The 71,564-nt window shown below is 43.1% G+C and overlaps 3 protein-coding genes across 5 annotated transcripts in view; 2 read left to right on the top strand and 1 right to left on the bottom strand.

Moving 5' to 3' along the window:
• The window catches only part of LOC148155344 (NLR family CARD domain-containing protein 3-like), a 7,819-nt gene extending 2,120 nt beyond the window's left edge, over window positions 1-5,699 (top strand). Inside the window, exons 4-11 of one of the 3 annotated variants that reach the window (XM_088012786.1) lie at window positions 71-149; window positions 287-515; window positions 651-2,493; window positions 3,034-3,207; window positions 3,815-3,988; window positions 4,543-4,589; window positions 4,729-4,934; window positions 5,099-5,699. In XM_088012786.1, coding sequence (XP_087868912.1) covers window positions 71-149; window positions 287-515; window positions 651-2,493; window positions 3,034-3,207; window positions 3,815-3,988; window positions 4,543-4,589; window positions 4,729-4,934; window positions 5,099-5,200 — 2,854 coding nt within the window. In that variant the 3' untranslated portion in view covers window positions 5,201-5,699. Of the gene's footprint in view, window positions 1-70; window positions 150-286; window positions 516-650; window positions 2,498-3,033; window positions 3,208-3,814; window positions 3,989-4,542; window positions 4,590-4,728 lie in introns of those variants that run through there. The other 2 variants (XM_088012785.1, XM_088012787.1) reach the window with 2 other exon arrangements.
• Window positions 5,700-15,921: 10,222 nt separating this feature from the next.
• Window positions 15,922-53,734, bottom strand: arfgef3 (ARFGEF family member 3). Its single transcript, XM_088012777.1, has 41 exons — window positions 52,351-53,734; window positions 49,011-49,062; window positions 46,476-46,557; window positions 46,253-46,393; window positions 46,082-46,150; window positions 41,243-41,359; window positions 39,959-40,004; window positions 39,147-39,231; window positions 38,967-39,071; window positions 38,695-38,819; window positions 38,372-38,619; window positions 38,187-38,299; window positions 37,953-38,085; window positions 36,968-37,542; window positions 36,063-36,415; window positions 35,202-35,362; window positions 34,961-35,126; window positions 34,467-34,574; window positions 33,436-33,651; window positions 31,846-31,956; window positions 30,569-30,719; window positions 30,191-30,496; window positions 28,310-28,443; window positions 27,612-27,757; window positions 26,921-27,100; window positions 26,695-26,836; window positions 26,479-26,601; window positions 26,160-26,263; window positions 25,622-25,766; window positions 25,420-25,548; window positions 24,826-25,002; window positions 24,561-24,675; window positions 24,103-24,205; window positions 21,342-21,473; window positions 21,047-21,177; window positions 20,023-20,241; window positions 19,771-19,942; window positions 19,003-19,104; window positions 18,409-18,797; window positions 17,597-18,077; window positions 15,922-17,158 (listed from the first exon to the last, which is right to left on the bottom strand). Exons 1-41 carry the CDS (start codon window positions 52,433-52,435, stop codon window positions 16,946-16,948), a joined length of 6,885 nt encoding a protein of 2,294 aa, XP_087868903.1. The 5' UTR covers window positions 52,436-53,734; the 3' UTR covers window positions 15,922-16,945.
• Window positions 53,735-56,404: 2,670 nt separating this feature from the next.
• LOC106904470 (5-hydroxytryptamine receptor 7-like) lies at window positions 56,405-59,253 on the top strand. Its single transcript, XM_014968815.2, has 2 exons — window positions 56,405-57,418; window positions 58,026-59,253. The coding sequence occupies exons 1-2, from the start codon at window positions 56,805-56,807 to the stop codon at window positions 58,927-58,929; spliced, it is 1,518 nt and encodes a 505-aa protein (XP_014824301.2). The 5' UTR covers window positions 56,405-56,804; the 3' UTR covers window positions 58,930-59,253.
• The last annotated feature ends 12,311 nt before the right edge of the window (window positions 59,254-71,564 follow it).

The raw sequence follows: 71,564 nt of genomic DNA, 5'->3' as shown, positions 1-71,564 counted from the left end.
TATTTGTTTATGAGTGAAATGTGTGTCTGGGTGGCTAGATATGAGCAAAATTTTCATGGCTTATCCACAGAATGAGCCAGAAGAGATCAGAGATTCCCAGTGGTCCATCTGGCCACCAGCATCAAACACAGCTGGACTCCATATTTATGGTCTGTACAACAACGTTTCCATGGGATCTTTTCACAGTCATCTCCATGCTGCAGATACTGACCAGAGGGCTGTCAGTCTGTGCAATATTTGGCTGCATGATTTTAGCCTGATATATTCATTTATTATTATGTTCCAGTTACTGAAGGACAACATTGTCACTTTTGTGACGAAAGAGCTGAAGAAGATCCAGAAGGTTTTGAGTCCAGATGAACCAGAATGCTCAGAGAGTCAGAGAGATGATGAGGAGGAGTTGGAAGGTGAGAATGAAGAGCAGAGGAGGAGCAGCAGAGAGGCAGTGATGAAGATCACACTAAACTTCCTGAGGAGGATGAAGCAGGAGGAGCTGGTTGAGCAACTCCAGAGAAGTAAGAGAATCTCTACTGAGATTTAACCTTATAATTCAATCAAATATTCAATCAAGTACTGATGTCTGTGGAATAAGATATTAAATAAACCACCAATAACTGTTTATTTGTCTGTGTAATTGTCTTTTCACTCAGAACATCTTGCTGCAGTTGGTCAACATGAACTTAAATCTGGTCTGAAGAAGAAGTTCCAGTCTGTGTTTGAGGGAATCGCTAAAGCAGGAAGTCCAACCCTTCTGAACCAGATCTACACAGAGCTCTACATCACAGAGGGAGGGACTGGAGAGGTCAATGATGAACATGAAGTCAGACAGATTGAAGCAGCTTCCAGGAAACCGCACAGACCAGAAACAGCAATCAGACAAGAAGACATCTTTAAAGTCCCACCTGGAAGAGATCAACCAATCAGAACAGTGATGACAAAGGGAGTGGCTGGCATTGGGAAAACTGTCTTAACACAGAAGTTCACTCTGGACTGGGCTGAAGACAAAGCCCACCAGAACATCCACTTCATATTTCCATTCACCTTCAGAGAGCTGAATGTGCTGAGAGAGAAAAAGCTCAGCTTGGTGGGACTGATTCATCACTTCTTTACTGAAACCAAAGAAATCTGCAGCTTTGAACACTTCCAGGTTCTGTTCATCTTTGATGGCCTGGATGAGAGTCGACTTCCGCTGGACTTCCACAACAAGGAGATCCTGACTGAGGCTACAGAGTCCAGCTCAGTGGATGTTCTGCTGACAAACCTCATCAGGGGGAAACTGCTTCCCTCTGCTCTCCTCTGGATAACCACACGACCTGCAGCAGCCAATCAGATCCCTCCTCAGTGTGTTGGCATGGTGACAGAGGTCAGAGGGTTCAATGACCCCCAGAAGGAGGAGTACTTCAGGAAGAGATTCAGAGATGAGCAGCAGGCCAGCAGGATCATCTCCCACATGAAGACGTCACGAAGCCTCCACATCATGTGCCACATCCCAGTCTTCTGCTGGATCACTGCTACAGTTCTGGAGGATGTGCTGGAGACCAGAGAGGGAGGAGAGCTGCCCAGCACCCTGACTGAGATGTACATCCACTTCCTGGTGGTTCAGACCAAACTGAAGAAGGTCAAGTATGATGGAGGAGCTGAAACAGATCCACACTGGAGTCCAGAGAGCAGGAAGATGATTGAGTCTCTGGGGAAACTGGCTTTTGATCAGCTGCAGAAAGGAAACCTGATCTTCTATGAATCAGACCTGACAGAGTGTGGCATCGATATCAGAGCAGCCTCAGTGTACTCAGGAGTGTTCACACAGATCTTTAGAGAGGAGAGAGGGCTGTACCAGGACAAGGTGTTCTGCTTCGTCCATCTGAGTGTTCAGGAGTTTCTGGCTGCTCTTCATGTTCATCTGACCTTCATCAACTCTGGAGTCAACCTGATGGAAGAAACACAATCAACTATCCCTACGTTGTTCCACAAATCCAAAATAATATCTCTACACCAGAATGCTGTTGACCGGGCCTTACAGAGTTCAAATGGACACCTGGACCTGATGCTGCGTTTTCTGCTGGGACTTTCACTGCAGACCAATCAGAGACTCCTTAAAGGTCTGCTTACACAGACAGGAAGTAGCTCACAGACCAATCAGAGACTTTTACAAGGTCTGCTGGTACAGACAGGGAGTAGCTCTCAGACCAATCAGAAAATAGTTCAATATATCAAGGAGAAGATCAGTGAGAATGAGTCTGCAGAGAAAAGCATCAATCTGTTCCACTGTCTGAATGAACTGAATGATCGTTCTCTAGTGGAGGAGATCCAACAGTCTCTGAGTTCAGGAAGTCTCTCCACAGATAAACTGTCTCCTGCTCAGTGGTCAGCTCTGGGTTTCATTTTGGTGTCGTCAGGAAAAGATCTGGATGAGTTTGATCTGAAGAAATACTCTGCTTCAGAGGAGGTTTTTCTGAGGCTGCTGCCAGTGGTTAAAGCCTCCAACAAAGCTCTGTGAGGAATCATGGGCAGTATTTTTGTTTATCTGTTGAAATATTTTTGCCTATTTGTATTAAATCAGGAGGATATTAAAACATATTTAATTAAACTTTAACATAGTCACCATTGTAAGCTTCAAAATTGACATTTTTGTCTAAAGATTCATATTGACATAAAAACCCAGCGATTCTTTACTAGCTGGGCAAAAGTTGTTCCAAAGCCACTCCTTGGTTATTTTAGCTGTGTGCTTAGGGTCATTGTGTTGTTGGATAGAGAAGCTTCAGCCCATGAAGGTTTACATGCAGGGTCACGTTAGACGGTTTTATATGGTGTGCTTTATGTGGCCTGCTTGTTTGAAAACATAATGTTGATTGGAAAATAATCTGCTTTAAACACATTATTTGACCTAACCGACCTGTGTACTTCATTCATAATTCTAAATGTGAAGCACAATGCTAACTTAATTTTATTTTTATTTCCAATCAGCTATTCTAGGCAAAAGTTAATTTATTGATTAAACATCTGTCTGATTATCTTTTTGTTGTCATTCTTCAGACTGAGTGACTGTAACCTCTCAGAGAGAAGCTGTGAAGCTCTGTCCTCAGTTCTCAGCTCCCAGTCCTCCAGCCTCAGAGAACTGGACCTGAAAAACAATAGTTTGAAGGATTCGGGAGTGAAGCTTCTATCTGATGGACTAAAGAGTCCATACTGCAAACTAGAGAAACTAACGTAAGTATCAGAAACCTGGATCTGACTTCCTAAGCTTGTTCATAAAGGCTTTCTCTATGTACAGTACATAACATTTATATATTTAAAATGGTATTTACATGCTCATTGCCCTGTTTGTTGCTTCAAAAATATTGAAACCACAGTTTTACTTAATTTTTGAATTAGAAAGTGTATAAAGTAGGTGTTTAAAGATAACCTTTAAACACCCAAGCCTCAAAATGTCTGCCTGGCATTTTCAAAAAAATGTATAAATATGCCAAAAAATTCTCATGAACAAATGCTTTGGCTCATTTCTCCAGAAGAAAACGTATAAAAATGAACTTGTGATGTCATTGTCTTACAGTATACTGTCTTCTTAAACAGTGTATGAATAGTGTGAAATGAAAAACAAAAAAACTAATAGATTTGAGTTTTAGAAAATAAAATGCTGCCGATGAACATAAAGGATAGATTTAGTCAAAAACATTAAAAAATCAACAGTGTGGAGTTTTTTAGTCTTTCTTTCTCAAAAATCATCCCAACAATGTAAACTATATAGATTATCAATACTTTTGTAAGATAGAGTACCAGAATATTAAATCATGTGTGTTGATTTCTGCTCTTGCAGTTTGTCAGGCTGCCTGATCACAGAAGTCGGCTGTGCTCCTCTGGTATCAGCACTCAAATCAAACCCCCATCACCTTCAAGAGCTGGATTTGAGCTACAATCATCCAGGTGACTCAGGAGTGAATATGCTTTTGGCTGGACTGAAAGATCCACAATGGAGACTTGAAACGCTAAGGTATGAAAAGATCTGCCGAAACCACAGAAGACGACAGGCTTGAAACTTCCTTATTCTACTTGTCAATTAAGTATTTTTTCTTGTGTGTTGGATAAGATCTTGGCAGTAATAGCTACACATGCAGTAGCTTTTTTTCTGCTGCTTCAAAAACAGGAAGGTTCACAATCTCCGGGAGTAGTGCTTCCCATTGGACAGGAAATACATTTAGACCTACACTGTGTCAAACATCTGATTTGGCTTTAAATAAAGGATTATATTTCCTTCTGAGATATTTCAAGTACATGTTTTGGCTTTACACCAAGGGCAGAAACAAGGAGAATCTAGTACATTAGTTGTTTATGTCTTCACACTCAACAGATTATCAGAAAATGTTATAACATTTTTAAGTCAATGAAAAGTGAGAACCACAGGTCTGAACTTTAGAGATCCTACATTTTAGTGAATCTGTCTAATGTAAGATGATTCCTTTACCAATGTAGAGCATGTTTTATGAGAGCCATGTAATGTTTGCATGCTGAAAGACACTTATGCTGACTCATCCTTTTCTTTTTCAGGGTGGAGCCTGCTGGTAACAGATATTTAAAACCAGGTCCATGGAGGTGTAAGTTTGCTTCTGTTGTTGATTCATGACAAAAAAGCATCTTACTCAACACATTCATTGTTTGTGATATATCAAAGTATCAATATATTGTCAAATAATAAAACAGTACCTGTACTTATATAGCTTTTCTCTCCATCAGATGCTTGCCAGCTGACATTTGACCGAGACACAATAAACCAAAACTTCCAACTGTCAAACGATGACAGGAAGGTGACAGATATGCAGGAGGCTCCCTCAGACCCTGATGATCTAGAAAGAAGAAATATTCCTCAGCTGCTGTGTAGAAATGCTATCAAAGGTCGTTGTTATTGGGAGGTTGAGTGGAGAGGAAAAATAGAGATATCAGTAACTTATCGAGGAATCCGAAGAAGAGGACTTACTAATGGCTCTGTGTGTGGAAAGAGTGACGATTCCTGGAGTTTGAGCTGCTCTGATGACGGTTACACTGTCAGTCATTATAAGAACAGAAAACTCCTCTCATCATCCTCTTTTTCCGTTGTCTCTAACAGAGTAGCAGTGTATGTGGACTGTCCTGCTGGCAGCCTGTCGTTTTACAGAGTTTCCTCCGACTCTCTGATCCACATCCACACCTTCAACACCACATTCACTGATACCTTGTATCCTGGATTTACAGTCCTACCAGGTTCCTCAGTGTTACTGAGTTGAGTATTCATTTCTTGCCTGCCATACTTGATGGTTGACATACAAATTGTTAATTTGTTTTCGAGTCAAGTTACTGCAGTTGTGACATATTTAGGTTTTGAGGTCCAAATGAGTGACACACCTTCCTCAGCCAGTTCTTTGCAAGTTAAGGCTATATGTAGACTGATAACAAATGAAGAACTCGACAACTTATGATCAGCTGAAAATGTTGTCAGGATGATTTATAAATGAAAATACTATGTGGTTATTTATTTTGTAATAGGGATCAGAATTATATATCTGTAAACTACATTTTACATAAACAACAGTCCTGTCTTGACTTCACTTGTATTGTTGAATGATCTGTTCCCACTTGTGTTTTATTGTAGGATGTTGACTTCTGATGCTCGCACTTTCTCTGTTCATCATGAATATATGTGCAGTGCTATAAAAATGAAATACAGAACAGATTGCTTCTTCTCTAGCTTTTTTGTCTAACTTAAATGTTCCAAATCATCAAACTAATTCTTTATAACAGACATTAAATAGAAAGTAAACGATACAACTGCTTTTAAAAGATGATTTCATTTATTACGGTAAGAAAAGCTTGGGAAAATGGGTGTGAATAAAACTTATTTAATCATTCTTATCCTCCTTCCTATCATTCTTAACATTATGATAATATATTAAGAATTATATCATTCTTAACATTAATCATTTTCATGATTCCTGCTTTACTTATGAAATTATACAACTCAAAAGGTCTTTAAACAAACAAAGACCTTTTGTTTGTTTACAACAACATATATATACATTATATATGTATGTTCATGTACATATATAATAAATATACACAATCACAAGAGTTTACACACACATATATCCAAACATACTGAGAATGAAATGCATAACAGAAGTTAAACATAAACTTCTCCATGCTGCAGATTAACTGAATTCATGTTTTAAGAACAAATTAAAAGAGAAAAACATTAAGCTCTTTATTCCATGTAAAACAAACTGGAACCTGTGGGTTCAGATTTTATTTTATGCATTTTTCAGTTATATCATCACATTTGGTTCATATCAGGACCTCAGAAGGGCATAAAAATCTGTTAAACATTCCAAGAGAGAAATCCTACATGTGAGTTTACAAGAACCTGGAAAGAGGTCACACTGCTGTATTATAGAAAATGGAGGATTTATTTTAAGCCTAATCCAACCAAACAGTTGAAAGTCACAATAACCCAGATTCTACCACTGAATAATCTCCTGAAAAACAGAAAGTTGCTGATGTATGTATTTTTCTCTCAGTGTGAAGAAAATTGAGGATTTTTCCCTTAATAATCTCTATGACAGACAGACTGGTGAAGAGATTTACCCAAAACCAACACAGTCGATGTTTATTCATGCATAACGTTTGAACTGGCCACGTAGCCATCCTGCAAACTGATTAATGTTGTTATTGATCCAAAGTTATGCCAATGATCACCAATTGCAGATGTATTATTTTTTTATTTATTTATCTTTTTTTTGCTTAGGGCCTCCCTTGTGTGGTCGGCCTCCTGCTGTGATTAACAAAAGACAGCTGCTCTGGTTGGTCTATTTTTCAGCAGTGAAGACATGATGAGTCTTCACTGCAAACAGTTCTGCTACCACCAAATTCATGTTTATATTTGGATATTTCAGAGGATATTTCTGTTATAAGTAAAGCTAATGGCTCTTTTTGAAACCAGAAACTCTTCATGGGTACTTTTTATTTTGAATGTGTCGAGAACCTCCTCTGCAGAATCTACTCTAACATTAATTTTCTTGGAGCTCATTATGATGCAAGAGTAACCATGAAAACAGTGAAAGTGTTTACTGCTTATTGCCAAATTAGTTCAGAAGACGGTACATTCCATGTGTACCATAAGGGGGAGGGAAACTAGAAGCTGGAGGTTTCTTGTCGTGGTTGTTGAGGTTGAAAGTCCCTCAACAGGGACGGTGGATTTCCAGAGTTCCCAAATGTCTCATTTCTAAACTCAGAAATCGAGGTTGGTACTGTTGGCACAACAGGGACGTGATAAATGGCTGGCAGGACGACGATGTCAAGTTTGATCTCTGGGTCTGAAGGGAACGGCACATCAAGGTACACCTGGGGGAATAAGAATATTGGTTTACATATTTATGGTGATTAAACTGAATGTTTTGCGATGTCATTGAGCCATGAATTTAAAACGCTCTTGTCTTTAAAAACAGGGGCCAAATTTCTAAAAGTGAAATCCCGACTGAAAGAGATAAAAGCTGCATCACATGGCAATTAGCTCTATTATTTTCCACAACAGTTTTCTATGGAATTTTTGTTGGCATCTATGTATGGATAAATCATAGAAATAACTGAAAGTAATTTCTAGATAACTGAAAATATTTAATCTCAGAACATAATAAATAGAGATTGGAATTACAGGTGCTACTGCAATCATAGTTCCTGTTTTTCTGTTCTGTTTGAATGAGTTGCTGTGGACAAACTGCGCCCTAGTTTCATATGTTCACACGTTATGTACATAAGTCCCACCTTTGGAGTAAGAACCACGAATAATAAGATGATGAGTTGTTGAAAAGCCTTGATTTACATGTGATTTACTGTTACCGCTGGCCTGCAGCCAGCGGTAACAGTAAAAAAGAAAACATGTCCACCCTACTTTTACTTTCCAAAATCATTAATTTGGCTCCCCTAAGCAAGCAATGAAGTTTGACTAGTTTGATTTGGTTAAACTTTTAAAATCATAAGTACATTCCTTCAGCTTTCCAAACATTTGTAATATTGGTATTTACCCTGAGTCTGTACCCTGTTTTGATGATGCTGGAGGAGAGGATTGAGGGCTCCAGATCCCTTTTCCAACACACCTGAATCAAATGTCTGTTCAGCAACTTTTAGTTCTTCAGAAACTTGGTAATGAGCCATTCATTTGTTTGAAGTGTGTAGAAGCAAGAATACATCATTTCAGTAACACACAAAGTTATTTTGCAGGGCACAATAACTCTGTGCAAAATAACCCAGTTTTTTAAGACCATGGGAATAATCCATTTCCATCATCACAAAGATCCATTGCTCTTCCTGAGATTTAACACCTTAGTCACTGAATAGTTTTACCTTAAAAGGCAGTGAAATATCATCTAACCAAAATATTCTGCTTTTGCAAGGAGTTTAAATGCTTAGCATATAAAATCTTACAGTTGCTCAACTACTGAATCTAAAAATGAAAAGAGCATGCAATAATCCTGACCTGCACCGAGCATGAAACACTCCTTACATATTGTGCAGTTCTAGATTTTCTAAACTGAACACATGTCCTATTAAAATGTGTTCTCTGAAATCTCGACTTTACCTCTCCCCTCAAACCTGATGTAAAAGGAATCTATCCGGCAATGTTTTTCCACTTCCACTGATACCTGACCAGAAATGGTGTCTCCGTTTGTAAAAGTGTTGTGGGGATTGATGGAGTTATAAGTATTTTTATCTTCCCTATCGTCATCTTGACTGAGGACTTAAGCAAAACTCCAGATGAGGAAACCAGACAGTAAACTACACGTCTCCCTCGGCCTTCAGCAGGACTGTGTCTGATAAACTGATTTACTGGAGAAGACGTCCCACAACATTTCTCTTATCTTCAGACAATAAAAACTTTACACATGAATTTCACATGACCTGACTCAGCGTTTGGTGTCAGTCATAATAAAAATGTTCTGAAATAACAGCATTTTTTTAAATGACCTGCGTTTCTTAGGTTATTTATGTTCCTGAAGCAAAAGCTGCATATCCTATTGAATAAATGTGTGCTCATGTTTCTGCTTGAACATCTGCTGTGAGCTTGTTTTATACTCATAACTGCTTCATGACTTGTTTATGACTTCTCTCAAAACCTGAGCATTTGAAACTAAAATACACCAGTGTGAGTTTCTCTATATGTAACTGGGAATGTTTTTGCCTCCAATTTGAGAAAATTAAAGTGGATTTAATAACTGATCATAGAGAAATATGTCATTTCAATAATGACATAAGTCATTTTATTACTATTGCTCTTCAGCTGCTCAACTAAACAATGAAGGTGTTTTTGAGTTGGTGACAAATGAATCATTCTTACATATTTAAAAAAACATCTAATTTATTTAATATTGAAACGTGTGACGTGTAAATGTTTGTTTACTCTTATAAACCAAAAATAGGTTGAAAGCTTCAGTGTTGATGGTAACATGTATTATTACTATAATACATTTAAAAATACAGAATGAAAGTAAATTCATAGGACAAAACGTGACGACAGCAAACCAAAGGCCAACAAGGCAATATCATGAAGGTAGGATTTTATTTCTAAAGTGTGTCAGAAAATAAAAAAATAGAAACACTTTGATAGTAATTAAACCACATTACCTTCATAAATTATGCGAGAGGTACGGTATGAAATGAAGGAATATGGCTGTTAAATTATGTCTTCTTTGTTTCTGAACAAGCCTGTTTGTTTTATGCATCTTAGCTGCATCTCCATCCCCTGTAGTGAATTGACACTTTGTTGTTGAAAACAAAAAAACTGAGGACATCAGTTAAAATTTTCCTGTTTCCATCAACTTTTACCTATGCAATACTCCAAAAGGTGCATAAAAATGTTGATGGAAGTAAGACTACTGACAGCAGTGCAGATTTTTAAAGCTCTGCCAGGTCAGCAATTCCCAAAGTGATGCATTTAAATCTCCTCCATGTCTTTGTCTCTTCTTGGCTGCAAAAGTGCTGCTGTAAGATGTTCTCCTTTCTGAGCCTAATGCTGTCGACCTTCTCTACATCATCATCAAAACAAGACTCAAATGTCACATTTTCTCAGTATTAAGCTTCTTGTTTTCCTTTGTTCAGTCCTGAATGTTTCTGCTCCAGGCAGATCCACTTCCTGTTCTCTTCAGTTTTACGTCCTTATTTTAATCATTAGACATCATTTTTGTTTTTCAGTAGCAGTTTTTTTTGTGTCCTTGTTTCATTTCAATTTCATGAAACTTAAGCTAAATAAAGTGAGATGCTACCTCCTGCTTTAAGCTTACTTTATTATTAGTCTTCAAAGACAGGGTACAAATAATCACCTTCATCTGTAACATTCAATCCGGCTGGTTCTGTTCAAATGCAGGAGCAGGAAAGTTTAAAGGTGAAAAACACAACCGTGCTACAGCTAATAAAACAGGTATACAAGAAACGTAAAAAATAGAATCTCTTTTGTGCAGATTTACATTTTTACAAACCTTAATGCAAAATAAGCAGGGCTTTTTCTGCTGGTGTTTTTCAAAGAGGGATGTTTCAGTGGATCAACCTGTAAATTTCTCCTCAGCTCAGGGCGGCTTCACAGGGAGGAAGTTCTAGTTCATAGTTCTGCGTTTGTGTGATTTTAAATTGTCATCTAAAGGGAAACCATGGCAGCGTCCATTCAACAGCAAATGGATCGATGGCGTGTTCTGAATCCTCTTCTTCTACCATGGGACCTTTCTGGCTCACTGACAGGCATTAGAGAGAAGAAATAATTTGGATAAAGAATTAAAGAATGTCTTTTATTGTTGAATTCTGTCATTTATTGTCCTCTTTCTTGTTTCCCATTTATTCAGTCATTTTTTCTCCCTTCAGGACTTCTTTATCATCTGTTCCCATCCCTTCTTTCTCCGTCTCTCCTGTCTCTGGTCCAGGACTGGACGGCAGCAGCTCCACGTCCTTGGAGCTGCTCGTGCTGGCCGCCCTGGCGATCCTGGTGAGGGTCTGCTCGTATGGCGAGGGCAGGTAGACCATGAGGAACACCCCATCTGACACGTCCTGTTCAGAGCTGCTGCTGGGAAACTGGCCCCTGCTGCGGCGCAGGGAGGACAGCAGCTCGCAGTTCCTCTCCGGGTCCTGCAGGTCTTCCAGGGCGATCACGTTGGCCAAATCCAGCTTCCCATCCAGATGGAAGCCCCGCCGGCGCCGACAGATCAGAAAGCCAAGGATGCTCACGAAAAGGACGAGGAAGGAAGCCGTTCCTATGGCGATGTAGGTGATGGATCTGGTGCTGATGATGGCCTCACCTGAACCTTGACCCTAAGAGGCAGACACAGTTAGGACCAGAAAATAATCACATCACACACACACCCACACAGATATATGTCCATCCATACATGCATTCATCTGTCTGATAAACAGAGACAACATCTGGCCACTAGAGGGAGCTGTAAGTCAAAGATTGACTTTGTCCTCTTTAGTTAATCTGCACATGTAAACTGTGAGGATTACAAGAGGAACAGCTGTTCTTCTTTATCATTTCCTAATTGATTTAAATGTTGATGGTTGTTCTGGTTGGGAGAAAAAGAAAAAGAAATCTTTGTCTTGATGTTGAGTAAAACTGTAAAACATGGTATGAATATTTGTCTAAATTATGCTTTAAAAATGTTTCAATTATAAAATGACTTTTACAAACTAAGATTTACCTGATTTAAGTTTGATTTAAATATATATTGTTTAGGATAAACTTTAGCCACCACAGATGTTTATATGTAAAAACAAATTTAAATGTCCTGGAGTAATGTAGTTCAATAACCAGCCTGTTAAATCTAAAATATTAGATGTTTTAAGTGTAAATGTAAATATTTGTATTTTTAAAGTAAATATGTCTGCTCATTCTGCTGCCTCAATTTTCTGAAACCAGAACCAAACAGATAAAAAAAATCATCCTTCAGATGAGCAACATCCATAACAAGTAACACAAACGGACAAACTCTACAGGAAAACTGCAGAAGTAAAAGGTTTCAGTCTTTGGATTTAAACTGGAGAATTTTCCTTTCCTAATTCAACCTGGGAAGCTCATCTGAAAATAAAAGCTTACATGCTTAGTTGTGGTTCATTAGGATTTTCCTGTGTAAAGCAGCAGAGCATCGCTCTGACCGCATGGACTCACCGCAGCCTGTCTGTCGGTGGACGGCAGCGGTGACGGGACAGTGGACCAGTCCAGAGAGTCCCGACCTGCAGGTCCAAACCTCATCCAGCTGCTCTCCAGCAGAGACCGCATGGTGGGCTGGAGGAGGATCCAAAGTCCTGCTGAAACCAGAGGCCACAGCGGCCGCAAGCAGACGGACGGTAAAGGTGGAGCAAAGAGACGCAGCGGAGAAGACGTCTGCTCACAGCTGTGAGGGATTCAGTGAGAGCAGCGGCGAAGTGATCAGGCTGAAATAAAAAGTGACGAGTGGGAGGAGAGAAATGAGGGCAGCAGACAGAGAGAGAGCATCCAGCAGAGACGTCACTGGTTCTGATGGGCAGATTATCAGAACAACACCACAGCACTGCAAACAGAAAATAAGTTTCATCCTGACTGATCAATGCAAATGATCCACTTTAAACAAAAATCTGATGTTTTGAATTGCAGAAAGTTCAGAATGAATCCAGTCCTGTAATAGAAAGACTCCAAACACAGAATGATGCAGATTTGAGTCAAAACCGTTTTAATCTGGATGTTTTAGGATCTTTGTTAAGAGCAACAGTTTGTTCAAATTTCTTGATGGTTCTGGTTCTGCTGGAGGTTTCTTCCTGTTAAAGGGGAATCTTCCCTCTCCGCTGTCGCTGCATGCATGTTTGGAATGAGGAACTGCTGCAAAGGCAAGGACACAACGCAGGTGTCTGTCTACTGTCGCTGAGTCCAGGAGTGAATGCTGCAAATCACTGACAACCAATCTGCTGGGTTTCCTTAGGTCAGGGGCAGATGTGTCCCTTGTCCTATCTAAATCACAAAACTGTCTCATTAGCATGCAGTCAGCCTGCAGAGCTCTGCTAACGAGCTAATATTGGACTCCAGTGTGATGAAGCAGAGAGACGTCTAAAGGTTTGAGACCTTAGATAGAAAACTTGTTAAGCTACTTTTAGTAATGAACTGAACTTGATGGGCTGTTTGATAACCGTTTTTCTGAAAGTGCCTTGAGATGCTGTGTGTTTATGGTGATGCAGCTTCAGCTTCCAGCTCCATCCATGTTCTCTGTCCTGATACGTCGGAGTTCCACTGATCATGAATTAGATCCTCTCAGCAGAGCTGAAACGCTGGTCGGACTGCGTTGGAGATGAGGTGAGCAACATCTGGAGACTCCTGGTCTCTTCAGATACAAAGGAAAGGAGACTCCAGAGCCGAGAAGGCCTCGGTTGAGGAGCAGAGTAATCCTTCCAGGACCAGGAACAGTTTGGAAACATCCAGGAGGAGATGGGATGTCGCTGGAGGAAGAAATGATGTGAGCTGATCCCAAAAGGAGGGACGGATGTGAGTTCCTGAAGGGTCAATCAGGGCATCATTCACATCAGACACCGAAGGGAGTTTAAAGATTCTTGTTGAAATATTGGAATAAAAAATTTGGTGTGACTCTGTAATCATTATTCCTATATTTTAACATACAGAAGACAAAAAAAATCTCTACCTTCTGCACCTCATAACTTTATTCTTTCACTTATAGATTTATAGGAATCCAGAAATAAAGTTTTTCTTTCTTTAACGGATGAGATTAAAAGATTCCAGACATGGTGTAGATTAGAAAGACTCAAAACACCAGTTTGGTTGGTTCAGATGTTTCTGACCGTCCACTTCAGAAACTGTGCCTCATGTCTGGGTCACATAAATACTTCCTCTGGTCGTGTCAAAGCTGCTCCACTCCTCCAGTACCAGACACGCAGCTTTCCTTGTGTAATCAGAACCGTCATCCATCAACCACACAGCTGGTCATGAATCAGTCTGATGCGTCTGCACAGCAACACACCAACGTCTGACCTCCACTCAGTGACAGCAGACGAGGTCAGACTTGGTTTTTACTTCTCACTCATCTGTCACTGAAGTCACCAAACTATTGATGATGTTTTATTACAGGATGAGTTAAAATGAGGGTTTCCAAGCAAAAAAGAAAAGCAAAATGCTAATAATTTAGCAAATAAAATGGACAGATGATGTTTGGACAGAAGATCTTCAATCACAAGGTCTGAAACTTCCAGCCAAAGCTTTGGGTTAAATGTGTGAAATCCAGACAGGAGGAACTAAAACTGGGGAGCACAAACAATCCTGGATGATTTAAAAAATAAAAATCAGAATGAAGCAGGAAGGAGGAAAATCAGTTTGTGATGAATGCTTGCATGACACCGACACATTAGTCAACAGCTTTTTTTTAGTCATGGACTTAACACCAACTAAATCCTTTCTGTTCACTGCTGATCACACTGATGGCTGACAACATCTGTCCACTGCTGCTGGAACTAGGACAGGTCAGGGTCACTGGGAGGGGACAGAATGAGACGGGGAGACAGAGCCACAAACATCCTCATTGTTCAGCCTGTAATCACTGCTTTACAGAGACTGGTGGCTTCTTCATCCTTACAGGTCAGTCAGATGGTTTCATAGCTTTTTGCATCACCAACTCTCCACATTTTATGCATTCAAACTCTTTGTGATCACTTTCACTCAGAGGCAGAACAAAACTTTTATAAGTCTCTAACTTAATATGAGCTAACCATTATGTTTTATATGTTCAGACACCATGTTTCCTGTGAGGTGTCTGAAATGTTCCTCATCCTCCTGATTTTAGTTGTAAAACATCAGAAGGAGTCAAAGAGTCTCGGTGTCTGTCGGACTCAACAAGGCGTCTAAATGCTAACTGGAGTTTTACCAGGTAAGATGAGAATCCTCTGGAAATGTTACTGTAAGAGAGCCACACGTTGTTTTCTACATTCAAAATCAGTTTCAGTTTTTGAAATAGAAGGAATCCAAATTAGAGACTGATTCTGAAATAAATAGTTGATGGATTGTTTGGATAAACAGTCCAGTAAAAACGGACTCGACACCAATCGGTTGGGTTTGAGTCGTTTCATCAGTCAGAGAAAACTGGAACGAATGGAGTGAATGAAGCAGTAATGAAGAAAGAGAAAGTATTTAGTAGAAATGAATGGAACAAACTGATGAAGTGGGTGAAAAGAGTAAATCTCCTTAGGAGAATCAGAACCGACTGGCCTTCCTGTCCTCAACATGATCCACGCCTCGGTCATAATCCATCCATAAGTGGACTTTGGTGTTAATGGAGGTCAGTGCAGCTCCAGCTTAGAGTGGTTTTCTCTGTAGACTCATCTTGTGAAACTATTCTGTGCAGTTTGTGGAAACACTTGGATCCAAATCAAAAAACAAGGTCAGAGCGTGTTGTGTGGAGAGCAGACGGTAAAAGGATGAGCCGACTGTCTCTGCTGAGATCAGTTCACCCTGGATCAAAACCAGCCGATGAGGGTCAGGGCAACCTTACAAAACCTAACCATTCACACACCATTTACTGGCATGTCGACTGATTCTCGTTTGTTTGAGCTCCTTTAATGGTGAGATCGTTTTGGCTGATAAAACATCAGTTGGACATAAAGAGGCCGTTGCTGTCATGGTGTGACCAGTGAGTTTACGACTTTCTAACACTTATGATCCAACATCAACGGATGTCACCATGACAACACACTAAGATCGATGATCAAAGTGAGCTAAACACTGCCCAACCTTTGCTGGGATAGAGCCGTCTTAATATCTCTGCAGATCCCACACATCCTGGACACAAACTGTTTAGACTTTTAACTTTATATTCACGCTACAGAGCATTATTCTCAGTTATCATCCATGTTTTGGCCCCATATTTTACTCCTTCATAAAGAAGACAAGAGTCAGGTGAATCTGGTTGTATTTTAAATGAAGACATTCAATCAGGAACAGAAGATGTTGAACACGTTTCAGGAGATTTTAACCTGCAGCTTTCTGTTTCAGCTCTCAGAGATTCAGCTGCAGACGGATGAGGAACAAACAGTGACAGCAGTAACACCAGAACCAGCTCCACGTTTCTCACATGTCAAATTTCAAACAAAATGATCTTCACAGTGAGAGAAGAAGCATAAAAACATCGCAGAATTAAAGAAGAGGCCATAAATCCATATTCTGCATGTTGCATTTGGTTTAAATACCTCAGTGTTAAAAGTTTAACAGGAGTGACATTCAGCGTTACAGAGACAGACACAAAGAGCTGAAGCTAGAAAAGAGACGACCAAACACAGTCGGATTAAATCCACAATAAATCGCCTGTTTGATTCTGAAATGAAATGTTTGTGGTCCGGAGACTGAAGCTGGACCATAAACGGCTTCAGTCAGGTCTGTCAGACTCACAGATCCTTCAAACCGACTAAAAACAGAAATGATGATAAGCAACAGGTTATTAAATCCTCCCCCAAAGGCACCCTGTGGATTTTTTTTAATCATTTTTGTTTTAAAGCAAATAAGCCGTTTTCTCTGCTTCAGCAGCAGCAACATGAATGCACATGCACAAGGGCAACAAAATGCACATTTCTGTTGACTGCAGGAACTTTGAGAAATCTACAAAATACGTAGTAAAAGGTGGGAAAAGTCTCAGAGGAATGCTGCGATGCACAAGGAAGCATCACAATATGACAGCAACAACAGACGGCATCAAGATGACTAGAAACATGGACCAGCAAAAACAGAAGAGCTCTGAATATTATGAAATAAATAAAAGCCATTCAGAAAATTGGACTTTAACAAGGAACCAGAGCAAAAATGGCACATTTATATTTAAATGCTTTCCATCGTACAAACAATTACAAACTTTATTCATTTAATCAGCAGTTCCTCCGTCCAGCTGACCGAGTCGTCTCTCTGTGAAAGGGTCGTTTCTTTCCCTCAGCCCGTCGACCCCTGTGATGTCACGGTGATGTCATACAGTCTGCCGACCCGGCCGAGCCACTCGCGCAGCGCCTGGCGGACCCGCGCGTCGGTGACGTGGCAGGAGAGCTGGCTGAGGCACGGGTAGAGCGCCGGCTGGAGCGCCAGGAAGCTGGAGTCCGACAGGAGGAGCACCTGGTTCAGGAGAGTCAGAACCATGTTGGTCCACGCCTGCAGAGAGAGACGGGTCAAAGGTCAGAACTGGGGCAAGCTGGAGGGGGATTCAACTTGTTATAACACATGTTGCAACATTAGTTTCATCTCCAGCAGCTGTTCTCTTTCTCTCTGCTCTGAGTCAAACCAGCCTGTTCCCCTCCTGGCCTGTGGGGGCGCTGCACCAAGAACCACTGAAGGAAACGACACGGAAACTTTTAAAAAGATGACCTGAGCATAACTTCCTTCTTCAGAAATTGTAAACAAAATTGGAGTGGCATCAGATTTTAGATGTTGGAGGATTTCACTGTTGGTAAAAACTACGAGTCGTGTGCGACACATAAACTCTGGGAGATCCGACAGGTGAAGGAAACCCTTCAGTTTCAGTTTTAAAGAAAAATAATGAGAATGAATCAGTTTGTTTCTTAGCTGTAACATTGATCCCTCCTCCCTCACCTGTATCTGGGCCTCGGAGTCCCTCAAGGAGATGCTGTGTGAGCTGATGGTGGATCCTGACCGAGGCCTGTTCTCCTGCCTCAGCACTTCGGGCCCCGCGCTGACCGAGTGCCTGAGCGGGGGCCCCTGCTGGTCCACCAGCTGCTGGGGCCTCTGCAGCTCCACGGGGCTCCTCCTGTCTCCTCCCACCGCTCCGCCAGGCGCCGCCCGGCCCTGCTCCTTCATGAACAGGTTGATGTGGCTCTGCTGCACCGGCTGCTGCTGCTGCACCGGCTGCTTCCTGCGTTTGTACTCCATCATCAGCTTGTTGATGGTTTTGTCCGTAGCGATGGTGTACAGTTTGTTACCGGCGCTTTCCCACCATTCCTTCCTCCGTCCGGGCGCGGCGCTGCTGGGAACTCCTCCTACCGAGCTCCCTGTGATGCCCGAGTCTCTCTTTTCTGCTCCGGTCTGGAAGTGGTGCGGCAGACTGCCTGTGAAGCTGGAAGAAATAGAAATAACTGAGAAGATGAAGGAAGGTGAAGACATTTAATTAGAGTAGATTTTATAAAAATAGTTTTTTATATTTTTGTTAAAAATGTCACTTTGTTGTGACAGTTTGTTATGAAGACAGATAATCTGTGAGAAAAGTCAAACTCCTCTGTCTTCACAGTGCAAACTGCAGAAATTTTCATAGATTTTGTCTCATGCAATGCAACATAGTAACAGTTTTAACAAAAATGTAGAAAATAGATTTTTTATTGAAGTGACATCCTGCAGCTGTAAGTTTAAACATCTTCACCATTAAGGCAGTAAGAGGAGAGATGTCAGACCTGAACCTGGGGCTGGGTGTTGGTGTTTCTGCAGGTGAAGCTGCACTCAGATCTACTCCCTGACCCCTGATGCCTCCATCCTCTGAGGGCGTCCCCCTGGCGGAAAAGCCGCCGGCTGACGACGGAGTGAAAGTCTCCGAATGGAAGAGAGGCAGGAAGAAAACGTGATCTCCTCCCGACCCCGCGCCTCCTCTCAGCAGCGGCGTCTCCTCCAGCATGCTCTCCTGGTCCTGGTGCATCTGGACGTAGCTGTTGCACAGATCCATGCACACTTTGTAGAGACGCTTGACCAGCCAGGCCCAGTCGGCGCCCCCTAGAGGCTGGACGCTGAGCGACGGGGCAGGAGGCTGCCACTGATGGCGTTTCTCACGGCCGCGAGGCGGGCTCACCTGCCGGAGGAAACAGACTCAGTGAAACCTGAGGTCTGAACGACTGAATGAACTAAGAAAAAGTATTTTCTTTGTTTTAGGTCAGTTAGAAAATATTTTTCTTCTGAGAATATAAAATATGAGATGGACAGATTCAGCAACACTTTAAACTTCATAATAACCACATGAAACACAAACAGCCAATCAGACGCCATGTTTTTATCACCTGTGCTGTTTCTTCAAAGATATCTTCATCCTCTGAGGAGGCGGAGCCAGGGTGGGAGGAGTCAGAGCTGCCTTCCTCTTCCTCATACAGGATCTTCTTCACCTGAACATAAACGTTTAATTAGGAGAAAATTATTTTTTGTTTTATTACAAAATACTTATTAGTAAATGTTTTGGGTGGAAACTGATGGTCATCAATGTGTGACTTGTGGACATCAAGGTAATCAGACTATTCCACTGAATAAATGACATCAATTCATATAATCCAAACATATCAAATACCTGATCTGAATGTCTTTCATTACATCTGCAGACAACAAGGCAGGAACAGAAATCTGTCATATTCCTATCTATAAATAACGATATTGATTATTATTACATTAATTCTTACTGAAGTCATTAAGGGAAGAATGAGTTCTTTGAACACAGGCTGAATATTAATTATATTGTTCATTTCATCACCGTCTTTAATAGAAAGAAAAGGTGATTAGTAATTAATTCAAATCTAAAGATGTTTGAATCAGGCTGAACATAATGTAACCCGCAGTTAGCTGCCTAGCCCATAACTGTTACAATAACTTTAGTTTAATATTTTGATGCATTAAGAAACAGTTTTGGATGTTTGGCTCAAAGCTGATCTGGGAGAATTAAAAGGGTTTAACTAAACATCAGAATACTCTAAAATATGATGTGACCCACTGTCAGTTTCAAAGTGTGGTCATTGAGCAGGGATTACTGACTCTGAGGTCATCTTGCTGATTGTTCCCACCTGCTGGGCGGTCATGCTCTCAGCCTGGCTCAGCGTGGCGCACAGCAGCGCCTGGAAGTACAGGTTGAAGCTCATCGCCGACTGGCGGTAAAGGTTTGCTGCTCCACAAACACCCGACACCTTCATCAGCAGGTACTTCAGACCCGGCCGGGTGTCAAAGTCCCGAGCCGTCCTGCAGAGACGACACCGGTCAGAACCGGTCAGAACCGGTCTGCACCAGTACAACCAGTTTACGTCAAACACAGCAGCAACCTGTAGGAGTCCAGCAGCAGGTCCAGGATGATGGCTAAATTTGTCATGGAGATGTAGCGCAGGAAGCCGGCGGTGGGCCTGCCGGGGTCAGAGGTCACAGGGGTCACCCTCTCGTTGCCGTCAGGCTGCTTGACGAACTCCTCCAGCAGGATGTCGTAGAGGTTCTGGAGCAGGACCTGATGGGACAGCAGGCTCACCACGATGGTCTGGAACGGGATCCTGGAGGACGGAAAAAAAAATCATGTTTAGTCAGTTTTAACAAAGAAACTAAAATCTTTGTCTCAACTTTAATTTCTATTTCTGATCAGCTAAAACAGGGTTTAGATGTAAAATAAGGAGAATCACATCCCACTGAATCACATTATTCACTACGTTCATTAGAAACATAATGAAAAAAATGATGAACAGAGCAGCATAACACTTTATCCTAATTATATTAAACATGTAGAAGCTTTCAAGAAGCAGCAGGTAATTTTTTATATAAGTTCTAAAAACGGTAAATGACAGAGTAAGTATTGTTTTAGTCGAAAACAATACATTATAGATTGATTTAAAACCTGATGTGAACCCAGATCAGAGTTAAAGGTAGATGTTTGATCATCATCAGGTCAGAGAAGAGACTCATTCAGTCAATCTGTGACACAGACAGGAACGTTTAATCTCTTACAATCTGTTCATTTCTGCATGCTGTGCACATCTGATGGTGAATGATGCAGTGTGATTATGAACACGCTACAGATGATCGCCGCTGCATGTGAGCATCTGTCTAATAAAATCAGCACAAAGTCAGTGATGTCAGAAAACTCTCTTACCCAATTTTCCTGCAGCAGAGCAGCAGAAAGAGAAAAGAGAGTTTATGAGACGGACATGGAGAGACAACACACCCTGGAGGAGACACTGATTTGGATTTAACAGAAAACCAGGAGCAGTGTGCCAGCTGGACAGAATGTCAGTGAGAACCAGCAGAGATTTGATTTGGGGTTAGAGAATGAAAACATGCATCAGTGAGGGTGACGGGGTCCACCTCTTCTGAGCGTGGCCGTTGGACTGCTGGTCAGCCGGCAGCTCGATGATGAGCACACAGGACTGAGCATGCTCAAAGCCGTCCTTGTTGTTGGGCGTCTTTGGGGAGCACTGAGTGTCCAACATGAAGACCTGAGACAGAGAGGACAGGACTCAAATGTTTCTGGATCATTCTCTGCTCTACAGTCTTACATGCCACACTCATCCACTCAATTCATTTAATGGAAACAGGTTGTAAAACGTTAATGTTTCAGCTCTGCCTCATACTCTGAAGCTCTGAGGATCTGCTAACCGACCTGCTGAGCCATAGCTTTGATCCTCCAGTACTCGGTCTCAGCTGACGGAGAGTGAGACGGAGCCGCCACCTTCACCTCACAGGCGTCTCCAGAGAAACTGTCAGAGCCGCTATGAAAACACGCCAGAAGGTTCTGCAGCAAAGGACAAACAAAGCAATCCCTGTCAGAAATATGCTGGTGTGATGAGTTTTCTATAAGTTCTGCTGCCAAGATGAACTTCAGCTACTCTCATCAAACCAGAGTCGATCAATGTGTGACAGGAAGCAAGGAAAGGAAACACAAACACCCTGAACAAGACACCGAGTATAACTACTTAAATGTTTCATTATAAACACCACAGAGTGCCGTCAGTTTGTACAGCTTGGAAGATTTATCTTTGAAAAAGACTTCAAGCCAAACTTCCTGTTGGCAGTAGATACACACATTTGTTTTGGTTGCATTTACCCAGAATGCCCTGCGCTGTAGTCAGCTTCCTGCTTGGCGTTCACATTTGAACCAAACTGTATTCAGACCAGAGTTCACTGTTCTGGTCCATTCAGAGTCAGATTACACTTTCACAAAATGAACCAGACTTCAGACAAATGCACTGGAGTTGGATTAAACCGGACTAAACTGGGCTGGTGTGAACGCACTCTTAGATTGACTATTAACCCGAGAGCTTCACCTTTAAATTTAGCTTCTTCAACAGGACTGACCACAAAGTAAAATGTTCTAAATTAAATGGACGTTTGTCCATCATTAACGGCTCCAGCAGGACACACCCTGAGGTCCACAACGTCCCCATCCTGATCAGCCACCAAACCCAGGCAGCTCCAGTAATACTCTCTCTGGGTTGGACATAAATATTGTGTTTACTGTGGATCAGGCGTGACCTGAATGTGTCACAAACAAAAGCAGCTTTTCCATAAAGCTTGTCAGAGGTCACATGATCAGACGTCTGAAGGATGAGCCACTTGTTTCAGATTGAAGCTGCGAGTGAAGCAGAAGACGACATTACAGATCAACTTTTATTAACTTCAGGTGTTTGTTTTGTAATTTTTTACTAATAAAAAGACACATACAGTAAAAATAAATAATGCTGAAGGCGAGCCTCAGAAGCGGATTGGTTTCAGAGCCAATAGCCACAAAAAGACAAAACTGAGACCTAAAGCAACATAAATATGTCAACATAAAGAGAGTCCTGCAGCGATTCCTGCAGAATCGTGTCTTAAATAATAAAATGGTTGGATGGACATTAACCAATAAACATGCTTAAAAATGAAATAAACTTTCAACCCAGTTACTGTACTGACACACTTTGTGGTATAACAGTCACAAACTTTGGTTGGGATTTTAGGACCTGGACTTGCAAAGTGGAGAATAATTTTTAATAATTTTTTAGTTTTGGTGTGAAGCAGTTTTATTTTTTTTATTTGAAAGGAACACAAGGAGCTGCTGGTCATTATTTAGATCTTTGTTCCAGTATATATATATAAGTTATTCCTTTTTTACAATTATTTAATTACAATTTAAGTTCATCTTGTGTTTTTTATTTTTATTTTTTAAGAACATGTTGATTATTGTGAATAGAAAATTATTTGATCTGTTGAGGTCTCAGGAAAAAAAGTCTGACAGCAGGATCAATAGATGTCATCATCTCTCTTTCTGAACCACGCGCAGACACACACACACACACACACACACACACACACACACACACACACACACTGGAGGTTTAATCAGTAAAGCTGCTTAGCTGCAGTCAGGCAGGAATATTCCAGAGTCAGATTCCCGTCGAAGGCCCCTCTGTGTCAACCGGAGCCAGGAATGAAGTGGATCAGCAGGGGTTCGACTCACTGAGGATGTTCTCAGTAAACCCAGACACACACAGCAGGTCCCGTCATCAACAAATTAACACAAAGTCCTCATAAAGCCGAGCCTGCTGGGGTTTAATCAAATGAAACAGGCACCAGGCTCGGTACCGTCTGATGTTTTAGTTCAGGTCAGATGAAACCTTTCCACCTTTCAGTTCGGTTCAAATCTGAGATAAAAACAAAGTTTCATTCTTACTGGCAGCAGTAAGATGTGAGACGAAATGAAAAAAAACACCAGGTTGAAACACATGAAGGACAATTAAAAAAAAAATACATACATAATTCATTTATATTGATGTTGTCCCTTAGTGGGATCGGTGGGTTGCTGGTGCCTCTCCAGCTAACGTCCCGGGCGAGAGCCGGGGTCACCTGGACAGGTAGCCAGTCTGTCGCAGGGCAACACAGAGACACACAACCATGCACACACACACACACCCTAGGGGCATTTTGGAGAGGCCAATTAACCTGACATGTTTTTGGACTGTGTGCATCATTTGTTTTATATGCATCAGTGTGAAGCCTGGACAGATGGACTGACACTTACCATCATTATTATCATATTCACAATAACATGATTTAAAGTCTTTTGTTCAGCCTGTTGAAGCTTTATTTTTACTTAAGGCTGAATGTTTTGGTTTCTGACTTTAATCCTTTAAAATGAAACAAAAAAATAAACAATGTTTCAGCATGAAAAGCAGGACGAACGACAGAGAGAAAGAGAGAGAGCTAAACTTCTGTTAGAAAGCCTAATCTGAGCATTACTGGTTAAAGCGTTCTGATCATTTCTGCTCCGAACAGTTTCAGATGTTTTGGGTCATTTAAATCTGTTCTTATGCACTTCTGAGTTCATGCAGCCTTCTTATGTGTATCAGCTGATGTTGTGTGTGTGTGTGTGTGTGTGTCTGTACCTTCACAGGCTCTAACGTTGCAGAGAAAGCATCCTGCAGAGCGCAGCAGGCCAACCTCCACATCTCCTCTGTGAACACCGGACCCACAGTCACCAACACGTACCTGCACACACACATGCACACACACACACACACACACACACACACACACACACACACACACACACACACACACACAAAGACATGCACACAAAGTAAAGCAGTTAAGATTCAGGACAGAACATCATGTCTATGTGGTTCCCATGATTCTCACACTGGTTTTATATGTTATACAACCATCTTTGTTCTGGAGGACATTTTTCTTTAAAGGTGAATTATATTAATAAAGACACCTTCATTTCATGTCTCTGAAGATATAAAAATAATTTGTTAAATATTTCTGGAAACATGTATACATATAATGAAATATTTTCTTGAGACTCATGAAGCCAGTAGAAAACGACGGTCTGAGTGCCGACCTGATGCAGGAGCAGCCGACTCTGGAGATGGTCTCTGCAGGCTCAGACACGCAGGCCACCAGCAGCTTGAACAGATCCTTCAGCATCAGGTTGATCAGAGACTCGTAGCCGATGTCTGCAGAGAGAAACAACCAGCCGGACTGTAAACACAACGGTCCAATCAGGGAGGAGGAGAGGAGGAGGATGGAACAAGGCTTCAGTCGACTCCATGTCCTCCTGATCACCTCCGTCAGCGACAATCAGCTCTGTGGCAACAGCAGCTCACCTGAGTGGATGAAGCTGTTGACGTGTTCCACCACCAGCTCACACGACAGGCCGATGGCGTGCTTGAAATTCGATGACGCCACGTCCCAGTATGAGTGGTCGCCATGGCTACGCTGCAGCCACAGCGACATGACAGGAAGCAGCAGCTGGATGACGGCAAAGATGGCGAAGCCCGGACCTGCAGGTGGTGTGGAGGAGTTAGGGAACCTGAGCAGCTGGTGGTTTGTTAAACCTCAGAGACACAGGAAGGGGAAACCCTGAACAATATCGCTTAAGACATGGATTTTCATTTTTACTTATTCAGTCAGCTAACGATGCCTCACTGGGTTCTTCTGGCACCATTTCTCATATTTACAATTCCTGTCTCATGATCGCCATGCGCTGCACTCCTTAATATCTGCTTCATACTGAACACAAACGCTGCAATATCTGAGTCATCAATCTGTGCATCGTTGGCACAGAGCAGTTGATATTTCCAGGCTTTGTGAAATCCCAACAAATGTCTGTTTTTAATGCAGACTTATGAGTATTTAATAATATTCCTGCAGACCAGACCCAGTAAAGCCGGAGATGTTCTGCTGTGTTCCTGAGTCACCTGGAACGGCTGTGACCTCTCTGAGCAGCGTGAACAGCAGCTCCAGGGTGAGCGGCTGGTGCTCCCGGGGGCAGTTGGACACGGCGGCGGTGAGCTGCTCCAGCAGTAAGATCCACACCTGGATTAAACCTGCAGCGCAGAGGAAACCTCAGCTGGACCCCAAACAGGAAACGAACCGGGAGGAACAGGAAGTCTTCTTCACCTGTGTCATCGTCGAACTCTTGCAGGACGCAGTCGACGCCGTCCTCGCTGCTGACAGAGCGCTCCTGCGACCGCATGGGCAGGCTGGCCAGCCGGGCGCCCAGGAACACCGGCTTGGACGGCATCTTGTAGATCTTAGCCAACAGCTGGAAAAAAAACAGAGCCTGATGAGAGGCGGCGAGACGCTGCGGCGCGGGCGAGACGCTGCGGCGCGGGCGAGACGCTGCGGCGCGGGCGAGACGCTGCGGCGCGGGCGAGACGCTGCAGCGCGGGCGAGACGCTGCGGGCGAGACGCTGCGGCGCGGGCGAGACGCTGCGGGCGAGACGCTGCGGGCGAGACGCTGCGGGCGAGACGCTGCGGGCGAGACGCTGCGGCGCGGGCGAGACGCTGCGGCGCGGGCGAGACGCTGCGGCGCGGGCGAGACGCTGGGGCGCAGGCGAGACGCTGCGGCGCAGGCGAGACGCTGCGGCGCAGGCGAGACGCTGCGGCGCAGGCGAGACGCTGCGGCGCAGGCAAGATGCTGCAGGCGTGGTCCTACCTGGGAACATTTGTGCAGGTAGTCGAGAGCCGGAACGCAGAGCACAGTGGAGCTCAACCCGGACACATGAACAGAGTCTCCGATCTCCTTATAGTCCACCTCTCCTGCTCACAAACACACAGAAAACTGGAATTAGGAGCAAAAAGTGCTGCACAAATACAACAGTCACATCTAAAGGTCAAAATGAAATGAAAGTTAAAACGTTAATCTCAGCTGCTCTGAATAAAGACATGAAACAGGCAAACGCAGGATTCTGATTCCAGGAGGAATAAATCCTGCAGGTCTGGAAATGTTAGCAGATTAAAAAACCCAGGCCCACCCAGGCCTTTGACGAACTTCAGCAGACACATGATGTAGTCTGTGGCAGCGTTGGCGAACACCTGGATGTTGTCTGTGTTGATGAAAGCTTCGAAGACGTCGAACACGGGAGCCTGGGACTTCCCTGCATGGAGCGAGAGGAAGGAACAGGAGGAAATAATGTGAACTGTTAAAGTATCGGTGATAACCAGCATCTGTCACCAGTCTGCCAGTTTACCCATGGAGTATTCTCCCAGCAGGTAGTCTTTGGTCTCCGCCCTGCTGCTGTGGACGGTCCTCAGGGCGCTGAACAGCGGCCTCCACCCGGACAGGATCTGAGGGGAGCACATCTCCACCAGCTCCCCGATGGACGTCACCACCTGGGGGAGACAGCCGGGTTGGAGTATGTGGCTGGAACCTTCCCTGTGCTGCAGCCGACCGGACCGGACCGGACCGGACCTCACCTGGTCCTGGACGTCCTCGTCGCACAGCTCCAGCTGCATGATGTGCTCAAACGGCCTGAACAGCGCCTCGTTGAAGTGGAAGTGAGGAAGCTCGGCCCAGCTTGACAGAACCTCGGTCAGAACGTCGTGGATGAAGGAAACGGCCTTCTGGGAAACGTGGCGCTCTTTGTGACAAGCAGCCTGGAAACGAAACATTTTTATCCCCCAGAATAAAATAAATCATGAACCAATCACCACAGAAACACAAAATCTTAGAAAGTATTTTGTAGTGCTAATATCTTATTACACTTGAAATAAAACAAAACTAATTTATACGTAACTTTTCAGCAAGATAGGAGATTATTTTAAGTCAATAAGTCCTTAATATTGATGAAAACATTTTAGTTCCATTGACAGATTATTTCACTCATATGTGAAATAATGTCTTGTTATAAGTGAAATAAGTTTTTCAGAAAAATTAAGGAAGTATTGACCTAAAACAAGCTCCTATATCTTGCTGAAAAGTTACTTGTAAGTTAGTTTTGTCTTATTCCAAGTGTTCTAAGATATTTGCAGTAGAATCTTGACCAAAAATACTTGGTAAGATTTTAAGTTTTTGCAGTGTAATTACCCGACTGATTGAGGAGAAACGAGACAATCGGAGCAGAAAGAAATTTTTCAGAAGACCATCCTCCCTGCTGCAGTTCCCTACCTCCACCAGGTGGGGCGCCACCACGCTCCAGGCCCTCATCATGTGCAGCAGGGGCCGGTTCTTGTTCCTGACGATCCTCAGCATGGCCTCTCCGAGACGGAAGAGATGCAGAGCGCTGCGGCGCTCCGACGTCGACTTGGCGACTCCTGAACACAACCAGAGAAAATCATCAAGGTTTCCACGGCAACAAGACAGACTGTGTTTGAAGACGATTATTTATTCTTTACATGGATCATTATGTGGGATATTAACATTAATTTGAGAAATGACAGTTAATCTCCTCTTTGGTTTCATGAAATCTGTCCGTTCATCAAACCTAATTCATGTTTCCAAACTTTCTCCTTCTGCCACATTTGTTCAGTTTTTTTCTGATTGTTGTGTTTTGAACTTTTAGTCCATTAAAACCTGTGGAGTCTCTGGAGGAGGGCTCAGAGGTTTAAGTCATTTCTCTGACTTGGTTGAATCTGCAGGAACATGAACTCAGACTGGAAGCTCTGAAATATTTTCCTCTTAGAAATAATCTGAAATGACCTTCTGACCTTCCCTGACAGTAACGGCTTCGTCTCTAAGGTCGGTGCTGGTGACTTTCTTCCCTGGCTCTCTGTCAACACATACTTTTACTCTCCATGTTTTCTTGCTGACTATTTTCCCTGCAGTGACAGAAACGTGTGTGAACATTTGCAGGTTGTGTTTCCTACCCGGCATCACCAGAGAGTAATCTCCGGTCTCTGCAGCCGAGTTGAAGAGCTGAGACTGAGAGGCTTTCCTGAGCTGCTGCAGGAAGCCGACCAGACCCACCAGGTTCAGCTTCGTAGCTGCTTCCTCAAACAGCCTGAAACACACACACACACACACACACACACACACACACACACACACACACACACACACACACACACACACACACACACACACACACACACATTACCATCACAAGGACAATAGGAAGATCTGAAGGTTCTCTTCACTGAAGGACATAAATGCCATTAATTCAAGTTTTTCATAATTTAGTAGAAGTTTTCTAATCTCAGGTTTTAATGTTTCTGCTGCACAAGCAGGTTTGAGTTTACTGTTATTTTTCTTTTGTGCAAAAGGTCAAATATATACATACACCACTAAGCATAACTTAAATGCCTACAGCTGCACCTCTACCACAGGACTCTGGCTGATATTTGACAGCTCTTCATGGCAGAACTAATCAAGTTCTTTAAAATGAAACTCATGAAAGTCAAAGAGGCTCAAAAAGCCGATAAAGAAAGTTGATTCTGTCCTGAAACCTCTGGAGGTTACGGTGTGAAAAGGATTCTTACATGAAGAACATTACAGATAACCCTCATCATCCTCTTCATCAGACTCATACAACAAGACAGTGGCTTCAGTCAGAGGCTGCCTAAGAACCACTGTAACACTGACCTCTACAGGAGATCCTTCTGCATCTGTAACAACTAGTTGAAAAACCTTGTATAATAATTTTATTCTTCTGAGATTAATAAAGTATTTTAGAATTGGACTCAATAAACTGTGTTGATGTTGGAGCCATTTATAGAAACTAAATGATAGAAACTGTTTGGAATAACTTTAAAGGAAAACTATAACATAAACTACTTATTTATGAAAAATGGCTTCATTTGTTTTCTATTTAATGGCAGAAAGACGTTTAAATATGAACATCTAACTTGTATTAAACATTTCAATATTTCAATCAGCAAATGAATCAATTAACTTTAGACCTGAAAACAAAGTAATACAAATATTTCCTTTGATGATCTGCAGCTTTTTTAGTCAAATAAAATATATGTTTAAATGTTTAGTTTGAAAGTGGAGCAAATTCAACATAACCAGGATGTCCAGATAATCACTGACCAACTGCATAAAGAGCTGCTAAACTGAGGAGTCACAGATGAAGATGCAGAGAAACGGGTCCAGCTGGTAAACAGACCAGCCTTTTGCTCTGTTTACTATTGTTTGGTGAAACTTTCACATCAGAAATGTGTTCAGTCCATCTGCTGCTGCAGAGGATCAGAGAAAATTCTTTATTCCCTGCAAAAGCAGCTCGGATAAGTGCTTACATAAGAGATGATCCTTGGTCTGAGCAGAACACACACAAAGGCAGCTTCACTTCACTGTGTGTGTGTGTGTGTGTGTGTGTGTGTGTGTGTGTGTGTGTGTGTGTGTGTGTGTGTGTGTGTGTGTGTGTGTGTGTGTGTGTGTGTGTGTGTGTTGCATGCTCATTCATATGAGTTGAATGTTTTGCACACGTGACTGAAATCTGAAATCTTGACTGTTTCCCAGAAAACTCCCCGACTGTTACACAAACTGACCTCATTTTATGAATTTATCTGCATTATGATAACTTATACACATAAAAACACTTTGACACACAGAACCAAGCAGGATTCACTCTACTGCCACCTGCTGGGTGCATTTCAGCACAGCACCTCCTGGTGGACGCTTGATGCGACTCTTTGACCCTCATGAATACGTTTATAAACCTATAAAACACACTAATGTGTTTAAACTGAACCCAGTAAAGCATCACATGGTCCAAACATCCCAGCCTCTGCAGAGCGAGGTCCCACCTGTCCGCCTGCGTGGACAGCGTGCAGACGGCCTTGGCGGCGCCGGTCCCCATCATCAGGCTGCCGCTCCTCAGGTCCAGGCCCCGCCCCCCTCTGCTGCTCTCCTTCAGCAGCTCCTGGATGGACAGCGGCTGGATGACCGGCTGGCTCAGGCTCAGCTCGGCCGCCTCGGGGCTCGGCTCGCAGCTCAGCTCCAGACCCAGGTCCACGCCGGCCGCCTGCTGGGTGATGGTGGTCAGGGAGGACGGCTGCAGGGAGCCGTCGCTGAAGTGGGTGTGCTCCAGAGAGCTGATGTACTCCGTCACCCTGAGACAGAGCCGGACCGCAGTGAGTTTTTATGATTTACGGCGCAGCAGGGTGAGGCTCATGTGTCTGTACCTGAAGACGTGTGGCCAGCAGTCGTGGTTGTGGCTGCCCATCTCTAAGCCCACGTTCAGGATGGCGTCCATGCACAGCACATGAGCCGTGTGGAGGCGGACTCCCTGAGGACGGCCCATCTGCTCCAGCCGCTGCTCGACGCGCTGCTTCACTGCCAACAGCAACAAGACGGCAGAGATGAGCGAAGGCATGCAGGACGTAGAGCTGAGCTCAGCTCACGTCCAGACAGGGAGGAAGGTTTTAAAACGGATTCCATTCAACAGGTTCAAAATGACTCATTTTATCTCTTTTAGGAATCAGATCCTCAAAAACATTCCACCTTTAAAGTTTGTTCAAGTCGTTACAGTTATTTTTATTTAATTTTTATATTATGTGGGGTTTTTAATGTAATGACAGAAAATTACGTTTTTTTAACTTAAATCTACTGCAGATTGCAGCCATTTTTTATTCATCCACATTCCTGATCATGAACACTAACAGACCAAATGGCTGCTAAACTTCAAATGAATATGTGAATAAAATAATTCATACCCATTAAGTTTATTTTTTATTCATTATTGTTTAAAACATAAACTGTGATTGTGTAAAAACTGTAAACAGGTGTTTGAATCAAATGGTTTTTCTGCTGTTAAACATGTTTTCTCTTTTCTCCCCTCAAAACTGCATTTTAATCTGTGGAAAAATCATCAGTGATTCTTTCTGCAAATTTATGAAACATCCCATGATGGTGTTTATGCATATTTAAAATGTTTTTCTACCAGTTGGTGGTTAAACATAACTCAGCTGTTTTCTATTTAGGCCTTCACAGACAGATTATATTCTTTATAACAAGGACTAATTAATGTTCCACACTTTGCCATGTTTTACTGATTTTCTAGTAAATTAACACATTAAATGAACATGATTCCCTTTACATGATAGTTAAACTGAAAACTAGAGTAACTGAGCTGCAGCCCTGCATGATTTAATCGTTCAAAATATTTGTCAAGTCAGTTAGAAAATGATGTTGAATGTTTTTACAAATCATTAGCTGAAATTTCCAGCAGTGTTTTCCAAATTGGCCACTAGATGTCAGTAAAGATCCATTTCTTACTGAGCCATTCTGAGTCATGACCACAGATTAAGATTAGCGTCTCACGCTGATATTTATGCAATATGAGTTTATATTAAAAGTGTTTCATTTTCCTCTTTCGGTTTTCAAGCCGTGGATTTTTGTGTGAAGCTGCTTTAATAAAAACGATCCGTGCACCTTTGACCTCCAGATGGCGTTGTCGTACCTTGTGTGATGGCGTCTCCCATCTCTGCCACCTCTTTCTCCTCCTTCTCCTCCTGCACACAGGAGGCTGCAGCCATCTGGGCTAAAGCTGATGCACAGTTAGCAGCAACGCCTGAAAGAGGAAAACGGCCAACAAACACGATCAGCTTCAGTTCAGATCAAAAGAGGAAGTTTGTTTTCTAAAATCATTTGTTCCACTGGTGCAGAACCAGAGATCAGAAATGAACCTGAAACCCGGCTGCGGTTTGACACCATGTGTTCATATTCATTCATCTTTCTGTGATGATAATCACAGCCTGGATTCCTCAATGATAACTAACAGGTTCTGGTTATTATTCACCGTTCTTGGTGAATGTAATGTGAAATATTCCATCCCTGACAGACAGGAAGAAACAAAAATATCAAACATTTTAACCTGAGAAACCATTTTAACTAGGCCAACAACACTAAGCTAACTTCAGAGGTTTTCTCCTGGGAAGGAAAACAACAATCTGTGTGAATATTAAATCCATTTAGCAGCTGCCTAATATAAATCCATTCAATATATTGGAAAAATGGTTGCAGAAGGAAAAGAAAACATCATTTAGTTTCCAACCTCCTGTAGAATAATTTGGGGTTTTAAAATAATTCATGAAGAAAAAATTTGTAAAATGTCTGAGATTTCATGGCCACAGCAAAACCTTTCTCTGAATCATAAAATGAATTATTTCCAACCTGAACACAATGATTTGGGGCCTTTAGTGAAACCTTTAAACTTTAGATGGGGATGATTCTCCAAACTGCAGAACAGCCACAGCAGAGGCGACATCACTTCCTGTTCAGATCAGCCTTCACCGGCAGGATGGAGCAGGTTTCTAATGCAACAACACAGACTCACTCAGTCCTGACGGCGTTCCCCAGGGGTCCGTTTTCAGACCCATCCTCTTCATAGTGTCAAATATTTTATTACCACAAAGTTGTATCTACTGGTATTTCTGTGTTTTTATGTTTTGCAGAACAGGAAGTTGTTGTAAAACAGGATCAATTTCTTTTAATATTTTCCTGTTAAAAATAAATAATTAAATTCTATTCAGACGATAATAATTTTCCTCTGTTGCCTTGTGATGAACTGGTGACCAGTTCTGGGTTTACTCTGACCACTGGAACCTGGGATCCTCCACAGCTAAGCTGGTATGAAAACTTGATGTTTAGATGTTATTGCTGCTGTTTCTGACTCTAAATCAGCTGAAATCATTGCTTGACTTTTAAAGAATCCAACGTTCTGCCAGTGCTGGAGCAACAACGTCCAGTTTGAGGAACCAAACAATGACAGAGTCTGAAACTCTGCTGCAGGCCCAACACCCAGCAGCACATCAAGCCCTTCTTCACTCTCATCACAGAGCCATCCATCTTGCCTTCAGGACCAACGCTGTGCTCCTCGGTGACCTTGTGGTATCCAGACATAAATCTCAGCCCGGCTATGTTTTCCTGACAGAGCTGTCCAGGAACATCCTGACCGCTCTCCACTCTGCCTGGTTGTCTTTAAACTTGATTTATTAATCTATGCCTGTTTCTGCAGAAAGGGCAGACACAGGTCAAAGGTTTCACCCACCAAGCGCGCAGCTGAGCGCGGCAGCTTTCCGCAGGCCGTCCAGACTCAGACAGATGGTGTCTCTCTCCCTCTGGCTCTGCTCCTTCAGCCCCTCGGCCCCCAGGATGAAGGCCAGGCCCTTGGAGCTGCCCGCCATGCGGCCCGTCAGAGGCGTGGACAGCACATCAATCAGGTTCTTCCACACGCCGGTGAGGATGAAGCGGGAGAAAACGGCACCTGATTAAAAAGAGAGGAGGGAGAGAAACCTGCAGCTAGCATCACAAGCTGGGTTCTGGTCCTGAAGAGAAGAAAAACCATGATGTCATGAGGCGTGACCCATGGTTTCTGTGGAAACACTGTAATCGAAGGACATGATAGCTGCCATGAACATAAAGGAGCTTCTATCATTATAAGTGTCATTATTTACTGAATAATGCAAAGCTGACAGTTTTAATGCACCTTTTAGTGCAGGTGTTATGTCATGTTTATGTCAGTCTTATGCAGACCTCTTCAGATAAAGGCCTGAGGTCACTGACTTCCATATCTGTCTTCATCTTTTTATTTTTCATTTTATGGACGTTTCTGTATTTTCAGTGTCCAAATTGTAAATTTTGACACATAATTTAAAGTAAGTAAATATAAACTGCATTTTATTGGATGTTTTTTGCCGATATGTCACAGACATAAACCCTAGAATATCTAATGCAACGTGTAGACATTACTTCACTATTACATATCAACACATATGAAGTAAGCAAGATTTATTTATAAAGAAATTGATCTCAGAGCTAATTATTTATGACCCATTGGTTTTGTTTATCATCCAGCCTTCAGTGCCGACGCTGCCATTTTGGTTAAAGGTCATTTTCCTCCACAGCAGAAAATCCTGCAGGAAATATGCTGCTGTTTGTTCAAAAGGTTTGAAACTGTTCAAAAGACAAGAAAACTTTATGAGAAGCAAATCAAAACCAACAACAGGGGATCTGAGGATCAGCCCTGGGGATGAATGCATGACTGTAACCAAGATGTCCGCCTTGAGTTGAGTTACAGACCTGCAGTCGCTGTGTCACCTCCAGCCCTCTCAGAGCTGAGTGCTGATTGGCTGGACGGCCTGCGGATCATCTGACCTCCAATAGCACTGCTGCCCAGGCCGTCGATGTCTGACAACACAAAAATAAAAAACTGGCATTCAGAGAATCGTCTTTTGGAAACAAACCACTTCATACGTTTTATTTTCCCCACAGTTTACCCATTCCTTAACTCCTAAACTCTAAGCGCTTCAGTTTAACGTTCGGTCCATTAAATACAGAGTTACAGCGAAATGGAAAACAATGAGAGTTGGATCAAATAATGTACACCAGCAGGATGTGCAGATGCATGATTTGTTTGGATAAAATTATCCGTCAATTTAGCAAAGTTTGTCATTTATAAACCAAATGCAGCTACACAGCATACTGGGTTTACGATCCTCTGGATTCGCCAGCATGGGGTTTCCTTCTCTGGTGAGTTGGATTTCTGTCTTAAGAAGCATGAAGGATATAGAGACCTGTCAGCATGGTGATGAGCGGCAGCGTGCGGTCTTCTGCTGAGCCCCAGTACCCGGCGTCAGCCAGCAGGTTGCGCTCCAACACCTGGTGGTGAAGCTCCTCGATCCAGGCCTGGCACAGAACCACCAGGACTCCGCTGGTCTGGATCAGCCGAACAAACTCCTTCTGCAGGACACGGAGGGAGACGCTCATCAGCTGCGCGCTCATCAGGAGAGAAGCCGTGTCTGTGGCTGTGCTCACCAGACTGAGGGCAGGGGGAAGCTCTCTCCGTCTGTAGTAGTCGCAGCAGCAGAGCTTGAGGTTGAGCAGCAGAGCGTAGTACGACACCAGGTAGAGGCCGTCTGCGTTCATCAGAGACTTCAGAGAGTCGCCTGATTCAAAGCCTGGAGAGTGAATCCCTCCTGAACGGAGGAAAGAGCAACAGCAGCTTTACAGAGTCCCAACCAAACATTCAAACTTTAAAATTCATTAAACAGCAGAACTTCATAAGTCTGACTAAAGTTTTTATCAGCCGGGACACAGACAGGAATTTAAGCCAAACTATCAATACAGAATAAACGGTTTAAAAACTATTTGAGAATGGAAACCTTCTGATGTTCTCTTATTTTGATGCATTTAGTTTCATGTGAAATCTAAGAGGTAAAGAAGAGTCTTAAGGTCCAGTTTGGTGGGAAAAATTCAGACCAAATAATATAAATAGGAGTGAATGTTAGTCTGAGTTTGTCTCTGCAGCTTGGACTGATTCAACAGAAAACTGGACAAAAATATCCAGTTTTCATCTACAAACTGGACATGAGAGGAATTTAAACATTTCACAGGTTCAGGACCATCACAACATTCTGGCCGAACATCAGATGGTAAAAGGAAATGAACAGAAAACTTCTGCAGTGGCTGAGTTTGTTTTTTCATCTGTGCTCTCAAAACTTCATCCTCCAGAATATTTGATTGCTTGAATAAAACAGTGGAGACACAAAGAGCTGCTCGGTCAGCTGGTCAGTAAACAGCTGTCTGTTACTGAACAACCCAAACAAAGTCTGTTCTGTTCTGAAACTGCATCATCATCACAGTGAATCTCTGCTGATCCCTCTTCCCTCCGCTTACCAGCCTGCAGCCCGGAGCAAAACGTGGAGGAGAAGTTCTGCAGCGACAGGTCCACCTCCTGGGCGGAGGCCAGTCCCAGGAGGCGGGGCAGCAGCGCCGCCAGCGATTGGACGAACAGCCTGGCGCTCTGCTGGTCCGCCTCCTGGCTGCGCAGCAGTTTGAGGGACATGGCGGCGGTGCGCAGGGAGCGGTGGCCCGGGCAGTCCCGAGGCGTCTGCTGCTCCTCGTCCGCCAGAGACACGTTGTCGGACCCGATGTCGGACACGTCGGAGCGCCCCGAGTCTTTCTCTGCAGCCATGGAGTACTGATCGCACGAGTCAAACTCTGTCCGAGACAAGTCCTGCTCCTCCATGCTGCAGGACAACCAGGGTCATGGATGAAACGGTGAGGAACTTGATTTTAATACGCTTAGAAAAACAAACGCAATAAAGACCAATCACCAACCAGCTGGGTTCTGATTGGTCAGCCACAAAGCTGTTCAGAAACACAAATCTGAAGTATTTTTGTCTGGTTTTAGTGCAAATATCTCAACACACTTGAAATCAGACAAAACTTACAAATAACTTCATCACGACATAGGAGCTTGTTTTAAGTCAATAATTCTAGTTGTTCAGATTACTTTACTTATAACGACTTACTTTTCCCATAAGTGAAATAATCTGCCAGTGGAAGAGTACCTTTTCATCAGTAAGAAGAAATTATTGACTTAAAACAAGCTCCTTTATTTTGCTGAAAAGTTACATGAAAACTTGTTTTGTCTCGTCAAGAATACAAAAACATTTGCCTCAATATATCTGTCATTTTTGACAGATATATATAAATATATCTGTCAAGCTAAGCAGCTACAGAGAGCTGCTGAGTTTGAAAAATCCTAGTAATGAGCCCTAAAGTTGAGGGAGTCGTACCTGAAGTTGCTCTCGCTGTACCTGGACCCCGGCCCGTGGTGCGGCCGCGTCCTGGAGTCCACTGACAGGAAGTTGGTGATGTCAGAGAAGACGAGAGCGTGACTCCTCTGCACCACGTCAGGAGGAACGCCTCCTCTGTCTCCTCTGTCCTTGTCCTCCTGTCCCTCGGCCTCCACGCCGCGGCCTCCTCCTCCCTCCGCCCTCTCTCCTCTCGGAGCCGCGCCTCCTATCGGCTCCCGCTGGCTCCTCTCCTGGCCTCCAAAGGGACAGCTCAGCTGGACGCGTGCGTCCTCGCCGCACTCCTCAGGCGTGTGTCCCTGACCCAGACCCAAGTCCCCCATCTCCAAGTCCAGGGTGGTTTGTCCCGTTTCCGTGGTGATACTGATGCTGATGTCCGGGCTGCACTCGGTGGCGCCTGCGGCGGCCATGTTGGAGGCAGCGGAGTCCCACTGGGGCTGCTCTGAGGACAGGATGTGTCTCTGCCACCTGAAGTCGGCCTCGTTGATCTCCATGGACTCCCGGGTGGACTCCGACCCGTCCTTCAGGTCGTCCAGGCGCCTGAGGAGAAACCGAGCCTGCAGGAGGAAACACAGCGACTCTTACTGCTGTTGATGCGTCCAGAGAATCGTCACAGTCGGAGGGAGAAACGTCAAAACTCGGTGCAAACAGTCACCAAGACGGGATTTGAACCCGGGACCTTCTTCCTGCAAGGCAGGAACCTCAATAACCTCCATTTACAGTTATTTATGATCTTAAATTTAGTCTATAGTGATATTTATTTAGGTTTTACTATTTATTTTTGTTTTATTTATTTTTATTATTACTACACAAACATCCATTCATAAGCAGCATAAAAGTAATTAGAATATATTGAATTAACGTTAATTAATTGCAGTTATTGGTAATTTCTGCTAAGAAAAGTCAGAGTTTCCAGAAAGTGGTTGTGAGGTTCACTTCGTGTTCTGACTTGGTGTCATGAGTCGACCTGTTCAGGCTGCAGGCCGCGACCCTGCGACAGGTCATCCAACGCAGCCAGAAGAGCGCAGGCGCAGGAAACGGAGGCGAAGCACGCCTCGATGCCGCCCTTCACACAGGCCTCCGTCATCCCGTCCATCACTCTGAAACCAGAACGTTACAGCCAAACTGAGTCCAGGTTCAAAATGCTGACTTTCATCTAGTTTTCTCTGAGTGAAGCTGTGGATCAGGTTTATTTACTGACAGTTTGAGCAGATCCAGGTGGGACTTCCTCTTTGAGAAGGAGCGTTTCCTGGTTTCAGGTTCTGCTACACACGGCCCGGCCAGGTCGTAGAGGCGCTGCGGGCTGCCAAGAATCTGACCAGGACAGAAAGATGTTAACATTCCTTGGTTTAGTGAGCAGAGGATTGATGGACGGATGGGGATCACCTCCTTCATGATGCGGATGGCCTCGGTCCGGTGCTGGGGCGGCGGGTAGAGCAGGATCCGGTGGTACAGCGACTGCAGCACCGGCTTCATCGACTCCACGCAGCTCACCAGGCGCACCAGCTCTGCTGCGATGTAGCACACCGTCCGCACCACCGGCGCAATCCTGGCGGGGGCGCTGGAGGAGCATCCGGACCCCCGGCCTTGATCAGACACGCCTCCACTGGAAGAGTCCACTTCCTGACCGATTCCTGGGAGAGGAAACAATCTGGGATTCAGAGACGAGTAAGAGGATAAACAGACAGACGGACTGACGGATGCCTTACCTTGAGCGATTCTCTCTGAAAGCCGGTCTCTCTCTAGCGCCCCCGTGTAGCTGTGGTGAGAAGTGATGGTTTTATCATTCACTGGATTTCCCATAATGGCCACCAGAGACGGACAAAGCTGCTTCCTGCAACAACAAATACTGCCAATTAATATCAAGACATAAGTCAATAAAAATGTTTTCCTGATATTTGTCTCTCTTTAACTTCCAACATGAAGTATCTTCATATTTCTACATGGTGGATTCAACATGTGAGGAAACAGAGAATCGTACCACACCAGGTCGGTGAAACCTCTGGACAGGTGCATTGTGGGAGGACAGCTGCTGAGCATGGACAGGATGCACTCCAGGTAGAGCAGCTGCAGCAGCTGATTGTCACTGAAAGGAGGAGAGAATGAGGAAATGAGTCACAGAGGGGAAGTGATGTCACCGACAGAAGACCTGCAGCGTTACCTGTCCACCGACTCCAGTTTCTCACAGAACACGGTCAGAACCATCACCACGTCCTCACACAGAGCCTGGCTGGTGGGGGAAACATCTGCAAACACACACACACACACACACACACACACACACACACACACACACACACACACACACACACACACACACACACACACACAAAGTTCATTCATCCAACTTCAACGCTAAGTGATAAAACAAACTAATTAATCCTCCTCGTTTGCCTCTAATCTCCAAGAAATGAACATTCCTGAGGGGGAAGTTCGGCTCCAGCCATGCATTCAGGTTATTTATGCGTCACTATTTTTTGTTTATGTTTATGCATTTGGCAGACGCTTTTATCCAGACTAACAGACGGGGATAAAACAATGCAGTCGATATTAAAGCTAACAATAAGCTACTTAGAAGGAAGAACACCAGTGAGGTGACAGAGCAGAAATAGAGGGAAGCTTAATAAAGTGGCTTTAAATCATCTCTAAATTAGTTTGTGCAGCTTATTTATCCATTCGCATTACATTATTCAGTTTTAACTGGTATTGTGTTCACTAAAACACCCAGTTGTTCATTTTTTTGGATTTTCAAGTCATAAAATATTAGTTTTACCCTCCAGGTGTAGCTCAATATGTTAATGTTCATAAAACATGTTTTCTGTATGGCTGCTCTGTGCTGTTCTCAGTCCATCCATTTTGTCCCTCATAGAGACCCATACACCAAGACAACAATGACTCTGGACATTACAAACTGCCCATGGAGAAACTAGACACTTCGTTCTTCACTAAGCAGATGTGTAGGATGATGTGTACCTTTTCTCTGCAGAGGCAGCGCGGTCACCTCGTCTCCTTCAGCTCCCTGCAGAGCAACACACAACACCAGGGAGGGTCACCGAGTTTGTGAAACAAGGAGATTTAAGGAGCAAAAGAAAATGAAAGGGGAAAAAAAAGCTAATTTCATGTGTTTAAAATGACTGATGACAAAATATTACAAGATGAACACAGCATGATTAAACTGCAGAACCAGTAAGCAGAAAACGACACTGGATTCAAGAGGAAAAATATCAACCAGATGCTTCTGATCAAATTGACAGACCGATCATCACCAGTGAGAAAAGCTGGTTAAAGTATTCTCATCTCAGCAGCAGGTGGGTGTTAAACAGGCCATGAAGGAAAGAAACCAGCCATTATCTCAGAGAAGCAACTGGTCGTAGGACTTATTCAGTTACTGGACCTGCTGGCAAAATCCTTGCAGCAAATCCAATTTAAACGAACTGAACAGTTCTTCTTTATGCTGATGATTCAATACTTTTTATTGTTAATCTCCAAATTTCTCCATCATCTGTGTTGTCATTATTAACCAGAATAAGCTTGTTGACATATCAGGAGATTTTTTTGCTTCATTAAAATTAAAATTAATTAAAATAATTAGGGATGCATCAGAATTATAATATATCAGTATGGACCGATATTAATAACCGATGTTTATTTCCATCTACTTGTCATAAGTCTCAGGAGGGCAGAGTGTTGGCCACGCGATCAATAAAGTATTTCTGATTCTTAATCCTCACTGGAGGATATAAATATCAGAACCAGTTTTCATATCAGTGCGTCTTTAAAATGACATTTAGGAGAAACTCTGACCAAACAATGAGTCAACTGATCCTCATCAGAGTCACAGTATAAAGTCACTTCCAGACCATCTGCTGTCTGTTATTCTACAAAAATGACCCTCAGTCACTGAGTGAACCATGAACTCAGTTAAATCTGAGGTCGTCCTTCCAACAACTGAACCTGGGCCAACCGCTGTCTTTAACTCAACAGTTACTGAGAGTAAAGACGTTGGATTAAAGATGGACATTGATTTTCACACAGATTTCACATTTTGGTTTAGTTTTAAATAAATAAATAACTGACCAGATGAGCAATAAACAGTTTATTATGCTGCTGTATGTAGAACCTCAGAGCAATAAGAGGAATCAATGTTACTGATAAACCTCAAGGTTCTCGCTGCTCACTTTGTTGCTGACGGGCCTGTTTAAAGCTAATGTGTGTGTGTGTGCGCGCGCGCGTGTGTGTGTGTGTGTTCTCTCTGACCTCCTGTCTGTGGCGCAGCTGCAACGTCAGGTCTCCCAGTATCTGGCTCAGGGTGGCCCTCACTGCCGTGTTGATGCTGCGCTGGTGACAGCTGGACATGTAGGTCTCAATACACACCTGTACACACACACACACACACACCACAGGATATGAGTGACGCAGAGCACCAGAGAGCACCACCCAGCCACGTTGAACTGTCGGGGAGATTTATGGGAAGCTTCCATGGCGTCACTGGTTGCCACGGTGACCAGGAGAGGCATAAACCTCTGGGGCGTGTTGTCAGTCTGCAGAACATCTTATGGTCAGATTAAAGGTCACACTCTGGGGATGCTGAGCAGTAATGGAGCACAGAGACAAACAGAGACAAGATGTCCTGCCGGACGTCTGCAGCGTCAGCAGATTTTACGACAGCGAGAGGAAGAAGTCTGGATGGAGCTCAGAAAAATGAGCCGAAGGTAAACCGAGTCCAAACAGAAAAGCTATCTGCAACTTTGTAACCAAATACCTGCTAGGCAATGAAATCTAAAAACACAGTACAGCTGCAGCTAACAATTACTTTAATAATCAATTATTCTGATGATTAACTGGCAAATTCTGTCTTTTTATGCAATATTAGAAGTACATTAAAATGAATAATTTAATTAGTTAAATAGGAGGGAAAAATCTGCCTAAAGTTAAAACATTTTTTAACATGAATGCAATATACATTTATATATTTCTGTACAGTTTGGGCTTAATTACTTCCCTGAGCATGTTATTCTTTCAGTAACTGGCCTTTTTAAGTCTGGATGCTCCAGTTAACGATTACTATATTACTAAACTAGTTGATTATTTCAATAAGTGATTCATTCCTTTAGGTTTCAGCCCTAATCCAGAAACCAGTAGATCTACAGTGAACCAGTTACAGTAACTGCATCTACCACAAAAACCTTTGCAGCCTCATTAATTTTCTCCACCTGCAGTATTTTTAGAAAGTTCATCAAGCCTGAACGTCCTTCCTGTTCCTCTCTGAAGGCTCCTGGGGGCCGAGGAACCACATGGAGCTCCGAATGTTTGCAAACGATTGATAAAGATATGGATCATCTGTCTGAACAGGCAGCAGAAACCCATCACCACGGTTACAGAGACGAGACACCTTATTGGTGCTGAGTTCATCATTGAGAACATTGCTCCATCATTTCATCACCTCTTTAATTCAGTTTAGCTCAGTTACCGACTTTAATGAACTAATTAAATGTATATTTTCTGTTTAACATGATAAAATGCTGAGTGTTTCCATTAGAACTCGATCTGCTCTGAACAGGTTTGACAGCAGGAAGCTGGAGCTGAACAAAGACTGAAATCAGCTAATTAGACTCAGATTTAAAGCCTCTGCAGCTGCTGGGTCATTTTACACCTAATCAATGAAAAATCAATACATCCTCCAACGTCCGACCTCACAGCTCTACTGATGCTGCAGTCTGCTGAGGGGCAAGACACAGATTCCCCAGGAACAGATTTTCTCAGGTTCACATGTTTCAGCTCAATATTTCACACATTTTCCCAACTAAATTTCCACAGTTTGGACTTCATGTTATCATATTTCTGATCTATAACTGGACACGGACAGATGGTCATCATGGACGAGCCGTTCCATCAGCTGAGCAACATGAACAGAGAGGCGTTTGAGTGTCTGTGGTTTTGTCATCTATTGTTTGGAGCTGCCAGGGCAGCTGGCGCTCAAATGCCAAATTCATAACCAACCACCACACACACCACCTGTGGGCTCCTTACATTAACCAATAACCCAACAGTCACATTTTGGACAGTGGAGGAAGCTGGAGGAGACTCACATACACAGGGAGAACATGCAGCTCTGTCACTGTCTAAATCAGGGGTGTCAAACTCAATTTCACCGAGGGCCACTTCAGCATATTGGCCACCCTCAACGGGCCACATTGACGGTACAAATCAGGAGTGCCCAGCTGCAGTCCTTCAGACTGCAACTTTTAGATGCATCCCTGCTAAAACACACCCCAGACAAAAGGTTGACTTCCCTCATTAGCAGCAACTCAGTTCTGTAGAGCCTTATAATGAGTAAATGATCCACGTGTGTTAGAGAAGGAACGCATCTAAAGTTGCAGATGGTAGCTCTGGAAAACTAGACTTTGGCACCCCTAGCATAAAATGTATGAAAATACAATGTTAAAAATAAATTGAACACCTCATATTGTTAAACAACTCTTTGGAGCTTCTGGTTAGGAAGCCCATTCAAAACCTTTGTTTGAAATGGAGCGTTAAATTCAAGTCTCCATTCCAGACCAGAGAAAACTAAAGAGAATGCAACGTTGTGTTAATCCATTTGAGGAGCCGGTAGTTTATCTTGAGGAAATAAATGACGATGCAAAAGTTAATTAGACTGTAACATGCGCAGTGCGCTGCTCAACCACTGCGGAAGCAGCTACGCCGCTGCAAAGAATTAAAAACCGCTGGAAGTAACTCATCCAGAAGATTTAAGAAATGGACCCTGGGTTCACGTTACCCAGGAGAGCGGCGTTCTGGAGGAGCTGCAGACGTAACATCTGTCCGTTTCGGAGAAGCGAAACCACGCAAAAAAAAAAAATAAAAAAATCCAGGTGTAACGCGCAGGGTAAAACACTCACAGAGTTCAGATGATCTGTTTGGATCAGACAAATCCAACTGACTGACGAATTAGCGCAGATTTTTCTGCAGATGGGAACCAGGAGGAAGTGCGTTCAGACCCCAGCGGGTGAAGTGATGCTAATTTAAGTGAAGTCGCTTAATTTAATTTATTAAAAGTTATTGGAGTCTCAGTCAGTGGTTTCTGTCACTAAGAGAAAAATGTAGATACATTTATCTGCTTAATTTGTGATGGGATCTGGATTCACGGTGAATATTAACTAAACTGCATAAAATGCGACTAAATAGCCGATGTTAATATGATTGTAATTTCACAGATAAAAATAGTACATGACCGAGTTTTTTTATGTTGTCGGTCAAGATAACGGATAACAAAAAAAGTCTAGCGCCACCTGCCGCCCTGACACCAACTCACACATCTTCATTCAGTCTTACTTGTAAATCGATTTTTCTTTTCTTGGACGTTTTGATGTTAGCTTGTCGATGTTTTATTCGCTGGGAAAATCAATAAGCAGCTTGAGGTGACTCTGCTGCTCTCTAGTGGCGAGAAGCCATACTGTTGGCTAGTGACAATCGGAATGCATTATGGGAAATGTAGTTTGTAGTCAATTCGTGCTCAAAACCTATTTTAAGTCAGTCATGGGGCTATAAAACGCTGGGCGGGGGGCACATAAAATGACATGGCGGGCCACATGTGGCCCGCGGGCCTTGAGTTTGACACATGTGGTCTAAATAATCAACTTGGGAACTGATGTGGTAAGAAGTTACTTTTATAATGAGGGAACTGGGACAGGAAATAAATCTGGAAACAATAAAACTTTTTTCTGACTACAAGAGGAATCCTCCAGATGATTGATGACTTTTATTCACAGACCAAAAGACTGATTGTTCTTCCTACATCATTAAATCAAAAAACTACATTCACACAGTGAGTTCAGTTGCTAGTAATAACAAACTGCAGGTGTAAAAACGTCTTGGTGCTGAATAAATCCCTGAGCTCTGAACCTATAAACCCGTTAGCCTGTTAGCCCGTTAGCCTGTTAACCCGTTAGCCTGTTAGCCCGTTAGCGTGTGGCGGTTAATGGCGATCTGCTGACAGCATTCAGAGCGGTGCTCTGAGTTATGACCAAACAAACAGAACCAGATACTCTGTCCCTCTCCAACAGCAGCTGGCCAGGTCCGGTGGCTCTGAATGCATTAACACATCAACACCAGCAGGTTTTACGAGCCGCTAATGGCAGCAAACATCTCTTGTGTCCTGCAGCCGCAGCTGCTGAGACTGAACTAAAATTACAAAGAAATCCTCCCAAACCTCCAAACATTCGCACAAAGGAGCATTTATTGATTTATTAGCGTTAAGTGATGCATTCTGCAGCGTCTGAGCAACAAAACAACAGAGGTGAAGGTCAAACAGCAGAACAGTTTAATCATCTAGTCAGAAATTTGTGCTATTTGAGTTTCATCGATATGATTTTTGATGGTACATAAGGAGAAAAACCTCTCAGGATAATTTGAGTGTTTCTGTCTGTTACAGCTGAGGACAGACAGACAAACATCCACATTCTGCCTCAGATATCAAGGATTTCATCTCTGATCTCCTGTTTCTTTCTCTGAAATTAAAAAGCTTTCCGTTTCCAGGGAAACGCTCCTGCTGGTGAAAACTAAACAAGCTGAACTCAACGACAGGATGTTGAAACAGATGGTCTAGTTTTCTTTAACCACTGTGGTTCAAGTCTCCCATCTGTAAGGATTATTTTTTCCTTTTACCGTCATAAACTTGTTCTGTTAAAAACACTGAAAAATGTTTTCATATTTGTTATGAACCAAATATTTATTCTTCTATTATTACAACTGAGATTGTAAGTTAAATCTAATTTATTTCCCCCCAGTGTGAAGTTTATTAATGATGTTTATTATGTGTTGTTTTTTCTGTCAGAGGAAAGTGAGGAGGACTGAAACACGTCAGAATCATTTTCCACCATGAAGCTCAGAGATGAACAGAAACAGATCCTGAAGGTTTCTGACGATACTTTCCAATAAAGTTTGAACCGGTCCAGTCCAGGCAGAAGAATCAAACCCTTGGCAGAGATATTAGTGTGATAAATATCGGTCCTGATCTGGAGCAAACCAACCCCATTCAGTCATGTATAGAGTTAAATGATGTTTTTGATGCATCAAATCTTGAAACGATTGTTTTACCTGAGCGATCCTCAGGATGGAGTCTCCATTAATGTCAAAGTTTGGAGAGTAGGTGATGCAGAGCAGGACCTGCAAACAGAAAGGACTCCTTCTGATGTTCTGCTCAGGAGCTGAGACAAAGGGGTCAGAGGTCATTCATCTGACTGCCAGCAGAGCAGAGCTGCCTGTTACCTTCATGACCTCCACCTGCAGGTCCTCATGCAGGGAGGGGGTGACCCTGATGGCCTCCAACATCTGGCTGAGCAGCTGCTTCTCCAGAGCCTCCACCTCCGAGCTGACGCCGCCCACAAACCGGTCATCACACAGGAACTTCTGATGGAGACGAGGTCAGAGTTCACAGGTTGGGCGGAACCAGAGAGGCTGACATAATGAGGATCATGATCATGTTCAGTACCTGCATGCCAGCGAGCGCCGTCTGGCCCAGCTTGGTGTTCTTGGACTCCAGGGCCATCTGCAGCGGCAGCAGGCAGCGCTCTCTGCTCAGACCAACAGAAAACAGAGACGTTACTGAGCTGGAATGTTACCAAACACACAGAGGCACCAATGAATAAATATCCATCAGGAAAGAGACCTATCCAATAAATTAACTGTTTGCGTCTGTTACACAGTAAAAACAACCTGGTTCAGCCTTCAAGCTCCTTCTTCTCTGATCAACATCAGATCCCAGCTGAGAAGGAAATTATTTATCTGACCTTTGACTTTCATTGAGTCACACTGAGCGTCATGGATGGATGAGGTAAGAAGAGACGAAATCAATAAGCTCAAATCTGTAGCCATAGATTCATATTCACACAGACCAGAGCAGAAACACAAACCTCCAGATTCTCTAATAATCAGATTCATATATTTAAATTATCATGGAAGATAGAAATCAGTTATACTATTTATTTAACCTACAAACAAAACACAATTAAAAAACACACATTTGAGTAAACATTACCTAAACGAATAATTATAATCAAGCCAGAAAAAAATGCTAATAATTTCTAAATTAAATCTTCCACTGATTTTAAATGTCATAATTAGGCTATAAAAATAACTGCACACATTTTTTCATCATTATCTACTGAAGTTCTGATGCTGATTTAATGTAGACAGGCCAATTCCACTTGATTCTCATCTCCCTTCAGGTCTCCATCTGGTATTTCTCCCATTGAGTTGCATTTCTCCAGTTGAAATTTAACTGGACCAATCAGCAAACAGAAGAAGGAGATGTAAATGATGCTTGTAGTTTAGCAGCAGCATCAGTTTGTGTTTGTCACGCTTCCAAATTTTAAGAAATTAAAGTTGGAGCAAGATAAATGTACAGCTAAGCTTCATCAAGCTGCCGCATTACTTACGTCTCACCCAAACGTTAAGCAGACCGCAGAACAAGAGGCTGGTTTTTACCAGGCTCGTTTTAATGTGATCAACATAAAAACTTTACTTTGATAAACTGAATAGTTCTGCTCTGGGTCCGTTATGTAACTAATGTGTCTGATCAGAAACTGTCTCCCGTCTTCAGAGACTCTTTGTCTTGCTGTGTTTCTTCCATTCGCTCCAACTGAATCTCCTTCTCTTTATTCATGGCTGATTGAATCTCTGCTGCTGATGGATCTGCAGCTTTCAGACGCCGCTGAACCAGCTCAGCTCCTCCGGCTTCAAACGGGCCACAGGGAGCCTCAGAGCGCAGGACAGTTAAATCAACCCGCCGTCTCTTTATGAGCCTGAAGAAAGAAAACTGAGCCACAGGGAGAACAATGAGGCCATCCGACCCAGAAAGAGACAAAATCAGAGATAAAACTGGCAGAAACTTTCATATAAAACCCAGAACTGACAGCAAATATCACAGTTACATCAATCATTTCAGTCACGCTTTGCTTCATGCATTAATGTCAGAAGGTTTTTCATTCTGTAGAAAACGAGCTGCTCAGACTACGGAGGATATCATCAATGTTTAATCTAATCAGCTCTAATAAAACAGAAGCTAACAATGAATAATTCATTAGAACTTCAGCTTCTTCTGTCATCTCCTTTCTATAGGGGGCGCCACCACAGATCTTCTTCTGCCAAATAAACATTCCCTAGTTTTTTTTACAAAATGTCACTAGAGGCTGAAAAAGTTTCTAAAAGTTGGCAACATTCATTCTTGTCTAGACCAAAACCCCGTTTACCACCATCCTCTCATCTCCACACTGACCACGCCCCTCAGTGACCCTTGGCTCCGCCCACATTGGTGACATTTTTAAAAAATGTGTCTGGGGGCAGTTTTCCTTCCAGGGGGGTTAGTCAGACCAGGAAGACGTAACCAGATAGAGAACTGGTTCTCCTGTACTGACTGTAGTCTTTGAATATCCAGACAATGCAAATATCGACACACAGATATCCGGCAGTTATCGGCAGCTTGAGTCGGGTTTGATACTAGTTTTAGTTAAAATTCTGTTCTGGTTTCTCAGTTTTCATTTTCAGATCGCAGACAGACATCTGAAGTGACTCCTGTTTGTAAAAGTTCCTCAGATGTCAGGAAGAGTTTAGGAAAACCGTTAGCCTTTTATTTCCCTGCTCAGTTTTATATCTGCCTTATCAGCTGAGGGATTCCAGGAGGATTTAAATTCATTCAAATCAGACCAGGACAGTTTAAAGTCGAGGGATTCGCAGGCTGCTGCAGGCGACAACACAGAGAAGATGTCAGGGAAACTTTCCCCCAGCAGATACAGGTGGATGACAAGCCAGAAAAACGAGATTCTTAGAGAACTGGGGGAATAAACCAGGAAGGGTTTCAGACAATAAACACATTAATACCAGAGGCAACGTCATTAAACAGACAGACTTTTTCTTTATTCCAAGACAAAAGAATTGAGACATGAGCTGAATGAATGAATGAATGAATGAATGAATGAATGAATGAATGAATGAATGAATGAATGAATGAATGAATGAATGAACTTACCGAAGCTGTGAAGGAGAAATCTTGAATGATCCCTTCTGAGCCTCCAGAGTTTCTGGAAAAAAAAAAAAAACGGCATTAATCAGATATTTTGTGTTCTGTGGTTTGGAGCTGCTCTATATGAGGAAAAGATGGAATCATTTTGATGAACTTTGTTATAATGATGTAACTTTCCCTGCATAAATAATAAAACATTTTCTAATTTGCTTCAACATTAACAGATTCATTTTCATGTAAACTTTCCCATTAAATGTATTTTTTAGTAATAGACTTTACGAGCTGTTTAACAAAATAAAAGTTGGATGTAAAATTACAAGTCTGATTTTGTGTCTTATAGCTCATTCAATCAGGTTAAAGTCTGGACTTTAACTAGACCATTGCAACATCTTGATGTTTTTCTTTTTCAGCCATTCTGTCACAGATCGGCAGGTCGGTTTGGGATTATCGTCCTGCTGATGACCCAGTTTGGACTGAACTGCAGCTGTCAGACAGACTCACATCTGACTCTGGAATAGTTTAAAAAACATGGTCGACATGGAAACAAGCCCAAACCATCACCCCTCCCCCTATCAAACTTGATAGTTTGAATGTTTGGTCTTTTCTAGATGCTTCAGAGATTTTCTAAACTTTCTCTGAATCGAATGAGGGACTTTAAATTAAAGTGACATTAAACTGGATTCAGTTGCTGCTGCTTCTCTGACATCTTTCCTGATGTTTTCACTCCTGAGTACAAAGTTGAGCTTCTGCATAAAGAGCAGGAGTTTTATAATGTTGCAGATGTTCCTCCCAAAGAAAAGACTTTAAACTGAAAGTTGTGCATTTTGTTACCTGCATGTTTAGCCTCAGTGTTCAGTTTGGACATGCTCAGCAGGCTCTGTTACGTTTCTGCGTTTCGGAGAGAACATGATTCTCCCTCCATCAGCACAACCTGAACCTGTCCTCTGTGAGCTTCACTCCTCACCCGCCTTCGTCCTGAAAGGTCATTCTGCCGCGGCTGCCGCTGTTAATGCTAGCAGCGTCTCCATGACATCAGAGGAAACCATGTTCTGCTCCGGTAACACAGCGAGTCGCAGAGATTAACTGGATGTTTCTGAGCATCACGGAGGTTTCGCTCCGTGTCACTGACAGGAAATCCTTCATTTCTCCCGGAGCTGAGAACCGTTTCCCTTTTAAATGAAGCAGGTGTTCAAGCATTTATTGCAGGTATTTTAATAAGAAAAAAAAATCTCTAGTCATGATTTTACAAAGCCAGCCATAAAACTAAAAAAGAAGATGTAATTTTAATGTTAAGTTTCCTCAAATCTGACTGAAGAACCTATTTTTCATCAATATTTCTTCTTGATGTTGTAACCGACTGACCGTTCTGACTCACACGTTCCCAGGAACATTTTGTTTTCCCTGCAGCTGATTTACCAAATATTCCTACATCCACACAGTTTGAGTCAGAGGATTTTAGAAACATCCGGTTGGTTTTCCATCCTCTGACGCCGACACATAGTGCTTCATGTTGCCTGGACGTTGGAACACGGAGGTCAGGATGGCGTAAAATCCAAATGTCTAGTTTAAAGTGATGAAAATCAGATGGAGATCCATTTAGTGACCATGTTTTTCTGGGAAAAACTGGAGGTCCAAAGTTGGAAAAATCAACCAGAACACAACAAGAGATGAGAATTTGGACTTGATTCAGTCCTGATCTGGGCTTTTTGGCTGCTGCTAAAATGAAAATGTAAGTAATAAACAGTGAATTTCTTCCTGTTGCTGATGATACTTTCATTTAGTGATTGGTTTAGGCTCCTTAAACCTTCCCAGCTGTTTCCACTAGAAATCGGTCCTGAATGCAATATAGACTAACAGTTTATCACAGCATCTATTATAATGACTGTGATGATAGATAATATTATTCAACCAGTTGTTTTGGTTCTAAATGTGTCTCAGCATCACACACACAAGTTCTGCTCTAAAAATAAAACCGAGCCGTCAGGCTGCTGTTGGTCATGTGACTCAGCTGCTAAACAAAACCTGATTCTGATCCAACGTGTTTTCAAATGGAAATAAAGCCTGAGCGATGGAATCATCCAGTTTTAGAGTTTAGAAACATCATCACTGTTGTAATCAGTTTCAGTTATAAACATTATTAAATCACATTAGAGGGTAAACAAAGGGATCACATCCAGCACAGCTCTGACCTATGAACACTGCAGCAGCAGCTTCTATTCAGTTCAGTTTATTTTTTAACTCCAATTCACCACAAATATTTTACAAAAATGATCAACTCAGCCTCATCATGCAGGTTCAGTCTCTGTAACCCTGTTAACACACTCAGGCTCAGTTCACTTTCTAATTGGTTAAATAAGTTTTACATCACATCTCCTGTACTAGCATGTAGCGACAGTGGAGAGAAAAACTCCACTTTAACAGGGAGGAACAGCAGAACCAGAACTGGATGTCTGCCGTGACCCACTGGGTTTGAGACAAAACACAAAACACAGCAGCACTGATCCAGGACCAGCAGAACCTGCTATGGTAAAAATGAGTACCGAGATAACGGCAGCAGAAGCTCCATCTAGGAGAGAAACACGGCTGAGCAGAAAAACTCACAAAACTCTGCAGCTTCAGGTCAGAATCCTGTGAGTTTGAAGGAACCAATGCAAGATATTAACTCTGATTACAGTTCATCCAAACAGTACAGCAACATGTTCATAAAAAGTCTAAATAAATAAACAGGTTGGTACCGTAGCTGGCAGCACACTGTATTTACACGGCGGCCATGTTGGACTCTGAGGTCAGAGTTGGTGTCAAACCTTCAACTCTGCAAGTGGGAATTTCAGATTTGGGGTCCAGAGTTACCCGGTAATGTCTGAGCAAATGGGAGGAACGTTCATTATAACAGAAAATATCTGCAGAAAATTAATTAGAAATTAAATTTGGCTACATTTATTTGAAATGGACTTAAATAAGAAATGTATAAAAACTGATTTAATCTTTTTACTGAATTTTACAGTATTGAACAGAACTCGTTTGCACAGCGCCCCCCAGAGGCCTGTGTGTGTAATTTGGAGTCATCAGTCAGCTCTGCTCCTGCAGGTAAACATCCACGCATGAGTGGCGCGTGGAGGAGTTGACCACGTCAGCAGGTCATCAGGACCTGTCTGTTTGGAAACCATCTGCAGAACAAACACTGGAACCAGTTCCAGTTCCAGTTCTGGTGTAAACACTGAATCCGGATCTGATCGTGGCCTCTCCTCCCACCAGGGGTCCCGCTACGGACCCCCGCTGTTTCCCGCCCCGTTTCCGCCTCACCGGCAGGTGAACCGGGACGCAGATTATCCTCACGCACACTCACCGCAGGCGCACACGCACGCATCCCGCACGGCTTTGTGTTTGTGCCCAGACGCGTCTTTCTGCAGCTTCCTCAGGATTTCCTCCATGCTGAATCCGCGGCCGCGGCTGAAGGGGGGGAGCGGGCCTGGGCGGGTCGGTGCGTGGCTTTTTAAGGGAGCGGAGGCAGTGACAGCATCCCGGAGCCCCCCCACCGCTGCTGAGGATGAGGATGATGATGATTCATCCCAAGCCTGCAGCCAATGATGTCAGGCCAGCCACAATCCCGTCAAGGTGGGAATGAACAGGAAGCGTCCGGGTTTCTGATCCCAGATCGGAGCCGATCACCTTCCGGCTGATAATCAATAATCAGCAGCTATCGGCCTCCTGCTCCGTTAAACCCGGATCAATAAATCCTCCTCGCCGCGGTTCGTGACTCGTTTATTCCTCCGATCTGTTGCGTTTTGGGAATCCGGTCCAGCTGATCCTTCTGCTCCAATCAGAAACCAGATCCGGTTCCAGAATCCTCCCGACCGGAGCGGCATCACAGCCGCAGTCCAAAAGGCGGATTCCTGCCCTACCTGGCAACCCAACATGCACCGTTTGTTTTCCTGGGTCGGACGCAAAGCGCGGCTGAGCGGCTCTGGAGCGGCTTTACCGGGACACGGACAGGTGGAGGAAGCAGAGAGCGGAAACCAGCCTCTCGGCCTTCACAATAAAAGCACAACAGGAAACAGTCACTACTATTGATCTGTAGATTTTTAATAAAATGCAGCAGAATGTCTGACTGAGATTTTATTGAGTTTTATTATGTAAGAACAATTCGATCAGTTCATCAATAAACCCACCAGGGCCGGATTTACAGGGATGTGGCCCCTGGGCTGGGGCCTTCTGGTGCCCCATTAACCACAGGTAGGAATGACAAACATACAGCAGCAGGTATGAACTGATGCACTGTAAATAGTACACTGCTGGCTTTTGTGCACATCCAAACTTACACATTTTGTGCATTTTCTTTTTTTAAAGCTGCATATTTGTTTTATTAGAATATGGATTTTTAATAACTACATGGTTTAGTTTTTTTTTCTTAAGTTGTGAGTTGTTGTTTTGTTTGTTTGTTTTTTTACCTTTATGTGGCAACACATTCTCCCCTTCACTATGGGATAATAAATTATAATTCTATTCTATTATATTATATTATATTCTAACACAGCTTCTAAATCAAAATGCCGTTACCTTTAGAGGAACACTTTACTTAGTTCAGATGAAAATAGCTCATTTATATGTAAATGTGGGGGCGGCTGTGTGTTAATCCCCTCTTTCAGGCTGGACGTCTCCCTGGACGACGAAAAACTGCCAGAGTGGAAACAAAACATTCATATGTTCCACATTAATATTACTCACACATTAGACATGCACATACAGATTTATTGTTATTCATATAATTCTATATTTAAAATATGCATATTGAGCAAATGTTCATTGTACGGCTCCAATAATAATAAAAGGAGTAAGCAAAAAGTTTCAGTGTGAATGTATATAATAAAAAGATTAGTGGGACTGTAGTATTCTTATTACATGTATATTTAAAATAAATGTAATCAAAGTATTGATTAATGTTGTGCAGTAACTGATAATATCTCTGAATGTATTTATTTTTCCAGTTAAGCTCATACAGGACAGATTGGTTTAATTTATTCCAGTCGTTTCACTTTGATGGTTCAGGATTACAAAACCTCAGACAGAAAAAAAAACATTAAAATGATTCAGTGGCAAATGTTGCTTTTCTACCAACTGGTGATTTAAACTAAATTTAACTGCATTGTAACAAGTAAAAAACTGAAATGTATGAAATTAAATTATAATCTGGGTTCATGACTGGATTATATCTTAGATTAGATTATGTTTTTCTGTAGATGAATTTAACTTCCTGTGTTATAAAAGACTTTCAGATGATATTTGTAGTGAACTGGCTCAACAGCCAAACAACAGAAAGTTATGTTGCTAAAGAACCTGAATATTCACAGGATGCTTTTAACATGCAGGTTGGCGGAAAGTTGGGTGGATGGAAAAAGTGTGAGAGAATTTTGTATGAGCATCAATTTTTCAGTTTTTAAACTAAAATAATGAAGTGAATTCACTTTTTTATCACAATTAGATTAACTGTAAAATAAAAACAGCAAATGTAGAACAGACAGCTCACATACAGACTATCAGTTGTGTGGGGCTGATTTCCTAAAGGCTGCAAATAAATACCTCGACTTCCACCAAAAACAAAACATGTACCCTTGAGTTAGCCCATAGCTAGGAGTTTTCAACCAGTTGAAACGTATCTGATTTTTTAATAGTAAATATTTTTTCTCATTTACAGATTTAGTTGTGTCCACTGCAGCCAGAAGGTCCTGGGTTTTAATCTCATGCAGAGTTGGCATGTTCTCCTGCTGCATGCTCAGGTTCTCTCCAACAGCTGTTAGTCTGTGTGAAATCTTCTGGGCTGGTTCTGCATCCTGACCTGGTCCAGATGAATCGTTCCAGGTCTTTGGTTTGGTGTGATCATGAACATCTGAAGATAGAAGATCTGTGGGAGAAACTCAGAATGATTCATTCACACTGGAGTTTACAATCCAGTCACAGTCTGAAGTTGCTAAGCAAGGTGAGGTCTAAGGTCATGACCCCTGAGGATCTCAGAGACTTTCCTCCTCCTAACTTTCCAGGCTGCATAGAGAAGTAGCTTTAGCAGCTAAGTGACTCAAATGGAGGTCATTAGCACAATCTTTTCCAGCTTCAGTAACACAAATGGAGCTCATGTAATGACCCTAATGATTTACAATCTTCACTAATGAATAAGTAATGAACTTTGGACAAATGGATTCTTTAAAACCAGCCAAAACATTGTAATTACTGTTCAGACAGTCTTTGTTTCTCATCAGAAGACCTCTAAGGATGACCAGGGTCTGCACAGCCTAATGAGCTGCTGGACCGCCTGGAGGTGAGCTACTGAGGAGATGAATGTTCTCCATTCAGCATCCATTCACTGTTTGACCCACTTCCTTCTGCGTAGGATCAGCAGGGCGGCCAATCACAGAACCAGGCCACAGAACGGTTCGATGATAAAACTAAATGAAAGCGTGAATCACAGGCGGTGATTGAAAGACCGGGTTCATCGCTCTGAAAAGAGATCAGACCGATGAGCCTGACAGCAGGCCTGCAGCGCATCGACTGTAATTATGAAATTAATGAGATTTAGAATAAGACTAAATTCAGTTCTGATCTCTACTGCTCCACTGAGGAGGAGAGAAGGGCTAAATAAAAACCCAAAACACAAACCATGAGAATAACTGAAAACTTTAACACATTCAGAGCTGATTCAGCGATAACCTGCTGCACTCTGCCATCTTTATTACGTCACAAAGTAAAACATGTTGAAAGGTTGTTCCTGTTCTGAGGGGATCATCACATTTAAACAAATCTAAATAAAGGTAGCTAATGCCAAGCAGAGAGACCATGCTGGTCATAATGTTATGCCTTAATGATGGATCTTCAGGATTTATTGAGCAGCTCTTCGCCGTGCCAGCATGCAGTACTGAACTGTGACCACTGGAGGGCGGTAGACTCTAATCTTCAACCAGGCCGAGTCTGATAAATGACTCCTGAAATGTTCCAGAGGGAGATGGGCTTTATTTTCACCTGAAGCGACAAAACGTGACTGAAGCTAAGCGAAGCGAAGTGAAGGCGGACTGGGGCTGATGCTGGAGTCTGAACCGGAAATAATGAGATGACTGAGACTGGGAGGAGAGGAGGGAAAATAAATCATTCTGTTCGGTTATGTAACCATCCTTTCAATCATCACCTCGATCATTAAACCAGCTTTACAGTCAAATTTTGTGTCTGTTACAAACTTTAATATATTTAATAAGTATTCATATAAAGCTCATCTGTGTTTCATATGAAAATGTTTATTCTCTCCGGTCAGCAGATTCACATGGATTCACAAACACAATCCGCAGAACATTTCCTCTTTGCTGCGCAATTACGCACAGCCACTCTGGCACAGATGGTCAGCATTCAGTCCAGAGCGCTCAGATGACCGGCAGAATTTCACCCTAATTACACTGTGTGTGTAGGTGTGTGTGTGTGTAGGTGTGTGTGTAGGTATGATCGGCTGCTTTCACGCTCTCCGAGGTGCCTTTTGACGTCACGTGGCAACTTTTGCGAGAGATCCGCGCTCTCGGTGGGTTCGGAGTTTCTGCATGGTTGCAGCTGCTGGACAACAGACCGTCAGGGACACAAAGCGGGATTTATGGGTCGGACTGTTTGGGAATGTGCCCAAGACGCGCCACATGCGTAATAACGCGCAGGATGTCCCCGAAGCTCGCCGAGACGTAGCTGTGTTCCGACAGAAAATAACACTTTCTTCACACCAACGCAGGCACAGCTGTGCGCGTCCATGTCACCGCTGGACGGCTGTCCAGTTCGTCCATGGATAAAAAACAACAGCCGGACTCCAGGATGGTTGTTGTAGGAGCGACTAACGGAACTTTCTCTGCTGACAACATGAGGTCCGCGTTCATGATTGAGGACACAGTCGGCGGCGGGGAGCCCGGCATTTCCACCAACATGATGATCTCTGAAGCTCTGGCGCCTCGGCTGCTGAAAATTGCGCAGGACGCCGCAGAGGCTGCGGCAGCGGCGGCGGCAGTGGCCACTTCTCCGTCCTCCTCCAGTCAGCCGCAGGTCATGGAGACGAACGGGACGCGCTGCGGGGAGCAGATCCTGAGCTACGGCCGCGTGGAGAAGGTTCTGATCGGCGGGGTGCTCACCATGCTCACCCTGTCCACCATCTGCGGGAACCTGCTGGTGGTCATCTCGGTGTGCTTCGTGAAGAAGCTGCGCCAGCCCTCCAACTACCTGATCGTGTCTCTGGCGCTGGCCGACCTGTCCGTGGCGCTGGCCGTGATGCCGTTCGTCAGCATCACGGACCTCATCGGCGGCCAGTGGATATTCGGACAGTTTTTTTGCAACGTTTTCATCGCCATGGATGTGATGTGCTGCACCGCGTCCATCATGACTCTGTGCGTAATCAGCATCGACAGGTAAAAAAAAAAAAAAAAAAAAACTTCTGAAACTAAACCTCAAACCATAAAGTCTAATTTTTACAGGAAACAAAGAGTTGTAGGAGAAACTTTCACATCTTTGATCTGCAGACTTCATCAAACTGAGACTGTCGGATCATTTGTTATCCGTTAATCCTTCATTTCCAGTGACTGAGTCATAAAATCAGATCTGTCTCCATCTGAGTTTTAGGATTTAAGGTTTGATCTCAGCTCTCTGGGCTCTGAGACAGATTCTGCTCTACGCCTGCATTTAGATCACTGAACACAGACTTTTATCAGTCCATGTTCTTGTAGTCTTTAGGAGTCACATTTCCCCCAGATGGTGGCTGTTCTGTTCTTTGAGGTCCAGCTGTAACCTGGACCTTCAGTCAGGCGACTTCCTGCAGCATCCAACTGCTTTTCATTCAGAAAATCTCACAGCTCCCATCTGTGGCTGCATATGGCTCACACAGATTGTGGTTAAGCTCTTTGTTCAAGGGCACCTTGTTGGGGGTGGGGTGAGCGTTGCTCATGAGAGGCAAGTCATTTCTCCAATCAGCTCATTTTCAAGTCTAAACTGTAAAAATCTTGTTTGTTTCTTCTGCAGGTACCTGGGCATCACCAAACCTCTGACCTATCCCGTCCGGCAGAACGGCTGCTGCATGGCCAAGATGATCCTGTCAGTGTGGCTGCTGTCTGCCTCCATCACCCTGCCCCCGCTCTTCGGCTGGGCGCAGAACGTCAACGACGGCAGAGTCTGCCTCATCAGCCAGGACTTTGGCTACACCGTCTACTCCACGGCCGTGGCCTTCTACATCCCCATGTCAGTCATGCTGATCATGTACTACAGGATCTACAGAGCAGCCAAGCTCAGTGCCGCCAAGCACACAATCACTGGCTTCCCCAGGGACGGGGAGCACCGCACAGGGGCGGCACACAGAGGGGGCCGCGGGGTGCACGAGCCCCGGCAGCCGTCAGAGTCTGGGGAGACGGGGAGCGTCGAGGCAACGGAGACGGAGCAATGTGAGGAGGAGGCGGAGGAGGAGAGCCTGGACTGCGTGGCGGTGGCGCTGAAGCTGCAGCGGGAGGTGGAGGAGGAGTGCAGCAGCCGCGTGTCCCGCCTGCTGAAGAGTGGCGAGCACCACCAGCGGAGGAAGAGGAAGAACCAGTCCATCTTCAAGCGGGAGCAGAAGGCAGCGGCCACCCTGGGCATCGTGGTGGGCGCCTTCACCTTCTGCTGGCTGCCGTTCTTCCTGGTGTCCACGGCGCGGCCCTTCGTCTGCGGCGTGGAGTGCAGCTGCGTGCCGCTGTGGCTGGAGAGGACGCTGCTGTGGCTCGGCTACGCCAACTCACTCATCAACCCCTTCATCTACGCCTTCTTCAACCGCGACCTGCGGACCACCTACAGCAACCTGCTGCGCTGCCGCTACCGGAACATCAACCGGAAGCTGTCGGCAGCCGGCATGCACGAGGCTCTGAAGCTGGTGGAGAAGCCAGACACAGACGCCTGAAGAGGCAACGCAGCCAATCAGGAGAGCCGCTGTGAAACATCCAGAGGGCGGGACTAACCTCCCTGCTGCCAGACTGATTATCTCCTCCTTATGTATGAAGGTTAAGGCCAGAGGGGAGGCTGGTGTTGGACTGAAGCTTCAGGCTGATCAGGGATGTCTGGCTCTACGGTGGACTGGGTTTAGCGGACAGTAGCTGACCGAGCTGCATGCTGGTTTACGGATGGATCCACCAGCTCACGTCTCGCTGCCTTTCGTTTTCAGTTGGAGCCTCGGAGAACCAAACAGGAGCTGCAGCCGTCTGCTAGTTGGTTCTCCACCAGCTGCTCTTCAGCACACACACCTGCACAAACAACGACTAATGTGTAAAAATGTAAATAATCTACAGATTAACGTTCTGGAGAGTCTAGCTGCTTTTCGTCACCGTGCTTATTGCTTGTTCCAGAATAGTTAGCAGAAAGCTTCTGTGTATCTGATCCATGATGTTTGTGGCAGGCGGCTCTCTTCTGAACAGAACTTATTTATTGTGAGATGTTAGCCTGTAGAGGAGAGGAATGTGATGCTGTAGACACTGGACTGAACGTCCTGTGCCTTTTCCTGCTCTGTCCTTCAGGTTGTGGTTGCAGGGAACAACAGCCTCATGTTGAAACCTGCACTTTGTGCTTCATTTACTCAGATCTGCACTGGAAGGGAAGAAGAAACTGATTTAAACTCATGTATTTATAGTTGTGGCCACTGAGCACTGAAGCACATTTATTACTATTCTGTGTTTCCTTCAAAACAGAAGGATTGTCAGGAATTACAACTCAGTGTTGTTGGTTAATTACTCCTACAAAACTCTGAGAAAAACTGAGACAACTAAATAATTACTTATGAAAAATGATCATCAATAAAATATGTAAAATCTCCTTGTAGCTCCAGAGCTGTACCTTACAGCAGACACACCATTTGATTTGAAATGGGTCACCGAAATTTGGGCTCCAAATTCACGAGCTGCTTCCTTCAAATGCCGCATTTAAAGATCGATTGACTCACAGCTGTAAGAAGAAGATTGTCTGGATTTCTGGATTTTTTGTTTTGTCCCCGGATGTGAAGGGTTTAGTTTGTCCTTCGTGGTCCATCCTATCCCAAGATGCACTGCGGCCAGAGAGTTTTGTTCTTGTAACAATGGCAGGTGAAATGGGAGGAAAACTGCTTTAAATCTAAAAACAAAAATCAGAAGCTTGAAGTGGTTGCTGTCATCTGTGTAGGCATGTTTTTAATACAAAATTACTAAAATATTTATTTATAAGTGTAATACATTAAAAGGGTAACAGTAATCATTACCAGTTTGTGTTTAGTTGCTAGGCAACAAGGCATACGCAGAGGTCAGGTTGGACCATCCAGTTTTACTCGCTCTCTTCCGGCCGTTACGGCCGATGAAGACCCGGTTAAAGTCGACCGTTTAGGATGCAGCCTCTGAACTTGGAGCTTTAACTGAATCAGTTATCATCTTAAAAACTGATTGTTTTCACTCAAAGTCTAAGTTTTTCCCACAGAAAGTTCTGAGATGAGGATCGTTTTGTATCTAACCTTCATGACCACAGTTTAATCTCCACATGTACAGTTTATAAATCTACTGTTGGATATTTTTGTCTTCGGTCACCCAGTGTGTTTCCTGCTGGCTGACAGAGTTCTGTCCTTAATGAGCCCAGAGAACAGAGTCCAGACCCAAACTCCAGTTTATTGATCTCTGATGTTTTCTTTCCAAACTGGAAGTGATTTTTCAAGCAGCCTGACATCCAACATGAAACATGACAGACTCTGAAGTTCACAGGCTGGACCAGCAGCCGGTTCAGTCGCTCTCGCTTCGAGAATCATTCAGATATCATCACACGGTTTCGTTTCTTTGAGGCAACAAACAGAGTGATGCAGAGTGTGTCGCCATGGCAACCAGTTACAGATGTCCCCGGTTCTGGTTCTTGCTCAGCGGGTTTGATAATGGCCACCCTGTTGACCCGCTCTGGTTTAAACTTTTTACATCACAGTTTGAAATGAGTCAGTTCAGGACCAAAAGCCTAAAAGACAAACAGGAAGAGCTTAACTGGACTTCCTGTACTCACCAAAATAAGAGTCTTTCTCTGTCACAGGTTAGATGATAATCATGAAAGAAGAAAGGTAAAATATGTTTGATGTTTGGGCCGCAGCATCAGAATCATCGTCTCTTTCTGTAACAGTGGCTGGATTCTGTTGTGGGTGTGTTTTTAATTAAAAGTGCCAGAAAAATGATTCATAACCTGTGAAATATTCAAAGAGCTCCCAAATGGAAAAAACAAGATGCAACAATAATGAAATCACATGAATATGAAACAAGCGCTGCATGTTTTATACATCAGGCTGAGGTTAAAAGAACTAATATTTCATCTTTTAAAGATGCTGAAAAACAAAACGGGGATGAGTTTCACCAAATGTAACACAAAACATCTCTAACCTTTCAACTGTTAATTTCATCCAAACTGAACAACAATCAGGTCCAACCAAAACTAAAGTAACTGACAGAACCATAAAAGCTCAGTGGATCAGGACACTAACCTCTTGGACAACTTTCCTCCCAAAAATGAAAGTTTTTGGTCCGTTCAGCAGGATGTAAAACCTGATATAACAATATTGTCCTGTAAGTTGATCAGGGTGGATTATTGAGTTTAAAAACCAAGAATCTGGTGCTTTAATTTAATAAAAAAATATGTATCCACTATATTGGATGTGAAGAAAGAGAAGCTGCTGTGTTCATGACAATCTGAGTCTAATTCAGGTGTGTGCTGGGGTTGTGTTTGAACTGGAGCAGCGTAAATTGCATTTATGTTTCATTTATAGAATAGAGTTGTTCTTTTGTGTAAAACAATGGATTCTCCCCCCTGCTGCTTAAATTCCTCCTCATTACGGCTCATTCTGCAGCAGCAGACGCACTGGGAAAACCGTTCTGCTGAGGAAGAGGATCTCTCCTGCTGACGCCTTTAACTCGTTCTTTAATCATTAATTAAAGCTGCTCTGTGCAGGAAATGAAAAATATACAAAATCCATGAAGCTGCCGGGTTTTAATCTGTAAGTGGGACAGAATCAGATGATGGAGCAGAAATCCTCCTCTGATTCAGACGTTCAGTGGAGATGTTTCACTCTGAGTCCATGTGGTTGTGCAGGAACCAGAGCTGCAGACTCTGCAGCGGTTCTGCTGGGTTTTGGTCAGGAAATGTTCCCGGACCGGTGCAGTCATGCATCAGAACCTGAGCTGCCCTCGCTCTGGGCGCAGAGCCACAGTGGCTGAGGTCCATGTTCTGCCACAGCAGATATGGAGACTGGAGTCCAGCAGACACACACAGGAACACACACTGAGCCGTCTGTGCTGTGACGTGGTGGAGACGCATCAGGGCCCGTCACCAGACCTGGACGTCATAAACCAACTAATCAGTGAAGTTAAACTTTGAGTCGTTCATCTTTGGTTTTTCTGTTCCCGTCGTTGACCCAAACCGTCTCAGCCTTAAAAACAAAGCTGACTTCACTGTTGTAACTTTGTACAGGAGGGAGAAAAGAAACGAGGTTTTTCTGTGCTGAAATATTTCTATCATAATGTTAACTTTGATTTGTTTCATTAGAGTCACGGTTCTTCAAAAAGACGACTGATCAATTTATTTAGTTTTAAGGTTTCAAATGTCCACCTGAAAAATGTGAATCGACAAAAACAGTTAAACGAGATGTCAGCTGATAATTAACGTTATTAAAATGTGTAGATTTAGGAATGAAAACTGCAGCAGAGGTGGAGTAATAAATGTGATGTTTGTAGAGAATCAACAGGACATGATGAGGTCAGAGGTGAGCCTTAATTAACTAGATGTGACTAGTGTGTGATGTGTTTGTGCCAATAGATCCTTCACTCAGTCAGTTTAATGGATATTTGTTGGATTTCTTCACTTTGTGTTCAAATGCAGCTCTTCACATCCTAAACAAGCCGTTCTGTATCTGTGATGTTTTTCATGCTGCTGTTTGTGTCGTATATGAAAAATGGCCACATGTCATCACCTCTGCAGAGAAGCAGATCAGAACATGAACACATTTCCTCCCCTGTGACTTCAGCTGCTTCCATGACCCATAAAATGAAACACGTGGAAGTTTAATTGGGTTTATCTGGGTCAGACACGTCTTCATTGTTTTACAGAATCATTCTTTGTGTCTTTCTTAGATTTATAATAATCTTACTGCAGGTTTTCTCAGATCCTAACAGGGTTCAGAATCTGTCTTCATCATTTTCACCTTAACCAGAAGTTTTACTGCCATCATTGAGCTGCTGGGGTTTTTCTGTTTGAGTCTTTTTGGCAGAACTGATTGGATGTGCTGGACCTGGTTGGAACTTCAGAACCTCGTCCCTGAAGGTTGAGGTCGGGGCTTTGGGATGACCAATGCAGAATGTTAATGATTATTTTATCCATTTCCAAACATTTTAAATGTGTTTGGGATGATTGTCCTGCTGGTGCATCAAACTGGGTCCAAGTGTCAACAGTCCAGCTTTTCATCTGAGATTAAATCTGAGATTTTTGCTGTAGTCCTTCATTTTTTTATCCATTTTGTCAATCTGACATACCTTCTGGCATTGTGGCAAAAAATAATAAAACTGCTAAATTTAGCCCAGTATGAAGATGTCTGGATGGAAGAAGGACTTCTTTGTTGGTCGACACCTTCTTCGTTCGTAGTAACATCAGACTGTCTCCACTGGGAACAGATTCAAAGATCTGGTTGGTTCTGGTTGGTTCTGAACATCTGGACCTGTTTCCTTTAACATTTAGCATATTGGGTTTTCCTATCAGTTTGGTAAAGAGGATTTTCTTCCTACATTAAAAGTTTGAAATCCTGGTCTTGGAATCTGTGGATGGTTCTGAAGGATTCCCAACATGCACAAACATTCCCTGAACTTCCCATTTGCTCAGCTCAGTGATGCTGAAGGAGTCAGAACGGTCTCAGTCCGGATCGTTAGCTGCTGGTTTCCACTGATCCAGACGCTGCATGGTGGCTCCATCCTGGAGAAAGAACGGATTAATAGTCTCATGATTCAAAACATTCATGTCCGTAATGAGTCGTGGAAATCTTCTGACTGGATCTGTATCAACACCGAACATTTCATGACAATAAAATGTTTTCAGAATGTCTACAGAGTTTTCTTTTTTATAGAAATGATGACGTACGTCTGTTAGCCTGTAAGCTGAGCTGCAGCGTCGTCCTGCTGTCCATGTCTGATGGGACATGATGATCACAGAATCAGAGCTGCTGCTTTATGCAGAGAGGTAGTTATTCTCTACATGCAGGGCATGAACTTTCTAAATGTGTTTCTTAAAGATGAAAGTTAGCTTTGCTTGCCTCTCTGTAAATAGAAACGATGCAACCTTCACCTGAACTGAACCAGGCTGTGCCAAAAATAAAAGCCTTTTAGTGAAGCAGCGCCGTGACAAACAGCTGAAGTTCTGCAGGTCACTTCCTGTTTCCTGCGTTCTCCACATCGTCTGACGTTAGCAAGAATGCAAAGGATCAAGGTCACTACTTGGCTAAAAACCTTGAATCACAAACATATGAAAGAATCAATTTAATACTTCAAACAGAGAAAGGTGCTTTGATTCCTCGTCACAGTAACAGAAACGCAGCGCTCCAATTATACGGCTCTAAATGTGCTTTCATGTGGAGGAAGTGAGTCGCCTGGAACCATGACACCGTTTCAAACATTAATCTCCAGGGAAGCAGCGAACAAGAACAACACGGCCGTATCTGTTTGATTTGCTAATTTTCTTTTCACTTTTTGTCAGAACATCAAACACCAAACATTAACAGCAGCTAATCTGAGACTTTACAGCTTTTAAAACATCATTTTTCTGAAGGATCAGTTTGATGTTTGGTTCAGACTTTATTCTTTCTGGTTTGATTTCACATTGTGCTTTTTTCAACTATAATTTGTATATAACGCCGTGCAGGTGACCATCAAGGCTCCAACTGGACGAAAATGAAATTATTTTTTATTTAAGTGAGATAAATCACAAAGCTTCTGACCATTTGGTGTTTTTGTAGTTATTTCTGTTAAAACTCAGGACAGACAAAGTTTGTAGGACTGAACAAAATAATAACATTTAAAATGACAAACAGAAACAATAGAAACACAAAGTAAAAGTTGTGCGCATATGTCCTAGTCAAAGTACAAAAAAGTACAAATTGACAGCAAATCAAAACATTTTTTTCAAGAGGGAATCTGAAATCAAAGTATTTAATCTGATGCTGATTATGACCTGGAATCAATATAATCAATATTTTGGATCTGAAACATTTAATAATGTGATTTTAGATGTTTTTGCTCCATATTTATGTCCATTCATACTTTCATACATTTTTATATCTGACCTTTATATCTGCTATAAAATGTGCTTATGGATTTTCATGGAGATTTTTCAGTGATAAAACAGACTTTATTTTCATTTATAAGCAGATTTACACAGAAAACATGAGCTGCTTTCACAGCTTCTGCTCTGTTTTACGGCTGATGACGATCTGAGATGAAATCCTGTGGTGTCGTAACATCATGTTGTTTAAAACAGACTCTGAGCTGATCTCATTTGATTTATTGTCCAATCTGGCACAAGCTGTCGCTGCTCCTGTCACTCACAGACGCATCTGTCACCAGGCTGAATGATGGAGACCCTGGTGCCTGAGACGCTGCAGAGGAAACAGGTTTATCTGTGAAGTACGGGCTCCTGTGAGGGAAAAACTCCAAAGCAGTAAATATAAAGTTAGATTAAGGGGAAAAAATCAAACCAGACTTCATATGGAAATCTGATCATGTCTGAGACAAAGGCATGCAGGGAATGCTGATGGACTCACGACTTAAAGAAATGAGGTGAGACCCGAAGGAGCCAAAATAAACGACATTAGAAAGCAGCAGAACAATCAGAGCAGCAGAAACTTTATGAACAGTTCAGTGAACAGCAAGCAGAGAAAGAAATGATGAAGTAAACTTCTCTGTAGTGACACCTCTGATTAAAACTCAGTTATCTGATGAGGTTTTCTGAAAATGCTGTTGTCATGGTGACAGATGTAAAGATGAAAACACGAGGATCTGTCCAGGATGAACCCCACCTGTCAGCCGATGACCCCTGGAGAGGAAGACCAGCTTCTCCGGATGGAAAACAGGAACCTGAACGGCACCGACTCCCATCATATTTCTAATAATTATCTGTCATGTAGAATATAGATTATGACCCAAAATCTGTGGCAAAAAGTCCAAACTTTAGATTTTAATCGTAAAATAAGACTCTGTGCTGCTCAGGTCTGTAAAGTTTTTCCTTTTCCTGCGAACAGGATCACACAGCGAGTCGCATTACGAGTCGCGTCACGTGTTCGGTGCTGCATGTCCGGTGCTCCTTCAGCCGGGGGCCTCCACTAACAACCTGCCTCTGTGTGGGGAGCATGGCGGCTCTGCTGGGCCTCTGCAGGCCAGGACACCTGCCCTTTGCTGCTAAATGTCACACACAGGCACACTATCCAAATCATGAGTCATGGTTCGCATAAATAAAGGTTTATGCATTTATGTTCCCTGATCTGTAGTCATTATTAATGTATAAAACCCAGAATTTACATCTCTGACTGCAGTCTTAGATATGAAGGAGGAAATTCCTTCTAAATGCAGTCGATTCATGATTGATGAGCTCTGAGAATTAAAACCCAGATCAATACTGAACAAGAAATATATTAATGATCCCAGTTTTGAGAGATGTTGGTGCAGCCAGACTGTTGTAGCCCAAACCTTCAGAGGACAAACATCAGTGGTTCCATCAGTTATTTCTCTGTCGCTTTGTGGTGTTTGACGCTGTAAACGCAGCGATTCTGATGGTTAGTTAGTAACCAGATGTTAATCAGCAGGTTTCATGTTATTAGAGCAGAATATTTCCAAAACCTCAGAGGAATAAACTACATAAATAAAAGTCTCAAATGTAGCTTAGTGTGTCAATAGATCAAATCCATAACTAGATGCTTAACTTCCTGATTATTAAATCTATATCTCTGCTACGTTTAAACTAAATAAGTAGATCATTAACATTAAATATGATGTTTACTTCTAAACTACTAACAGATCATGCAACATCAAAGTGAAACCATGTTGACCAAAGCAACAATTAAATTAAAATAAAATCTAAATCTGACTAATTTTCCTGAAAGTTGGATTCTTGTGTTTCCTCCTTATTGTGGGACATCAGCTGAGTATTTGCTGCAGGACCTGAAACCCAGTAAAGTCGGTAAAACGTCACTTTGTGACTAATGAGTGGCTCGGTTGTTTCGGTTGTTGTGGAAAACGTTTAATCTCTGCAGAGTTCAAACAGCAGCCCTCTGCATACTGAGAGGTTTGACTCAACACCTGCTGCACAAAAACCCCTGAGCCTGCAGAGCGGAGAGGAAGACACTGAGGCTGGCGCTCCGGCCGACACGCTGCAGGTCCTCAGGGTTCAGTCGTGACCGTGAGGTCGTGGTTCATGTAACCTTGGACTATGTCCACTTTTTAAGGTACTGAAGCATAATAAATGAATCCAAATTGATTCATTTACAGAGAAGTTTTGTTGCTTAAACCATTTAGTTGATTCAAGACAGACTGAGAAACCAAATTCAGTCTGTCTCTCTGAAGCTGCTCCATCCTGGCAGCAGGTGTGTTGCTGCACACAGTGAGGCGAAGCCTGAACAGAAACCTTCAGCTTTACAGGAGAAAACACATTTCTGTCTGGGAAGGAGTCAAACTGCAGGAGGGACCAGGACAGACAGCCGAGTTTATTCCTCTGAAGAAAACGTGTGGATGTGTGAGGAGGAAGGATCCTGATGGGATCCGCTTCCTCCTGGATCTGCTGCCGTTAACAGAGAGGTTAAAATGTTCAGGAACAGTTTGGTGAAGTTCGGTAAATTATCCAGCATGATGGACGACATCATGAGGATGTTAGAAAATGTCTCCTGTTAGAAGAATCCTCTCTGATCAAAACGCAGATGGAAGAAACTCAGAGCACAGAAAGTTTGGTCTGATTGTGAACAGAGGCTTTCAGAGAATCATGAATCAAAAACGTGAATCTGGTGGATCTGCTGGTAGCAACATTTTAAACTTCTAATTTTAAATTTCTGCAATAAAGAAACTGTTCCTGAACTTCTTAATGAATAAAATGATCATAACATCTTAACATGGCTTCCTGAACAGAAGAAAGTGTGAGAGAAAGATTAAAAACAAAAGATCACTGACAGTAAATGTCAGCGTTGCTTTGATTGACCGATTTGTTCTTCATGCTCTGAAACATGGAGCCTCTTCAGGCAGAACGGACGGCTGGAGGAAAACCGCAACACCTGAGCTGCTGGAAATGAGAAGATAACTTTGTGTCTTTATGCTTCGTTTCTCCGACAAAATTCTGCTTTGTGGAAAACAAAAAGTGTGAAGTCTGAAGTCAAAGAGTGGTGGAGCTCCATGCCGGGTGAGATGGAGATGAGGAGGAGTGAGAAAGAGCGAAGGGGGCGAGACGAAGAGTGAGGAAGAAGTGGCAGAACGAACGAGTGGGAGGAGAGAGAGGAGCAGGAGGAGGACGAGAAGATGAGGATGGAAAGTAAAGAAGAGAGAAGCGAAGCTGTGGAGGACGAGGAGAGAGCAAAGGTCAAATCCAGATACTCTGAATCATTGGCTTTAGAGCTGCTGCCGTGACGCGACCAGCCGCGTCGATACGCTGAGTCACAGACGGACAGGAGTGGGAGGCGGCGGCGGCAGCATGGTGCTGAGTTCAGCTGGAGCGCCAAAACATGGAGGACGTCCTGCAGAGTCTGAGGCAGCGAAGAAGACGACCAGGAAAGAGACGATTCACAGCCTGGAGTCAGAAACACAGAAATGATTCAATCACCACAAACTAAAACCTGCTGGTGGAGATGAAACATCTCTGGTCAGCCATCATGGATTGATTGATTATTTTTACCAAACACAAACACTGTTTCCCCAGTCAGGGATGCTGGAGTCACTGGAATGTAAAGTTAGGGACATTAAAATGTAGATATTTAATTTGTTCATAAACGTCTCTACAGGAGAAAATCATGGAAATCTTTATTATTTCTGAGGTTTCACTCAAACATCCCGTTTCCCCTGTGGCTTCCTCACTGTGATAATAATAAAACATGATTCATAAACCTCATAAACCTCATTAACATATTTAGTTTGGAAAATAACAGGTCAAATCTTTTCGGTCCAATCAGCTTCCTGTCCTGCCTGACCTCCATGTCAACAGGAAATCATTTCAACTGCAGATCCTTAGAAACACTCAGATGATTTTCTAATCACTCATTCAGTGTCTCTGCACAGATGTTGGTGTTTGTGTCATTCAGATTTAATCTGTTTTCTTTCACAAACCAACAATCCGATCCGTCTCCTCTGCACTCCGTCGGTTTCCTGGTTTCTCTTGTGATTTCCTTCCAGTCGTGTCTTTCAGCCTGATTCCTTTCATAAGATCTCTCTCCACATTGTGCTTCTCCATCTTTGTGTTGCTGCTTCCTTCACTTATTCTTCCTCATCCTTCAGCGTCGTCTTCGTTTCTCCGTCTGGCACAATCGGTTCTGTTCGTTCCTCATTTAAATCCTTCCCTTTGTTTCATTGTCTCCATCTTTCATTCATGAGTTTGCCAGATTCCAGTCGCGCTTCGCTGCATATTTTTTTGTCTGCGACTCATTTCCTCCGTCATCATAACTGGAGTCATGAGGAGGAAAAATACTTTACATTTTCTGTGAATGAGCAAATCCTTCCACCCTGTTAAAACAGGATGTAGCTTTTCCTTCACACATTCTCATGCAGCTTGTCCATAAATAAACAGAGAATTCGCTGAAGTTTGAGGAAATAAAACTGTTTATGAAGCAGCAGAAACTTCAACATCTCCAATTAACAAAGGAAACTTGTTTTCTGTGGCTGTTTGTTGGTTTTATTCATTCAAAGGAGATCAAAGAGCAGAAACACGAAGCTGGAGGGACAAACGGATAAAACATGCTGCCGCTCCAAAAGCCTTCCATGGTTTAATTATGTCTCGACCTGAAGAGCAAATCTGAACAACACTTACATAAATAATTCATAATCTGTCATATTTTAGCTGTTCAGGTTTGGGTTGTCATCTTTTTAATCTTTTCTGCGTTTCCTCTACAAATCTGTGCAAAACTTTATTGAAATTCTGATAAACTCAGAAAAAAACACAATGTCCCAGTTTCTCTGTTTCCATTAAATAAGAAACAATTTAATAAGAAAATCAAACATGAATAATTTTGTTCACATGGTGAGACAGTAAAATCTTCCTACCACTTCCTGTCGTCTTCGTAGTTTCTGCCAGTAGAAACATCCAGTTGTTCATCATATGACTCACATGATGTGAAAAACGTATTTTTCAAAAATTACACTGATTCTGACAAACCTCCTCCTGCTGGTGCCAAAATATTTGATCAAAAAATGTGTTTCAGAAATCGGCCTGTTTCCATTAAGCTAATTTATTTTCATAATTCTAATTTGTGAAGTTTTATGGTTAAAGGAAATGCTCTTCTGACGTCTTTCAGCATTTTATCATCTTAATTTTGAGCCGTAGTTTATGTCCAGATTTCTCACATCAACACAGAAACTGGGATAAAAAGCAACATGAGCGTCCCGACTGCAGACGCTTTGGAGACTATCGGCTCTGATTCAGCTCAACATAAGGAACTGGTGAAAATCCGATTTTTTCAGTAAAAAAAGTCAGACTTGGTCACATTGACCTGCTGTGTGAACGCAGCTGAAGACGACCAACAGAACCTCTCAAGGTGGTTCCAGGTGGTTCCGGTACCAGTGAGTCCTAAACATTTATCTGAACTGAACAGATAAGAACTTTAAGCTCCCTCTGTGTTCTGCCCTGGGCCCAAAGAGACGGTCCATCTGCCTCTGCCACAGAAACCGGCTCCGTTTTAGCACCAGCTCTGAGCTGAAATGGAAAAAGAAAATCGTTCTGTCAGGAGCTGCTGGTCTAAAATAACCCGCCGGGCCGGACTCAGAACATAACGAGTCACAGCCTCGATTCTTCCAGGGTTTTTTTTACATACCAACCAGAATGGATTCCTGGTGTGTCGGTGAGGGGGGGCATTCGCTTTCACGTTTACTAAAATAAAATCGGGCGACTCAGTTTCCAGTTTGTCCAGCATGAAATTTCACCCAGGATGAGAACCAAGTCCAGGTCAGGCTGAGGTCCTGAGGTCAGGCTGAGGTCCAGAGGTCAGGCTGAGGTCAGGCTGAGGTCCAGAGGTCAGGCTGAGGTCAGGGTGTCGGTCCTGAGGTCAGGCTGAGGTCCTGAGGTCAGGCTGTCGGTCCTGAGGTCAGGCTGAGGTCCAGAGGTCAGGCTGAGGTCAGGCTGAGGTCCTGAGGTCAGGCTGAGGTCCAGAGGTCAGGCTGAGGTCCAGAGGTCAGGCTGAGGTCAGGCTGAGGTCCAGAGGTCAGGCTGAGGTCAGGGTGTCGGTCCTGAGGTCAGGCTGAGGTCAGGCTGAGGTCCTGAGGTCAGGCTGAGGTCCTGAGGTCAGGCTGAGGTCGGGCTGAGGTCCTGAGGTCAGGCTGAGGTCCAGAGGTCAGG

The sequence above is a fragment of the Poecilia mexicana genome, unplaced genomic scaffold (assembly GCF_051168715.1).
Source record: "Poecilia mexicana isolate PSO_F unplaced genomic scaffold, ASM5116871v1 scaffold_15, whole genome shotgun sequence".
Classification (NCBI taxonomy): Eukaryota; Metazoa; Chordata; class Actinopteri; order Cyprinodontiformes; family Poeciliidae; genus Poecilia; species Poecilia mexicana.
The sequence above is the reverse complement of the archived record's forward strand: the minus strand, read 5'-3'. Positions and strand labels throughout refer to the sequence as shown.

Excerpts from the sequence above, each read along its gene's own strand:
- arfgef3 (XM_088012777.1), bottom strand. The coding sequence starts at position 52,435 with ATGGAGGAAATCCTGAGGAAGCTGCAGAAAGACGCGTCTGGGCACAAA. Across the intron at positions 46,394-46,475 it reads CGGCGCTCGCTGGCATGCAG|AAGTTCCTGTGTGATGACCG; the intron begins GTACTGAACATG and ends CGTCTCCATCAG. Across the intron at positions 27,101-27,611 it reads TGGCGCCCCACCTGGTGGAG|GCTGCTTGTCACAAAGAGCG; the intron begins GTAGGGAACTGC and ends TTTCGTTTCCAG.
- LOC106904470 (XM_014968815.2), top strand. The coding sequence starts at position 56,805 with ATGGATAAAAAACAACAGCCGGACTCCAGGATGGTTGTTGTAGGAGCG. Across the intron at positions 57,419-58,025 it reads TGCGTAATCAGCATCGACAG|GTACCTGGGCATCACCAAAC; the intron begins GTAAAAAAAAAA and ends TTTCTTCTGCAG.